This window comes from Artemia sp. Qi Xiang Cuo, chromosome 14 (genome assembly GCF_049724085.1).
Source record: "Artemia sp. Qi Xiang Cuo chromosome 14, ASM4972408v1, whole genome shotgun sequence".
NCBI classification, from domain to species: Eukaryota; Metazoa; Arthropoda; class Branchiopoda; order Anostraca; family Artemiidae; genus Artemia; species Artemia sp. Qi Xiang Cuo.
This window is the reverse complement of record NC_142807.1, coordinates 44,320,782-44,392,870: the sequence shown is the minus strand read 5'-3', so window position 1 is coordinate 44,392,870 and position 72,089 is coordinate 44,320,782. Positions and strand designations below refer to the sequence as shown.

The 72,089-nt window shown below is 36.0% G+C and overlaps 1 protein-coding gene across 3 annotated transcripts; it reads left to right on the top strand.

Annotated features, from left to right (window-relative positions):
- Positions 1-21,804: 21,804 nt before the first annotated feature.
- Positions 21,805-69,475, top strand: LOC148944507 (uncharacterized). 3 transcript variants are annotated; one of them, XM_089099737.1, is made up of 6 exons: positions 21,805-21,836; positions 22,394-22,450; positions 48,933-49,269; positions 57,215-58,008; positions 61,703-62,017; positions 65,391-69,475. In XM_089099737.1, the coding sequence occupies exons 3-6, from the start codon at positions 48,945-48,947 to the stop codon at positions 65,877-65,879; spliced, it is 1,923 nt and encodes a 640-aa protein (XP_088955863.1). In that variant the 5' UTR covers positions 21,805-21,836; positions 22,394-22,450; positions 48,933-48,944; the 3' UTR covers positions 65,880-69,475. The 3 variants fall into 3 exon arrangements, with proteins under 3 accessions (XP_088955863.1, XP_088955861.1, XP_088955862.1); XM_089099735.1 differs by lacking the exons at positions 21,805-21,836; positions 22,394-22,450 and adding an exon at positions 45,077-45,848; XM_089099736.1 differs by lacking the exons at positions 21,805-21,836; positions 22,394-22,450 and adding an exon at positions 45,721-46,007.
- The last annotated feature ends 2,614 nt before the right edge of the window (positions 69,476-72,089 follow it).

The following is a 72,089-nucleotide window of genomic DNA, read 5'->3' as shown; positions in this document are numbered from 1 at the left end:
AACCGGTTTATTTGTTAGTTTCTTCGTTATTTTAGCGACAAATTTGGGCTATATATTTTCACATTGGGGGGGGGGTGCATGCAAATTAAGTTAGGTACAATTATTCTTCATATTATAAGGTAAGAATTGTTTTTTTCTGACTTCGAATTGTACAAATACTTTAAACCCCTCCCCTTATGTGCAAATATTTAGCCCAAATGATGTTTCCCATCTATTATGTCACTTGTCCTTGTCTTGTCTCGCGCTAATCTAAAAGAAACTAACGAAGAAACTGATTTGTTCTCGAGTTTTACACAGCGTAAACTTGAGTGAGTGGCGCATAATACACAAGTACCATTCCTCTCCCCTACAGGATTCTCAAATTTGGAAAGCCTCATTTTCCACGGGGCTATTTTCCAAGAGGGGGGGTATTTTCCGCGGGGGTAAACGCTGGCCACGAATTTTAACATATATAAACAACTAGAACTAAGTAATTGTCACTTAATAATTGTGGTTTGTTTCTATTAATCAGAGTTTGATGTTTCCTTCCATTATTACCCATATTTTGGAGTATCTGTTCAAATCACATTTTATCTAGTAATTGTATTGAAATCTTATAGAAAAATGTTTAATTGGGTCAAGAATGTGACAATAAAGTTATAGATATTGCTTTTTCTATTGTTGGTTTGACATTACGAACCAACTGTTGATGAAAAATAAGGGGGAAAACGATACCTACAAAATTAGTTTTTCAACTATGGCTGTAACAAGTCGAGCCATTAGTTCCATTGTAACGGCAGTGCTTATTACTTGGAAAAAGCGCGAATGGCAAATCTATAAGTATATTTTTTTTTTTCGCAAGCTAACTTTCAAAAGTTTACCCGTAATTCGGTAAAATGAATAAATATGAAGAGAATTTTATAGGAAATAAATGTACATAGGATAATGAAACTTACATAAATAAATTACATTGAGATTTATGTAACTTTGAACATAATAATACCAAAAGAAATAACTCCTTTTGTTCTATAAAGAAAATGTATCGAATTGGATATCCAAGATTAGATAAAAACAGAACAAATGCAAATAAAAAATATTACTTACTTTTTGAATTGTCCCGAGTTTCGCTTCAGCTTCTTTCCTACTTTTTTATTTCCCATAATCAATCACACAGTCCGATACACAGAAAATAATATTCAAATCACTCTAGCCGAGAACTTTTTTGTCTTGTGAGACTGTAACACAGGTATTTCTTGACAGGTAGACAAAACGGTAGCCGCCTATTATAAATGCATTTCAAACAGCCTTCCCAAAGGATCCGCACACATTCTTTGAATGAGAAATAGCGAAGCGAAGCCCATCTATTTTGTAACAACTTAGCAATTTTTGCATTTTATTGCAAGTTTACGTTATTTTCTACAGAAAATTCTAAGTAATATAACAAATCTGGCACGATGACTGCATAGATCTGAAGCTAATGAACAATATGATACAAATACATTGTCTAGTTTGTCAAAATAACAGCTTCAGATTAGTCGCAAAATTCTGTTTTTCAAAAGCATTTTACCGTCAAAAAAAATATTTGAATCATATTTCAAAAATATAATTTGGTGAATTCATAAATCTAAGTCTCAGCTATCGAATAATGCCAAAATTGTCATCTTTAGTCTAAAATTGAAGACAGTACGCGGTTTATTTAAAAACGGTCAAAAATATGCATAGTGAGCATAAACCTTAATACCATAAACCGTTCCTGAATCGTTACTGATACATTCTCTTGACAACCTGCATGCGCATAGTCTTTTTGCTTTAATTCAATACTGTTTCAATATTCCCAATATTTTTCACCTTAATATCCTTAGCCTTAGTAGCAGTAATGAAGTACCAGCAGTAATAGTAGTAGCAGTAGAATTAATAGTAGTAGCCTGAGCCTTAGTATTAGTAGCAGTAGTAGTTGTAGTTGTAGCAGTAGCAGCATGAGTAGAAGCAGCAGCATTTGGATGCAAATATTGTCTTTTGGTTTATTTAGCATCCCCCACAACAAGCCCCGTAAGATTGAAATTCACGCACAAAACCGTTACAAAGATGCTGCTGATACACGCTTTTGACAACCTACACACAGACGGCGTGTTGTGATTTAGTTCACCTTTCCTCCTCAATGTTTTCTCCTTCATACCCTTAGGCATAGTTGCAACACTAGTCAAAGTAGTAGTATTAGAGCTAGAAGTAGTATTAATATTAATAGCACTAGTACAAGTAGCATCAGTAGTGTTAACATGAAATAAGATTTATTGTTGAAAAACAGCTATCACAAGCCCAGACGGGCCGAATTCGCACTTTTGTGTCAATAAACAAAAAAGAACCAAAAACAAACAACAATGAAAAAATTATAAAAAGGTCAATGTTAAATACGTAAAAATGTCAAAAAATGAAAACTCATAAAATTAGAGGGTCAATACCGAATCAGCAAAATGTGAAAACAATGAAAAATCGTAAAATTAAAAAAAGAATAAAATAATTAAAACAAAAACATGCCACCAAAAAATAGGAAGCTCAAAATTTGCAAAATGAACTTTAAAATTATAAGGTAAAAAGGGATTAAGTGGGATGCGATGAGGATATTCAGTGATTGAGTATGTCAATACGAAGGTAAAACGTTCAATCCTCATTTCCTGCAAACATGAGCTAAACAGAAAAATATTCTTGTACGGTATATCCCTTTTTTATAAGATTTATAAGCCCAAGCCACTACAATGCTCCACTTGTCTGGTCCATGGTAACAGTAAAAAATACTGCAAATAGTCCCACTCGTCTTGCCTTAAGTGTGGGAAAACAGGCCACGCAATTAGTGAATGCCCTGAGTCAGACCCTTTCTGCAGAAATTGTAACCGTAAGGAACACGCAGCCCTCCAAAAACAATCTTGCCTGGCTCACCAAAAGCGAGTCATAATCCTTAGAACATCTGTTAAAATGAATCTATTCTACTCAGTTGTAGCTGCAAGAATCCCTCGGCAACCCACGCCCCATCGGCCCAGTAGAAGCCAAGCAGCAGTTTCCATAGAAGAAGCAAAGACAGTATCATTTCCAAAAGAGGCAAACAATGTTCATGCTCAAGGTTCTAGCCAGTCCCCGCATCCCTTACTTAAGTTTACTTCAACATCCTGCCCTCCAAAAGATTCATCTGAAAGTAGCCGAGAACGGCAAAGATTTAATCATCACTTCACTGAATTGATCATTCACAGAATCAATCAGTTAATTGATGTTAGTAATGAACCTGAGGAAACCAAAAATATTCTCAAGAAAAAAGCTATCACTAAACTTCTAGGTGATGATATCTTACAAATAGCTGTAGCTCAACTATCTTCCATCAAAAAGGACATAGATTCTACATCGAAGCTAGTTAAGCCTGTAGACTCAACTGCAAATCAAATTAATACAGGTTTTGACAATGCCACAGCCCCTAAGACGGTGGTCAGTGCCACTGTTCCAGTCAAATGCAAGAAATCTAAGAAAAAACGACAAACTTTCCATCCCAGCCCAAAATGACCCCCAAAGATATTTCGTCTGCTGAAGAAGAATCCTAATATTCAAACCAAGGAAATGATGAAACTCAGACCACAATGGATATTTAAATGTGTATTATGCAGGATTTTACGTTTCTCACGAATTTATCACTGTGCAATAATGTTGTCTTAACTATTACGATGACCAAACTAATTTGGCCACCATAGCTAGCCCCGATAGCCCCTTAACCCAAATTAACTGTGAATATCTTGACAGTTTTGATGTGAAAAATATGAAATCTAAACTAATGGAAGAGACCAAACTTAACGTAATTTGCTTTAATATCAGAAGCATACGGGATAAGTGGCCTCATTTTAAAGACTTAATTTTAATTAACGGTTACTGCCTTTTCGACATAACTCGAATAACGGACACGTCGGCTTTCAGAAATTGATGACACTAAGAAATTTTCCCTCCCTGGCTTTCAAGCTGTTCATATTGAAAGAAAATTAACCAAGTCCTCTGGCGGCATTTCTCTTTACATCCGGTCACGTCTAAAATTCACCATATTGGAGTGTGAATTCACCATATTCACCATATTAGACTGTGGCTATTAGACTGTGAATCCTTATTCTCGCAACCTATAAATAATAGATGTGTATATTCAATAATCGTAGACAGATATGTTGAGGAGGATTCTTTTATTTTTTGATTGTTTTATAAACCACCCTCATTTCCGACACTTTTCTTTTGTAATCTGTTTGATGATTTTTCTAGTTTTATTAATTTCAGAGGCAATGCTATTACGTTGCCTATAGTAAAGGCCATACGGCTCCAATGTTTTATTATTATTTATTTTTTCTTTCCCAGAGGCACTTAATATGGAGGGGGTCGTCGTAGAAACTTCAAAGGGAGCTCATTTAATCGCAAATGGAGAGTTCTAGTGCTCTTTTTAAGGGTCATAAAGGATTGGAAGGCAACTAACACCCCTTCCACGCCCACCAGTTCCCCAAACACATCCAATCAAAATTTTGAGACAGTCATTTTGTTCAGGGTAGTTGATTTCCAGGGTAGTTGATTAGGGCAAGGGTTGTAAGTTGCGCCCTGAGGGCATAGAAGGTTTTTATAGAAAGCTTTGTCGTAGAAACTTCAAAAAGGACTTGGAAATTCAAAGGGCTAGTGCCCTTTTTAATAGTCAAAAATCATTGGAAGGCAACTAACCCCCTCTCACGCCCACCTTTTCCCCAAACACATCCAATCAAAATTTTGAGATAGCCATTTTGTTCAACATAGTTGAAAATTCAGGAAATTAGGTATTGGAGGATAACAACCCCCCACACCGCCCTCAGGACAAGGTTTGTAAGTTGTACCTTGGGGGGCATATAAGATTTTTATATAAAGCGATGTCGTAGAAACGTCAGAAAGGGCTCATTCAATTGAAAATTTAAATGGTTAGTTCTCTTTTTATTAGTCAAAAGTGATTGGAAGGCAACTAACACCCCTTCCACGCCCACCATTTCCTCAAACACATCCAATCAAAATTTTGATATAGCCATTTTTGTTCAGCGTAGTTGAAAGTTCTGGAAATTATATAATTAAGCAGGACACTCCCCCCGCAGTCTTCAGGGCAAGGGTTATAAGTTATGCCATGGGGGCATATATGGTTCTTATGGAAGGAATGCTCGTATAAGCTTCATAAACTGAAAGTTCGAGCTCACTTTTTTAATACGCCTTCTTTTTCAAAACCCATCTGATGAAAATTTTGAGAAAGACATTTTGTTAAAAATAGTTCAAAGGTCGGATAAGAAAAAATCTGGTGTCAATACTACCCCCCAGGGCCCTGCGGAAGGCGTTGTAAGTTATGCCATAAGGGCATGTGTAGTTCTTATGGAAGAGATGCTCGTATAAACTTCATAGAGGGCTCATTTAACTGGAAATTGAAAGTTCTAGTTTACGTTTTAAAAGTCAAGAGACTTAAGGGCAACTAGCCCCCCCCCCCCCACACACCCTTTTTTCCCAAGCCCATCCGATAATTTTTTATAATAGCCGTTTCATTAAAAATAGTTCAAAGGTCAGATAAGAAAAATTCCTGTGTCGACGCAAACCCCCGGGCCCGGAGGCAGGCGTTATGACATGCTCTAGGGGCATATACAGTTCTTATGGAAGGGATGCTCGTATAAACTTCGGAGAGGGCTCATTTGATTGGAAATTGAAAGTTCTTGTTCACTTTTTAAGAGTCAAAAGAGATCGGAGGGCAAATAGCCCCCCCTCCCTCCACACCCTAAATGCATAAGGTAAAAATTTCGAGATAGAAATTTTGTTAAAAATAGTTCAAAGTTCAGATAACAAAAACCTCCAGTGTCGACACAGCCATTTGTTCAACATAGTTGAAAATTCAGGAAATTAGGTATTTGGGGAGAACAACCCCCCAGACAGCCCTCAGGACAAGGTTTGTAAGTTATGCCCTGGGGCCATACAAGATTTTCATATAAAGCGCTGTCGTAGAAACGTCAGAAAGGGCTCATTCAATTGAAAATTTAAATAGCTAGTGCCCTTTATAATAGTCGAAGGTGATTGGAAGGCAACTAACACCCCTTCCACGCCCACCATTTCCTCAAACACATCCAATCAAAATTTTGAAATAGCCATTTTGTTCAGCGTAGTTGAAAGTTCTGGAAATTATATAATTAAGCAGGACACTCCCCCCGCAGTCTTCAGGGCAAGGGTTATAAGTTATGCCATGGGGGCATATATGGTTCTTATGGAAGGAATGCTCGTATAAGCTTCAGAAACTGAAAGTTCGAGCTCACTTTTTAATAGTCAAAAGAGATCTGAGGGCAGCTACCCCCCTCCCTCGCGCCTTCTTTTTCAAAACCCATCTGATGAAAATTTTGAGAAAGACATTTTGTTAAAAATAGTTCAAAGGTCGGATAAGAAAAAATCTGGTGTCAATGCAACCCCCAGGGCCCAGCGGAAGGCGTTCTAAGTTATGCCCTAAGGGCATATATGGTTCTTATGAAAGGTATGCTCGTATAAACTTCATAGACTGCTCATTTAATTGGAAATTGAAAGTTCTAGTTCACTTTTTAAGAGTCAAGAGAGTTAAGGGCAACTAGCCCCCCTCCAAACACCCTTTTTCCCCAAGCCCCTCCGATATTTTTTTATAATAGTCGCTTCATTAAAAATAGTTCAATGGTCAGATTACAAAAATTCCTCTGTCGACGCAACCCCCCCCCCCCCGGCCCAGGAGGCAGGCGTTATGAGTAATGCTCTGGGAGCATATATAGTTCTTATGGAAGGGATGCTTGTATAACCTTCGGATAGGGCTCATTTGATTGGAAATCGAAAGTCCTCGTCCAGTTTTTAAGAGTCAAAAAAGATCTGAGGGCAACTACCCCTCCTCCTTCCACGCCCTAAATGCATCAGATAGCAATGTTGAGATAGAAATTTTGTTCAAAATAGTTCGAAGTTTATATAACCAAACAATTTGGTGTCGAAACAGCCCCCCAGGACCCGGGGATAGGCATTGTAAGTTATGCCCTGGGGGCATATATGGTTGCTATGGAAGGAATGCTCGTATAAACTTTAGAGAGGGCTCATTTGATTGGAAATTGAAAGTTGTAATTCACTTTTTAAGAGTCAAAAGTGATTGGACGGCAGCTAGCCTCCCCCCCCCACACTCCATTCATTTATTTCCCAGAGACACTTTATATAGAAGGAGTCGTCGCATAAACTTCCAAGGCGGCTCATTCGATTGGAAATTGAGAGTTCTAGTGCCTTTTTTCAGAGTCAAAAGTGATCGGAGGTTAACTGGCCCCCAAGCCCTTTTCCCCAAATACATCTGATAAAAAATCTGAGGTAGCCATTTTGTTAAAAATTGTTCAAAGATCATATAAGAAAAACTCCTTTACGTATGTATTTTTTTTTTTAATAAACCCATTGTTGTTATGGCCATTTCGTTAAAAATAGTTCAAAGGTCAGATACGAAAAACTCCTGTGTCTACACCCCCCCCCCAGGGCCCGGGGCAGGCGTTCGTAAGTATTGCTCTGGGGGCATATATGTTTCTTGCGGAAGGTATGCTCGTATAAACTTCGGAGAAGGCTCATATGATTGGAAATTTAAAAAGTTCTCGCTCATTTTTTAAGAGTCAAAAGAGATCGTAGGGCAACTAGCCCCCCCTCACCACGCCTTTTTTTCTTCAAACTCATCCGATAAGAACTATGAGAGAACCGATTTATCAAATTAATTTAGAGGTTCGATAACAAAAACTTTAACATTGACACAACCCCCCAGGGCCCGGGGGCAGGCCTTGTAAGCTTTTACTAGGAAGCTTAAGGGGTTCGTCAGGAAGGGGTGCTTATATAAGCTTGACAGATGGTTCATTTCAATGGAAATTAAAAGTTGTAGTTCATTTTCTCAGAGTAAAAAAAGATCGAACGGCAACTAACCCCTACCGCCCTCCACGGCTTTGGGTTTATCGGATGGATAAACTCATCTGATAAAAATTTGAGGTGACCATTTTGTGTAAAAATAGTTCAATCATTAGATATTAAAACTCCGGGATCGACACAACCCTCCAGGGCCCAGAAACAGGCGTTGTAAGTTATACTCTAGAGGTATATACCGTTCTTGTAGAAGGGATACTCGTATAAACTTCAGAGAGAGAACATTTGATTGAAAATAGAAAGTTTTAGCTCACTTTCAAAAATTTAAAAGTGAAGGAAGGTTATCTAGCCCCCTCCCCCATACCTTTTTCCCCCAAAGCCATCCGATGAAAATTTTTATACAGCCATTTTGTTAAAAATAGTCCAAACATCAGATAATAAAGACTCCGAGGTTGAGACAAACCCATTTTTTTCACTTTGATATTGTTACGTTGATACCAGTTTTGATACTTTGATGAACATTTGATGGTTTTTTTTTAAGTTTGATTTTGAAATATGGAATTTTTAAAAACTTGAAACTTTTTGCAATCAAAAACGAACAAAAATTAATTAAAAAACTCCAAAAAATAAATTTCTCAAAGAAAAGTAAAGGCCATTTTAAACTTCAGCTCAGACGATTACCTGTTAAAATTCAAACTCAAAACGACCACAAATTATTATTAAAGAATAAATGAAACCCAAGACGAACAGAAATAAATAAACAATCATAGCAAAAAATATACAGCAAGTAATAACATAAATGAATAAATAGATCTTAAAGCGAGTAATGATTAGATTGAATATGAAAATCAAGATTAAAAGGAAAAAAAATCCTATTGAAGTATAAATGAAACTTAAAATGAACAGAACTTAAATAAACAATCAATGCAAACAAACATACAATATATATTAATGGAAATTAATAAATAAATCTTAAAACGAATGAAACTGAAATTGAATATGCAAATCAAGGTTGAAACGAAAAAAATCACTACAAACAAAAGTTTGGGTATCACCTCCTTCTCTCACTGTAAAAGTCTAAAACCTATTGCGTTTTACTGAAAACTATATGTGTCTTGAACAGTCTTGGAAAGTATAAACAACATCAAATTGGATATTTGATGTATAATGATGTTAATTGTTAAAAGATCCATCAGATCAAAAACTTATTTCACTGTAATTTTGTTTTTATTTTCAATGCTGTAAGAACTGGAAAAGAAAATATTTGTAAAATAATTCGTTTTCAGTTAAGCGCCAATGACGCAGTAGGCTTTTGGTTTTTGTTTAAGTTAAGGAAGGAGGCAGTATCCAAACACTTATTTGTAGTGAAACAATATTCGTCTTGAGCAAGTTTAAAAAAAGCTAATAAATTAGACTGAATATTTGACGTATAACTATATTAATTGCTGAAAGCTCATCAGTTCAAAAATGTTACTATTACTTTAATGTTTATTTTCAATATCAAGTAAAAAAGACAATATTTGTCATAAAGTTGGTTTCAGTAAAGCGCCAATGACGCAGCAAGTTTTAGGCTTTTACAGTGAGAGAACGAGGCCATACCTAAACTATTGTTTGTAGTGATTTTTGTTCGTTTCAAGCTTGATTGACATATTCAATTTAAGTTTCACTCATTTTAAGATATATTTATTCATTTAAAATAATATCTATTTTATACTTGGTTAAATTGATTGTTTATTTAATTTCTGTTCTTTTTAAGTTTCATTCATGCTTCAATAATAATTTTTTTTTCGTTTTAAGCTTGATTTTCATTTTCAATCTAAGCATTACTCGCTTTAAGATCTATTTATTCATTTATATTGTTACTTGTTGTATGTTTTTGCTATGATTGTTTATTTAATTTCTGTTCGATTTGAGTTTCATTTATTCTTTAATAGTAATTTCTGGTCGTTTTGAGTATTAATTTTAACAGGTATTTGTATCTGCTGAGCTTAAGTTTAAAATGGCCTTTACTTTTCTTTGAAAGACTTATTTTTCGGAAAACTTCAATTGTAATTTACTAAATATTAGCAATAATAATGATTATGATACCTTCTTTGAAACATTTACCTCAAGTGGTTCCCATAGTCCTTTTTACTACTAGAGTTGAGCCTATGAGGTCTACAGCTACTGTTATTGATAAAATTTTCGTATATACTTCCCTGGGAAACCGCCTGTCCTCCAAAATAACATTACCTGACCTATCAGACCATTTTCCAATTTATCTCTCCCTACCAACTACTCAACCATCTAGAACTAATACCCCTACCTCTAATAGAATATATAATACTGTGAATATAAACCGGTTCAAGGATCGTTTGAAATCCTTTGACTGGTCCAAGGTTTTGGATTGTCAGGATGATAATTCAGCCACAAATGGTTTTACGCAGGGACTGAATGATCTTATCAGTTCAACCTTTCCAGTCCGTAAATCAAAGCGAAAAACCACCCATATATGCTCCTGGGGGTCCAATAGCCTGATAATCTCTTCATACCGTAAAAATGACCTATTTAAGTTAGCTTGCAAAACCAGTAGCGTTATTGAACTAGCTAATTATAAAAAATACAAAATCTTATATACCAAACTCGTCCAGGAAGCAAAAAATTATTGTTATTCAGAAAATCTCTCACTACAAAGGGAACTTGCAAAAAAATTGGTCCACAATAAATGAAATTCTTTCAAAAAAAGGAATTCAAGATGTATACCTATTAACCTTAATAATAATAATAATAATAATAACAATTTATTTATAACCCACTTTTATACAAAACAAGCGGAGTACAGTACACTAAAAGGAAGAAAAATCAAATACACAGAAACAAAGATAAATTGAACCTTAATCACTGACAAAAACACACGGATAATAATATGGTTTGGGCCTAGGGACACAAAGGCATGTTTTGTTAAATTATTACTAAGCAATTCAAACGATTGAATAATGTCGGTAGCATCATACTTCTCAATAATACGTGTATTACGATATGAAGTGGGGAGGTACAGTAAAAATTTGGAATATCTAAAATAAGTGATACGGATCTGGTGCAAATCATTCTTATTTAATAACGAATACATTCCACTTAAAAACAAGACATAATGGTCATAATATGTGGAATACATTTTAGCTAAAGCTCGGTGTGAATATTTTCCATGGTTAGGTACAATTTTCGCATATCCGATCTTCAACTTTTCTTTAACCTCTCTCAGAACTTGAAGGCGCAAATACTAATTCCTAACCACGATAAACTCGTAACATTGCGAATTACTGAGGATCCACAGGACAAATTATGAGCTGATGATTTGGGATTGAAAACTAAATATTCGCATTTATTATAATTCAAAAACAGACCAACATCCCGAAACATCATAGAAATACGCTGCACAGATAATGCAAAAATAGACTTGGTTCGGCTTAAAACTAGTACGTCGTCCACATACGCAATATAAGACACATCAGATAAGTTATAAGAATACGAAGGCTTGATTCCTAGTAACACATTTTGAATGCAAGTATTAAATAGATAAGGTAATAGCACTCCGCCCTGTCGTACTCCAGATTGAACTGGTATATTACTGTCGTATTGCCATAATATTATCAGAGGAAGGAAATAAGATGGATGACAAAGGAGTATCTAATAGTTTGTAAGGCCCCCGGAAGGTCGGCCTTTTGTTTTTCGGGCAAAGGTGGTAAAGACAATATGGTAGCTACTTCTTCGTAGAGAGTTAACGGAGATGGCAGGAAGTAAATGCTCCTGTAGCAACACGATGTCAAGACCGTTCATTTTCTGATTTATTGAATAATCTTTGCCTTTGGTGCCATTTATGTTGAAAGAACACACAGAAAACGTTACTGTTCCAGTCATTTCTTGTTCGAGGCACGCTTAGCTATGAAATTGCGGATTACGCGGCACTTTAGACTGAATGCATCATGGCCAACATCACATAGCGCACACTTCGGATCAGCCAAGCATGATGCATCTTTTATTGATAAATGTGTGCCGCTGCAGCGAGAATAGCGGGGAGGGCTGGTGCAATTGGCCTTCACATGATTAGGCGACTGGCAATTATAACAGCAGCGGGGAGGACGGAGGCACTGAAATACTGGAAAAATTTCATATTCTGCCTTAAGTCCGAGACGAAGTGCATTTGAAAGCCCAGCAGCCTCGGAGAAGAATACCTTAACAGTCAAGGACTGTCCGATGCTCTTAGCGTAAACAACTGCTTCACGCCCCAAGAACAAACTGACCTCAAAATCTAGCGGTATGCCTTTAACTAATCCAACGAGCTTACGCTCTTGAAGTTTTGCATCGCACTTCAGAACATTAGGTACCGCATCACGAAAGTCCTTTGTAGCAACTGGGTCAATATTCACTAAAAGTTTATTGCCCGACGGCTTAATAGAATGAATGGCTTGGTGTCCCTTGATTTGGTCAATGGCATCGCGGCGTTTCACAGGATTGTTAAGCTCAGGAGAAATTACAGAGGTCACTATAGTAGTAGCGGATGTCTTTACAATTGGCTTAAACGAGGCACTAGGCAAGGAGGGAAAATTCGGATTATAAGATGTCACTTATTCATTTATCTGTTTAAGGGTTCGGTGTAGGGAGCTAATCTTACTGGCCAACCTGGAATAAGCTACTGCGGGGATAACTGGCACTTCAGTAGGTGAGATAATGACAAAAGTAGACAGCAGGGAATTATCAGAGCCACATTGACGCAGCAAGTGCAAAATATCTTTCAAATTTCTATGTGAAGCTAGGTCACCCTGCCGCTTTGGAACAGCTTTATTTGGATCTGCTATTCCCCAAACTCCGCTTCGGTATCTTTAATGCCTTTATCATCAAAAAATTAAAGTGCTTTGTGGATTATCGTCACTTCATCAATTCCTTCACGAAAATTTGATTGGAGAAAATTCAGAATAGGCAAATATGCGTATTCTACTAACATCTTGCTGACGCCACAGCAATAATAACGGCAAAGCCGATTCAAGGTGAAAAACAGTCCATAGATATTGCCTGGTCAAAATCCAACAAATCAGTCCTTATACGCAAGACAAAAATATAAACCCTCTCTAGGAAAACAGCTTCAGTAAAATTCTGTTATTTCATTTAATCAACTGGGTCACTGAATTAATTGAGAGGATTATACTTCACTAAGCCAATCGTTGTTACGAAATGATATCCGATTTTAGATGTTATCACATTGAGAGCTAAGCAACGACTCATTTATCCGATTTAAGGACATCAGTGGTAGATTAATTGACCCAATTTCAGTACCGGATGTTTTTAATAATTATTTCACTAATATTTCAAATGCTAACTCCTGTACCCCCTCCTAGTCAGTGTACCCTAGCAAGAATTCCTGATCCATGTTTTTCTCTCCAACTGATAGTAAAGAGGTGCTTCAAGTATTGGAATCTCTCTCTAATAGTAGTACATCTGACTTCTTTGGCATAAGTAATAAGCTTCATAGGAACATATCTTCCTATGTTTGTGAACCCATTATGTACATAGCAAACCTGTCTAGACCAATGGAGTATTCCCAGAAATATTTAAATCAGCAATTATTATTCCGATTCGTAAGAAGGGCGATCTGTCTGAGACAAGTGATTGTAGTCCAATCTCACTTCTTCCAATTACATCTAAAATACTCGAGAGAATTATCTTCCGACGTCTTTCTCCCTTTTTATTTGGGATTTATCCTGAAAATTCGCTGATTTCTCCGCATCAAAATGGCTTCTATTCCAAATTTTGAACTGTTCATGCACTAATCGACGCCACATAGTTTATACGTTCCCAACTTGACCTTAAAAATACCGTATTAGGCTTATTTCTGGGCTTTTCTAAGGCCTTTGACATGGTTGATTACAGTGTTTTGTTAAGTAAACTCAACAAAATGGGGATTCGTGGAGTTCCTTTCTCATGGTTCGGCTCATCTCTCTGCTAGAGTACATAGTGTGAGTATGGGTGGGGTGACTTAACATCCCCTACCTCTCCTGAGGGCCGTCCCCTAGGGCTCTGTTCTTGGTCCAATACTTTTTCTCCTTTATACTAATGATTTCGTTATGGACCTGGATCCATCAGTGTACCCAGCACTGTTTGCTGACCATAGCAACTTTTTCATCACCGGTCCTAATTTACCATCCGTCGTCACCTCTGGTCAAATCCTTTTGCATAGAGTGCAGGAGTGGTGTCTCGTTAACAGCATGACCATTAACATTAAGAAAAATCAGGTTGTATTATTTCGAACCCCTTACCAAAAAATGAAGCGCAGAAAGCACTTGGCCTCAAATATACTACCAATCTTCTCCCGCAGGTCTAAGCTGCTAAGTTTCTTGGGGTCCACATAGACTCCTCCTATCATTTGCAACACATGTTTCCTACATCAGAGCGATAATCCTGCGACAGGTAAGTATGATTACTCGTGTTAATTATTTTCTTTCTCCCGATATCCTTGTCATTCTTTATTACTCTTTTAGTTACCTGTATATCTCATACTGTGGATCTGTTTGGGACAACACTTATCGTTTAGTACCCAACAAATTAAAATCTGCCCAAAACCGTGCCGTCAAAGCAGTGTTTCGGCTACCCCGACTATATCCCACCCAGGACTTGTACTCCAATTTCGGTATTATCCCTTTTGAACAAACCATCAAAAAATTAAATCTATCCCCTGCATACTCCACTTACCATGAAAATATTCCTCCCAAATTATTATCTTTTTTTAATAGTAATAATTCTGAAGGCCTCTGTCTCTGTTCTTCCACCCGTTCCTTCATTGCCCCAAGTGTGTCTCTAATTCCACCCAGCGATCTCTCATTTAAAAATCTATACTTCAATGGAATATAATACACTCTAGTGTCGAGCTATCCACAAGTTTTCACACGCTGTATAACAATGTTACTAAGCTTTGATATTATAATTCTCTAAATTTTTGATCGATTTGCTTTAATTAACCGTGTTTACTCTTTCTTTTTTTTTCCTTTTTTCTCTCTTCTTCATTTTCAATTTTTTGTTGTCATGGTCCTCAACAAGTTTGAATAAATTGAATTGAAAGTAATTCAAAAGGTACTGTGCGTACGCTGGTTGCCAATGAGACATCTCAGCAATATCCCAAGAACAACTGATGCTATTAGTTCGAAACTTTCAGGGCTACTACTATTCCTATTTCTGCTCTAACAAGCTAACTAAATCAAAAGAGTTTAAGTGTGCCCAGATTGTCAAAACGTATAGATACAAACTTTTGGGAATTGTATAAAGTTTTTCACTTTACTGAAAAAAACAAAATTGAATGCGGATTGACAGTTTAATGTACATATAATGATATCTATTTCTTAAAGTCTTAATAATTTTGTTTGTATTAAAGTTAAAAAGTGAAAACATTAGAATGTATTTTGTTTTCAGTAAAGTACAAATTATGTTCTGGTCTTCAAAAGGCATAGAGGGTTTCAGCCGTACTCATATTAATTTCTGCTCGTTTTGAATTTAACTCGGTTATATATTGTAATTTCAGTTCGTTTTGGGTGTCATTTATTTTTTGAAGATGATTTGTGTTAGTTTTACACTTGAAAGATTATTTGACTCTATTTCTGCAGATTTTTGGTTTAATAGAACTCTCTACTTTCGTCAAAACTGATTTTGTGGAAACAGTTTTTTAAATTAATCACTAATAAACCTCAAGTTGAACACCGTGTCATTTTTCTTACTTTACTAGGTTGAAGCTTTCACTACAACCATTATTTATCTTAGCATTGTATTGATTGAGATTTACTGGCGTAATATTTTCCGATTTGTCTTCCAAGGAAAGGAGAGACGATGAAAAGAAAAATGGTAAAGGATAGAATAATAATGAAAAGAGTGGCAGGGGCAAACTCAGGGGGATAACTAAACTGTCTTAAAAGCTAACCAAATTCATTATGGGTTTAAATTCCATTTATATAGAGTAATGTATGCACAACAAGTAAGTAATGTATGACGATCTCTATACGAAAATTTTAATATATGAAAATGTGGTGGTTGGGAACAACGCCAGGATGCCGCCAAGTAAGCCATGTGCTGTTATAACCTCGGGCTCCTAAGATCGTTAAACTTCATTTAAATCACGTGTGTGGTTTTTACAGTGTTTATTTAGAAGTCTACCTCCCTGTTTGTTTGTTAGTCATCCATCATTTCAGACCAAAAATTAACAGTTTTAGACTTTCTCAAAAAGAAACAGTAGGTTGATAGCAGACCTTAGTTGGTTCATACAAACCTAAGTTGAAATGAGAAGAATTTAAAATACTTAAGAGGGCAAGGTTCATGACGGAGCTTCATCTATAAGTGGCCATTTTAAAGGTTGTGCTGCTATAGTCCGTGAAATATTTGCCCTTGCAGTCTATGTTCACTGTGCAAGTCACTCCTTAAACTTAGCCGTGTGTCATTTGTAGAACATACCTGTTAGGAGAAATTGTATAGGAGCTTTGAAAGTAGTAATTAATTTCTTTTGAATTTCACCTAAATACTGCAACTTTCCAACAAATTGTTCAAGAAATCAACCGTATCAAAGGGACAAGTAAAATAAGATTGAACATATTTTGTGAGACTAAATGGATGGAGCACTTAAAAGTAATCATTTTGTTTAAACAGACATTCATTATTATCTGTAAGGCTATGAGGGAAATTTAAGAACATCCTGATTCAGCTTCTGAATCTTCAAGCAAACCTTATTCTTTGGTATCTGCTTCTGAAAGATGCTGTTTTGCTGCAGGTATGGTTAATGTCAGTAAAGTTTTTAGTCTGTCTCACAATTTACCGATATCTTTGCAGTCAGAAACTATAGATCTCCTATACTTTCTCAAACACGCTGACGATCTTAAGAGCGAAGTTAGAGACATAAAAGAGAGAAGCGGATCTACGTTTCATCCTCTTTTTACTGAAGGGACTAAGGTGTGTCAGGAAATCAGCATTAGAAGCATTAGAATGTGGTCTGCCATGGAAAAGCAAACCACACTGCCTTTCCATGACGATAAATAAAAGTTCAAATAGGGAAAAAATCCTTTTAATAGACAGTGATAAAATTTACAAAAATACCAGATATTTCGGTCACATATGCATTGACCGTAATCAGTAGTAAAACTAAACTAAAACAATTTAAGAGAATAGTTTATGTACAAAATCAAATACAACTACATATTGTTTAATTCTCTAATTCTTTTCAAAGCAAAGGCGGAAGCTAGCGTTTTTGACCTTCTTGGATTTTGTTCATTAATGTTCAATGATATAACACTTGGACAGAGGTCAACTACAATGGGTGAATTGAACTTTACTCTATCGGATTTTAATAAATTATCGTAGATATCTACGATAGTTTATTAAAATCTGACAGAGTAAAGTTCAATTAACCCAATGTAGTTGACCTCTGTCCAACTGTTATGTAATTGAACGCTAATGAACCGAATCAAGAATGGTCAAAGAGGCTAGCTTCCGCCTTTGCTTTGAAAATAATTAAATAATTAAACAATATGTAGTTTTATTTGATTTTGTATATGAACTATTGTTTTAAATTGTTTTAGTTTAGTTCTCCTACTGCTGACGGTCACTGCATATGTGACCGAAATATCTGTTTTCTTTTGTGAATTTCTATCACTGTTATCATCATCACTGTCTATTAAAAGGATTTTATCCCTATTTGAACTTTTATTTAAAAACTGTATTTTTGCTTTTAACCAGTACTGCCATCCCTCAGTCAATTTATCTATCCCCCTCCAAAATTATCGCTGGTGTCGCCCCTGAAGAGAGGCAATAACAATGTTAAGAAGAGGAGGGTATAATTATTGAATCTTTAATCATATCATACATGAATTAAGACAAGGCGTTATGCATTCTCCGTAATTTGTGATTAACTTCTTAAAATATAGACATCTATGACTCTTGTTGCACTATTCATAGCTAAGCTCAACCTAAATTTGCATATTGAATGTAAGATCAAAATTGTAAGATAAATTGGCGAATTTGTAAAATTAGCAACATTGGATGTGGTGCTAGTAGAAATTCGAGCCTGTATCTGTTTTGATAACCATCGGGGATGTACGAGCTTACTAAATTTTTTGCTGCACTTTGGGAATAAAGGGCTGGACACACGTAGGTGATTTCGGGAATTGATTTCCAAACTAGCACCGATTTAAAAGAAATTGGTGTTGATATGAGCTTGAAAATTTTTTCTAGTTTTTGGCACCGATTTTCATTATGATCATAAAAAAAGGGATATAAATAAATAGTCAGCCAGAGATGTCTGTGGTGAAAAACCCCGCTACTGAGCTGAGAACTAAACTGAGATCAATTATGCCACTATTAATAATTTCCAGTTGACTATTTGTGTCCATGATTCTTTGTTTTGAAGGTCTCCCGCAATAAATTTTTCTTTCAACAAATTTTTCTTACCGCTATCGTTTGTCCACTGATGCTGAAACGGTTCATGAAATCAGCTACGTGTGCCGAGCCCTTAAGAATGACAAGAAAAAAAGACCAGATCAGGAAGCCCCGTTTTGTTTAAAGTTTACACGGTGATTTGGGAAATAAATCAGCCAAAGATAGTTTTTTTCATCAAACGTATTTTTCCTTTTCTTTCTGCCCTGTCCGTAAAATGCAAACTGAAATCACGTTTTTATTTGACACTTTACTTACAAAAAACCAAATCGATCAGCCAATTGGAAATATAGTTTTCCTATTATTTGCCTAGGAAGCAGTTTTCTTGATGAGTCAGTAATTGATTTGCTTTCCAGTTTGACCCTATACGCCAAATGTGAATGAGATTAGATTTATTTGATTTTCGTGAATATGCCTTGCTGGTATTTATCATTTTAGTAATCCGCGCTATAGCCACGATCAAGAAACTAACATCACTGTGCGTTTTGTAATGGCCATTAACCGAATCGAAGAAATAGTAGAGGTAAGTTCAGTAGCAAACAAGTCCAGAAAGAAAACAAGTGAATCTCCTCAATTTTAAAGTTCAACTAGGACTGAATTCAAACCCTCTGACAGATGTAAAAACTTTGACCCAATCTTCAAAAAGAGATTTTTTCATACATGCTTTCAAACTGTTAATGGATCTAAACCTACAACACTATATATAGCAATCAATTTATGCTGACTTATTGAATTGGGTAAACCCTACTACGATTATACCACATTTTTTACCTAATTAGCTAATCTTATGTTTACATATTCATCCATATTTGGAATATTTATAAGCAGTGTTTACAATTACGTCGTTTATTTTAATAGTAACATAATTTTTGGGACTAGTGAATTTACATAAAAAGGCAACATCCTGTTCAGCCGCAAGTGAATTTCCCAAGAAGAAGGATATGAATTTATCGTGAGAAAAGAAGAAATATAGTTTATAGTTATCCCAATCTTTGAATATTGTATGCCAAATGTATCCCAATCTTTGAATATTTCTTCTTCTTCTTCTGAATATTTCTCTTTTAATATTTCTTCTTCTTCTTCTATTTAACAGCAAGCGGGCTTTTCAGTAAAACTATTTAGCCCTTTTAACTATAACTATAAACTATATTTCTTCTTTTCTCACGATAAATTCATATCCTTCTTCTTGGGAAATTCACTTGCGGCTGAACAGGATGTTGCCTTTTTATGTAAATTCACTAGTCCCAAAAATTATGTTACTATTAAAATAAACGACGTAATTGTAAACACTGCTTATAAATATTCCAAATATGGATGAATATGTAAACATAAGATTAGCTAATTAGGTAAAAAATGTGGTATAATCGTAGTAGAGGTTACCCAGTTCAATAAGTCAGCATAAATTGATTGCTATATATAGTGTTGTAGGTTTAGATCCATTAACAGTTTGAAAGCATGTATAAAAAATCTCTTTTTGAAGATTGGGTCAAAGTTTTTACATCTGTCAGAGGGTTTGAATTCAGTCCTAGTTGAACTTTAAAATTGAGGAGATTCACTTGTTTTCTTTCTGGACTTGTTTGCTACTGAACTTACCTCTACTATTTCTTCGATTCGGTTAATGGCCATTACAAAACGCACAGTGATGTTAGTTTCTTGATCGTGGCTATAGCATTACTAAAATGATAAATACCAGCAAGGACATATTCACCAAAATCAAATAAATCTAATCTCATTCACATTTGGCGTATAGGGTCAAACTGGAAAGCAAATCAATTACTGACTCATCAAGAAAACTGCTTCCTAGGCAAATAATAGGAAAACTATATTTCCAATTGGCTGATCCATGACCAATTCCAGATCCATGACTATTCCAGAAGATAATAATATTAATTACCTAGGTCTCATGCTTGACCAAAAACTTAATTTCCACCTCCACATTTCAAACACAATAAAAAAATGTTATAGAAAAGCAAATATGCTAAAAAGACTTCTTTCCACACCCTGGGGTTGTAAGGAGAAAACATTACTCCAGTTTTATAAATCACATATAAGACCCCAAATTGATTATGGGCTCATTGTCTATGGTGCATGTGCAAAGACCCAGATGCAAAAAATTGAAACAACACAAAATGATATAATACGTCTCATATTTGGTCTTAGGAAACCCACAAGCACCAAGTTCCTGCTTATGGAGAGTGGATTAACAACAATAAGGGATAGACGTAGCTTTCTCTTGATAAAACATCTTACAAAAATTGAATCAAATAGCTCACACACATTACATAATTGGTTAAGAAATCCAGCCATGTATAGAGGTATTGCAGATGAGTATGCCAATATTCAAAAGAAGTTCCCTGTACCAGCAAAGTCTATTGCACCTACTTTCCCCCAATCCCCTCCATGGAAGTGGTCATTTCCCATAATAAATACTGGATTTTCAAAATGGAATAAAGATTTAACCCCCATTGCTTTTGTTCAGAAAAAATTTGCAGAACTTAATACAATTACCTATAAAAATCACTTCCAAATGTTTGTTGAGGGGTCAAAAATGAATGAGAAGGTTGCAAGTGGTGTTTTCCTTCCTCACCTGAAAATTGCAATGGGCGAGAGATTATTTAATAATTTATCTATAATGTCTGCTGAGTTAAATGCCATAATCATGGCATTAGAACACCTTAAGCAAAACCAATCTTTCATTGAAAATTTTGAATAATATTATCATCTATTCCGACTCTTTATCAAGCCTTGAGTTACTGGCCTCAGCTCCTCAATATAAGTTGGACATTGACACTTATCATTGTCTCAGTATTATTGATAATCTTGCTTCAAGTGGTTTAAACACTTACTTCCAGTACATTCCTAGCCACTCTGGCATAAGTGGTAATCATCAGGTTGATGAAATAGCAAAAATGCTATAAATATTGACCAGCCAAGTGGGAGACCAATCCCAATTAGAGATATTTACCAATGGAGGCTATCAGATATTAATTTTAATAAGATTAATCCTATCCTTTCCCCCTTTCCCAATAAGTATCTTTCTAAAATGTATCATAGAATTTGTTCTGGAACAAATGGACTAAATTTCCTTGCATTCTCATATAAGCTTTCTAATTCAAGTGGTTCAATTCCCCTGTCCCCTCTTTGCAGGCATTGTAATATGAATAATGAAACAATTGACCATTGCCTATTTGAATGTAATATGCTGACGTCTGCACAACATACCTTGCTTTCTAAACTGTTAAAATACTTCAAACACCACAAAATCCCACTATCAGTCAAGAGCCTAGCCAACTATACCTGCACACAGAGTATAGAAATCGACATCTGTCATCTTATATTTGAACTCCTCGAGTCGAAAGATCTACTGAAAGATATCTGAAAATATCTAATAAATATGAGGCGATCAAGCCAGTAGCTCTGTAGCCCAAAGAGTGAAGTAAAAGGAAAAGGGCTAAATAGTGTTACTGAAAAGCCCGCCTGCTGTTAAATAGAAGAAGAACATTTTCAACCCAACCCAGAAAGAAGAGGGGATCCCAGTAAGAGATGTAAACCATTGGCGCCTAAAAATTTATCTAACAAACCAATGTCCACCAAACCTTTCTCCATTTACATCCCGGAAAGACTCAAAGATGTACCACAGAATACGATCAAATGCTACTGGCCTTAACAGCCAAACTTATCTCTATCAAAACACAACCATTCCAACAGTAATCAGCCATCTTTGCCGCCTATGTCAAACCTATGATGAGACCATCAACCATGTTCTTTTTGGTTGCCCTGTGGCAACTCTCAACCATAAAAAAGAATGGCTAACTTTATCTGCTATATTCAAGCGCCTCAAGCTAACCCCTAATATTGACCAACTAACACAAAGGAGACACTCTTCAACTGATGATGCTGAATTGTTCAAAGCTGTCTTTAATTGCCTAAATATAGGTGGTTTCATCAATGATGTATAAAGCCTATTATTGAATAATAATAGTCTAATCTCTATATTTGATTTCCCAGGACACCCCTGACATAATCATACAATACGAAAAAGGTTAAATGGATTCATCCTAAGCCTATAATTGAAGAAGAAGAGGGGCAAATGATCTGTTGTTCAGGACGCACGCCTCGATTTACTACAGTTGATTGAGCAAAGGTATTGTTAAAACTTTATTTTCCTGTGTTCTAAAATGAGAAGAATTTTCGAAAATTACACTCAAGCTTGATGCAATTAGCCTAGCCTTCAATGTTAATTATGAATCAATTTAAAATTATTAGGCCTGCTAGTATGTGGTCAACATCCTCAAAGAAATGATATGGGATGGGCACACATAGCCTGCAGAGAACATGGGTACAAATCTAGTCTGTTGGTAGAAAATCAAGTATCTAGATGGAATAAGAATTTTATGGTTAGGCTATTTAATTGTTGGAGAGTAGGAGACAAAATATTTAGCGACTATTATTACTGAATAGGCCTATAGCCTACTGTAGCCTAATCAAATAATTCTTTTACTTCACCCTTCCCCTTCTAAAAAATAATAGGCCTATCAATGAGCTTGTACAAAAATGATTCTTGAATAAAACCATAGAAAATAGGCTGGTAAAATTCTACTTTAGCTACTTTTGGCTATCTTGGAGAGGGGTTAGGTTAGAAAAATTAAACTTACAGGGAGGGGTGTGCAGGCTAAATTATATCCTGGGAAGGTATTTTGAAGTATCTACCTCAACTCCTTCACCCTGTAGAGCAGTGATTCCCAAAGTGGTCTAGGTGGACCCTCTGGGGTACATGGGAAGCTTGACAGGGTCTAAGTTTGTGTCACCAAAAAATGGGGGTTCACAATTACTAGGCCTAATTGGGAGTCCACAGAATTTTATCTGGTTTTGATAGTTAATAACTAAAATGTTGGCTTGACTTTACCAACTAATATTGGCAGATAACATTATAAGAAGCTCAGCAACTGTTACTTATACAAACTTGCATATTTTATATTCACTACAGCATGTCAAGACATGCAAAGCACTGCCGCTGCCGTCACCGCCTTCCGAAATGCTTGTTTAGATGTGCAAAGGGACAAAATACAACTTGTGGTGAATGTGCTTGCAATCTTGCATGAACTTGTTTTATTCTTCACCAATATAAATACAAATGCTAAGGATAAATGTTTTTAATTTGTTTCCGAATTTTCGAAAAAAAAAGTAAAGTGAACCGATATTTGTGTTTGTCAGTGTTGGAAAAAGTAAGAAATCACCAGCCTCTATGCTATAGCTTCATACTTTTAATTTATTATTTAATGATTTATTTTACATGTAAGAAAACAAAAAATGAAATCAGCTCAGTTGTTTTCATGAAACTCTATTATTGATCTTAGTAATTTGTTGCTTTTAAGATAAAGAATCAGTTTGCTGAGGGTTCTTTGTTATTTCATTGCAATAATTAATTTATTAATTTCATTGCTCTTTTTCTGTTCAAAAAGTCATATCCTGTTCAGTAAGACCACTGTAAATTTACTAAAACAAAGTTTTTTAATGTATAGGTAGGTAATTGATACAAAACATGGCTGAATCCAAGAAGAAATGTCAGTAATACAGTGTTGATTGTTTAAAATTTGGTTTTATACCATCAAAAGCAGACAAGTGGTTGCCCATTTGCCTTTTATGCAACAAAGTTTTGAGCAATGACTCTATCAAAGCTCATAGATCATCTAAGAAGGTGTCATCCTGATAAAATAGATAACAATTTGGCATATTCTCAAAATTTAAGGAAAAATATGAAAAGAGACCCACTGTGCACAGTATATTTGCTTCAAAGTCTGAAAGAATCAATGATGACTTGCAAGCATCTTACAATATCTCATTACTTCTAGCAAAATCTTGAAAACTGAACACCATTAGAGAATGGTTAATTTTACCCGCTGCTGAAGAGGTTTTAAAAACTGTTCTGCACAAATCTCCATTCAACATACTCAAAAGAATTCCTTTGAATAACAACATGTACAGAGATGTGTTGATGAAATGAGCTCTGATATTGAAAGTTTCTTATGTAATTATCTGCAAACAACTCATTTTTCTATTCAACTGGATGAGTCAAATTTAGCCCAGGAAGCATAATTATTGGCATATGTTCGATTTGTTATGGACCAAGAAATTCATGAAGAGTTACTATTCGCGAAAACTTTAAAGACAGACACAAAAGGTGAATAAATATTTATTGTCCCAAGTGAATGTTTTTAAGGAAAAATCGATTCTATTCACTAACGTTATTTTGGTGGCAACAGATGGAGCTTGTGCCATGGTAGGGCTATACTGTGGGTTATAAAGCCATCTTAAAAAAAATACCAGAGGTAATTGTCATTCATTGTGACATCCACCAACAAAATCTAATAGCAAAAAATTTGAGTGAGAAATTACATCAATCACTTCAATTTGTGATTAATGCAGTTAACAACATAAGAACCAATGCATTGAATACATGTTTATTTGCACAGTTGTGTGAGGAAATGAGGAAGAGTTTCAACAATTGCTCTTGCACAGTGAAAAATGGTGGTTATCAAAGGCTACATGTTAACCAGCATACATGTAAACCTATCTTAACAGATAGGAAACAGACTGTTAAAGTATTTGGCAAGGATGGAAGGACGTTTTTCTCCAAGGTGGCTGCTATTGGAAGTGGTGTCCCCCATGGCACAGTTTTGGGTCCGACTTTATGTTAGGCTACATGTAAACCTATCTTAACAGATAGGAAACAGACGGTTAAAGTATTTGGCAAGGATGGAAGGACGTTTTTCTCCAAGGTGGCCACTGTTGGAAGTGGTGTCCCCCAGGGCACAGTTTTGGGTCCAACTTTATTTAATATTTAATATATACATAAATGACATGCCAAAAATCCTAAACAACAAAGTAAGCCTCTATGCTGATGACTCAAAACTTGTTGGTCGTGCGGATACAATGGAGAATATTAAGCCGACCCAACTGGACCTCAATACATTCACTCACTGGACTAATATTTGGAGGCTTGAATTCAATGCATCAAAATGCAAGATTCTCCAAATTGGGAAGAAAAACCCACACACTCAGTACCATATGGATTGTACGGATGGGTCCCAAAATGCCATTTCCAGCAGCCACATGGAGAGAGATCTTGGTGTCCTGGTAGACGACGAATTGAAATTTCATATTCATGCACAAGCGAATATTGCGAAGGCTAATCAGACTCTTGATTTAATCAAAAGAACATTCACTAGCAGATCTCCAACTGTTATGCCTAAGCTATACAAGAGCCTAGTTCGACCAAGGCTAGAGTTTGGAATGTATATTGCATTCCCAATCAATAAGACAGACCAAGCAGCTCTAGAATCAGTCCAGAGGAGGGCAACAAAATGTATTAGAGACCTCTATGATGTCCCTTATCCATCCCATCTCCGTAAGCTTAGAATACCATCTCTAACATATTGTTGCAAACGAGGCAATGTGATAACAGCATACAAGCTTCTAAATGCTGAGGATACCATTCCTGGCCTTTTCCAACCGGACAATTCAAATAGAACTTGTGGTCATTCTCAAAAGCTTTTCCAGAAACAAGCCAACACCAGACTAAGGAACAAGTTCTTCTCAAATAGAGTTGTCAGCTTGTGGAACTCCCTTAGTGAAGGAACGGTAACCTCTACCAGCATGGATGCGTTCAAGTCATCAGTGGATAGGGAGTGGCTCAACAAACCATGGTGCACCATTTGGGACGCCACAGATGATGATTAACTATCATCACTGAAGCTGGCAGACACAGGATTTGTCCTATTGCTAGCAAGTGCAATTTAAGGTAATGTTTAACAAGGTTTCTACTCACTTTTTGAATCAGTATTAGAGTTTCTGGAAAGTAAAGATTAAGATTTAAGAGAAAACCTGATCAGTTCAAAAGCAAACATTGCATGTTTGACAGATTTGTTCAAAAAATTTAAGGGCATTAACTTATAATTACAAGGGGGCAGTCTCAATTTAATAAAGGCAAAGGGTGTAATTTCAGCTTTTCTTGGAAAATTGGAATTTAATGCCTTGATGAGGATCTTCAGACATACGTTCAATGTTTAATTGCCCTGTATGATGACTTATAAAATCAGATTTGAAGATATTCTGACAATGGAAATACCACGATGGATCATAAATCCATTTGATGAAACGGAATTGGGCAATATTATATAACAAGAGGAGCTACTTGAGCTTAGCACTAATGAGGAGCTGAAGGTGAAATTTAAAAGAGGGTATCAAACATATTGGTTGCAGGCAGAAATACCCAAAAAATATCCTGGACCATGGGTAATTGCAAGAAAACTTTTGACAGTGTTTTCCTTGTCATATCTTGTTGAAAAGAGTTTTAGTGTCATTACAAATCTTTTTACAGAAAAAAAGGAGCAGTTTGAATATCACAGAACAGGGAGGTCTGTGGCTATTCCTAATCAAATTGAACCCTAATATTGATAGTTTGGTGTCAATTCATCAAGTACATCCTTCCATTAACATATGACAATTTTGTGATTGTTATTGTAGAAATGTAGAACTTACTTTACATTTTTTAATTAAAAGTGTAATAATTACATATTTGAGTAAATACAACACAAGAAAGTATATTTTTTATTATTTTTTTTTCATTCCAATTATTTATAAATAAAATAAGTGAGAACTAATTGGTTCCTTGTGCTGTGAGTAGATGTCCAAAAAATTATTTTTTGGATTTTTTGAAATTGTGTCCATTCAACAAAAGATTGTTGAATGGGCACAATTTTTTGATTGATCAATCCTACATTTTGACAACCACTCATGGCACAATCAGTTATACAATCAACCAGTCAATTCTCATTTTTTTTTCTTGAAATTGGTAATTTATGGTTAGAAATCAACCACAAAGCCAATTTCCATAGGTAGATCTGACCTTCACATTTTTGTTGAGTTTTGAAAATATGGTAGAAATGTAGCTGAAGGGGGTCCACTGGAACCAGTAAAATTTTTAAAGTGGTCTATGAGAAAAAAGATTGGGAACCTCTTCTCTAGAGGGTCCTGACCTTTGACGACCTTTAAAAATTAGTGTGTTATAAAAGTAAAATCTTGCAAAATAGATCTTCTGCTTAAATGAAGTACAGCAAAATTGTTTTCAGCTTTACAACTTTGCTCAATCCAAATTTATAAGGTTTTAAACATGTGCAAATACATTCCCTAAACTGTGAATAAAAAAACATTGATATAGCTTAAAATTTTACTCAAATAACAGGAAATGCATTTTCAGAACTAAAGCCAAAGAAAAAGTAACTGACAACTGAAAATTAAGGTAATATGTTGTTTTGTCAAAATTTCAATAGGTCTATACCTGTCATGTAGGCAAATTCCAGGACCCTCTAGAGTTAGAAGAAGTAGAGGTAGGTACTTCAAAATACATTCCTGGGACATGGGCCTACTTTAGCCTACAGACCCATCCCTGAAAGTTTCATTTTCCTAACCTAACCTCTTTCCAAGATAGCCAAAAGTTTCTAAAGTAGAATTTTACCAAAAGGTTACTTAAGAGTAGAAGAATCAACCAACATTGTAAGAGAGTCAAATTTTTGTCAATATTATTGTAATGAAGATGCCATCAGCAGGCTCTAGCAGATACATGGACCCTAGAACAGATAGTCTGAGTGAGTGAGAGGCAAATCTGGCATAAACCCTTTTAGGAATGTATAAAAATTATGTAATGCATGATAATACTAGGCCTACTATAGGAATGATCCATGACTTACAGATTGTAATGAAGTTTTTGGAAAAATGTGGGTAAAACTGTACTTGAGGGGCTACTTGCTATCCTGGGAAGTTATTGATGTAGCATAACTAGGGTGAAAAACCAGTATCTAATTGAGCAAAATTATATTAAACTCAAACTCTCAGATTATACTAAATTGGAATTGAGAAGAAATGTATATTTCAATGAATAGCTAAAAATCTAAGCTACGCATCAATAGGGTTATTATTAAAATTACTTAATATACACACTTGAAATTATTAGTTTATTGACTTACCTAGAAAGACTTCTTTTTGGAAATACTAATCACTCTACTTTGATGTATATATACTTTCAGTGTTTCAGTTTTATTTATGTATTAACAAAAAGCTGATACTCTTTTGATACTAAATATGTAACTTATATTGCTTGATTTTCATTCTATAAACCACAAGTATTAAATATAATTTTTTTCTTTTCAATAGCTTTCTAAACAGAGACCACATTTTGGATTTATGATGACAAATTACTCCCACTGGGCTGGCTCCAGTAAGAGGTGATTGAATTTACACTTGCATTGTGTCATGCATTAGTAAAATGATGTTATGACTTCAGTGACTTGTTTTTGCTTGACAAATTTGCATATAAAGATCAATACATCTTTCCTTTTTTGTGGTAGAATTTTTTTTTTTAGAATTTTGTGTTAAAGCCCTTCCCCTAATTTATATTTCATTTGGGTGCTATTGAAATACAAATCTTGTCAAGCTGGATGCTATTCAGAACATGGAAAGAAGTTAGGTATTAGACTTGCCATGAACCAAGAGTGGAAAAGTCAGGTTTTATTTGGAATGCTGACAATACAAGGAAGAAATATTGTGTTGATTTTTTTTTAGCAAGGGTATAAGGAACAGGTCCAGATTGCCCTGTTGTTTAATATATTTTTTGGCTGGAAAGTGCTAGTGTTGAGATTATTGTAAATTTGCAGTACAAATATTTAATATGCTGATGATATTGTGTATGGTCTTCTGACAAGTCACTTGAGCATATTCCTTTCAACTTACAAAAACTCTTACATTTTTTTTTGTGCACTAGTTCATTCCTTCTATATAGCCCATGTCAAATTCTATTATACAACAGTGTCACAAAAAAGGACAAAAGAAATATCCTATTTCCACTAATTTAACACTAGAAAACACTCATATCAAGGACAATAAGTCAGATTAATTACCTGGGTTAGATTTTTTATCACTGAATAATATTTCAGCCTTTGTATCCAGCATGGGATTGGTGAGTGGTACAAAGTGTAAGAATAATACGGAGGCTGCTATATACATCCTGTTGGGAGGTCATAACATTAATTTGTTAATGCTCTAAATAGGGCTCAAATTAATTATAATTAATTTAAAGAAACAAAGTTTTTCTGAGGGAAATAAAGAGCAAAGTTGAAACTCAAAACAAACAAAAATTATTGCTTCAGAGCCTATCTAACATATATCAATAAAACTAGTGCAAATAAATCTACTGGTGATATTTCCCTATGTTTGTAGGTTTAAAGAAAACTAGTGCTTTAGGGTGAATTAAATAAAAAAAACAAGTTTTTTTTTCAACTGAAAGTAAGGAGCGACATCAAAACTTAAAACGAATAGAAATTATTCTGTATATGAAAAGGGCTGTCCCCTCCTCAACGCCTCGCTCTTTACGCTATGAGAAAGTTATGAGAGAGTTATGTGAAAGAGTCTAACTTTAGCGTAAAGAGCAAGGCATTGAGGAGGGGACAATCCCTTTCATATGCAGAATAATTTCTGTTTGTTTTAAGTTTTAATGTCATGCCTTACTTTGAGTTAAAGAATTAGTTTTTTTTTATTTCATTTTTGAACGTTTTTGAATTAATGCAGGTTTAGACTTTGGCTCACTGTACATGAATAATTAAAACAAGATTTGCATATTAATTTTACTTTTATTTGGTTAAATGGCTTTCTAGAAAGTTGTTTAATTTTATTTATGAACGTTTTTATTAGTAATAAATATACATAACTTATGAATTAACTTACATAAAAAACTTCTGTATTTGTATATCTTTAATATGTATATTAGGGGGTTTGCCTCCTAGTCCTCTTTGGCTTAAAGAGCTAGGTATTGACTAGGGGGTGAACCCAATCACATACGTAATAATTTCTGTTTGTTTTAAGTTTTGATGTTGCTTTTTACTTTCAGTTGAAAAACTTGTTTTTTTTTAATTTGATTTCTAATCATTTTTTTTAAATAATGCTGAAAAATCTGGCGCCATCTTCATAGCAATGTCCCTTCCCCCATGAAAACTTCCTCCATGGAAAGATCCCTCACATAACCCAGACCCCCCCCCCACTACCAGAAAAAATTCCAATAACCAGTAATATATGTAAATATTGGGTAAAGTTCATAATTTTAAGCCCTCCCCCTGGGGACTTTGGGGGATTAAGTCATATTAAAAGAAATAGTTATTACATTTTCGACCATGCTGAACAAAATGGCTATCTCAAAATTTGGATCGGGTGACTTTGGGGAAAAAATTAGTGTGGGAGGGGACCTAGTTGCCCTCCATTTTTTGGTCTCTTAAAAAGGGCACTATAACTTTCATTTTTCCATTCGAATGAGCCCTCCCACGATATTCTAGGACCACTGGGTTGATACGATCACCCCTGGAAAAAAAAAACAAAACCAAAAAACAAATAAACATGCATCTGTGATCTTTCTTCTGGCAAAAAAAAAATTCACATTTTTGCAGATAGGAGCTTTAAACATCTACAGTAGGATTCTCTGATATGCTGAATCTAATGGTGTGATTTCATTAAGGTTCTATAGCTTTTAGGGGGTGTTTCCCTCTTTTTTCGAAAATCAGGCAAATTTTCTCAGGCGCGTAATTTTTGATGAGAAGGACTAAACTTGATGAAACTTATATATTTGAAATCAGCATTAAAATCTGATTCTTTTGATGTATCTTTTGGTATCAAAATTCCGTTTTTTTAGAGTTTTGGTCACTATTGAGCCAGGTCACTCCTTACTTGATAAGGGAAAGTCTGATACCATAACATTTGTTTTTCTGTTAAATTGATTCTCAAGATTTTTTATGAGTATCTCAGATCATCTTTTATCAACCTTTTTTTTTCAGCGGTTTCCCACATTATTCGCTTTCTGATTTTCCCATATACTGTGCTCATACAGGTCTCAAATATACAGGTCTCAAAGTTGATGCAGTCTGCTATGTTGGACTTGCTCCAGCTTTGGGGGAAGTGCAACATACCCTACTAGCTTTTTTCAACAATATGTAAAAAATAATGTTACTTCACCATCTTAAAGGGCATAGAGAAATCACTATAAATCCATAAGCAAACAATTTTTATTTCAAACTGACAGCATTAAAAGGCCAGACCATACTTTTTTCTGCTGCTGTAGGGTAACTCCGACAGTGTTGGACTTACCCAACAGGTAAACGTTACAAGTCTCTTAGCCAAGGTGCACAAATCACTGAATGTATATGATTGCTTGCATTTAAAAAAAGAAAAACATATCACACAAATTATGGTTTGACTTCAGATACAAAAATTGACTCATATAAGTTGTAGCTTACGTGTATGGGCATAAAACAAAGATCTACTGATGCTTGCCAGTAACTGCCTTGTACAACACAATAACCTGACGGATTTGGGGTATTTCAAATGGTCTGGTTCCCACTGACTTTACTGGTCCTGCAAAAATGTATTTGTCATCCACAGTATCAATATTGTCTTTCTGTGGCCAATTGAATGAGTAGGTGGCAAGGCTCAGGCAGTGAAGAAACTTGAGCTTAACTTTTGTCTTGTCAGGAAAGTCTAGAACCCTTCCTATGTACTAACCTTGTTCACCATTCCTGGCATTGTATCTAACTACATAGTAGCCTACTCATTTAGCTTGGGAACAATCTTTCGCTTACTGGGTGTCTCCTTGCCATCACTGTCACTTTCTTGAATAGTATCTTGAATGCTTTGATCATCCTCATCAGAGCCAAGTTCAAGGCTGATGTATGATTTGCTATCACTTGAATCTCTATTTGCTTCCCCCTTAGGAAGAATTTTTTTTTCGATTTCATACCCTTCTCATCTGAACTTTTCTTCTACCCTTTGCCTTTTGCTTTCAGATTTTCTTCCCTTTCAAGCACCTCTAGATGTTCTTTTGATGTTATCACTTCTGCCTCTCTTGCAATTTTCTTCTTTTTTTTATTCCTGAAACTGATGGTAGGTCAGACCACTTGACTGAGTCAAGTAGAATCTTTTCAAATGCTTTTGATTGGTTGCCAAACAACTTCCTTGGATTAAAGCTAACAGAAAAGATAGTTTTTTCTAGTTCAATGTTGATGGTGGTTATGACTTTAGATATGCCTGCTTTTTCCTCTTGTTCCTTTTTCATTTGTGCATAGCATCTCAACTTGGCAGGTCCAAACTTGGCCTGGTCAATTACAGATGGATTTACTCTCAAAACACTCAGATCGAAAATTCCAGTCGCTTTGAATGACTTTTTGATCAGACTAGGAGTGAGATAGGTATCCCATACCTTTGATAAGAGACATACAAAATCCTTCTTCAACAGAATGTCACCAGGGTGCTCCCTCTGCCATTTCACGAGATTCTGATCATAAGGCATTCTCATTCCCTTGAAAACCACTTTGTCGAGAGCTTGAAACATGTGGGATGCATGTGGAGGTAGCTTGAGAATTGTCACGTTATTTTTGTTTGAAAGTTTGACAAGAGCAAGAGAAAGATGTGAGCCATGTCCATCTAAGCTGAGGAGTGTCTTTCCCTTTACATGAGGACGAAATTGAAATTCAAACCAGTTCATAAAGAGATCAGACGTCATCCACCCTTTCTTGGTGGATGAGCTAGATGCACCAGGGTAAGCTCCATCTACAGGTATCCAGGAGGTCGAGGTATTCTTTGCAGAGAATTCTTAGAGGTGGGAGTTTTTTTCCGTTTGCGCTGATACAAGCCAAGATAGTTGTATTTTCATGTCCATTACTACCTGTTCTACGAGTGGCTGGTAAGCCTTTGGCTCCAGCAACTTTTGTGTTGCCAGGATACCAGCAGAAAGATGTCTCGTCCAAATTGAACCAGCCCTGGGGCTTGTCAAGAATATTTATCGCCATGGCAGTTTCATGCAACAGCTTATAAAAACCATACATTATGAAGGGGTCAGATTGCTGCAAAAGTCTTTTGTTTTCTAACCTTTCTGGTTTCTTTAGTGAAATTCTGTTTTAGCGCTTGAACCCTACCCACCAGTCATGACCAGGTTGGTTGTCCTTAAATCTTGTTTGAACCTTGTTCTTAATGAGACAGTCTCGGACTTGATCAAGAAATTCCTGCTTGCTGAGACCTATGCCCCTTTTTTCAAGTATTTGGAAGCCCTGAGCCATATCCTTTTCTATTTCAGCAGGAATTTCTTGGCTTCTCTCTCCACCACAAACGGGCTTTTTGACTACTGTATTCTTCATAAGGTGATCATGCAAGGTAGTGCGCGGAATCTGAAACACTTTGGAACCCTGCAGCATAGACATTCTCTTTGGATATCTCTGCTAGCGCGTTTTGTGGCTGAGTGGCATCATATGTTCCTCCAACCCCGCGTTGTGTTTTCTGAACATAATTTCTAGGCATCTAGAAAAGACAAAGGAATTATGAATGAATGGATGAATTTATTCGTAGGGGAATTATGAATGAATCGATGAATTTAATCGAAAACCTGTCACAAGCAGGTGTGCAGAAGTTCCAAAACTGCTTGTAGCAGAATTCCAAAAGCTGTCAACACTTCAGCTGCACAATCTGTGTTTTGACAGCTTTTCTTTGAGCAAAAGGTATTTCTATAGGTAAAATTTGCAGAAAAGTAACAATTGTAACTTAGTATAGCTTGCAGCTGGAAATATCAATAGTTTTCTGAATCATATTTAATCATATTAAAGTACTGTGTCATATTTACTCTAATACTGCTAATGGTGTATAGTTTTCAAAGTCTCAAGTATACTGTAGGCCTATATAGCTTACTGCTGATAGTTTATGGATTGAGTTGTACACTCCAATAATATTGGTATTATAAAAATAATGCATACCCAACTGCATGCTTAATACTCATTGATCACTATACTACAACTATAAAAAGGTCAGTATACTTTTACTAGCATAAGAAGAAAGGTCAGTAATTCAATGATCCATGTCTGGTCTTGATGTGTAGTAAATAATTGAGACATAGACTCTTGAAAGTAGTGAAAAAATTATGTTAAGTTAAGTGAAAATCATAGTTACTAGGGGTGGATTGTCATCAGTGATAAATCACTAGGGGGCGGCGACTTTGAACGAAAGGGGATTTTTGGGGAAAACGATTTCGAGAATGTTTTTGAGAAGACAGATTTTGGGGGAAATCCCCAAAAATTTGGGGATTGTCGAAGCACAGGTATTTTTAGACAAAATCTGCCAACAAATTTTACTATGCCATGCAAGCTGCCAAGTAGCATTGCTAATATGCTACCCCATGTTTTGCACAGCGGAACACAACTTGTGTTTTACAGCTTTCCTTGGAGCAAAAATTATTTTTACGTATATAAAGGGTATTTTCAGACAAAATCTGCCAACAAATTTGATAACTGGCAAGTAGCATTACTACTTTCCTATCCCCTTTTTTCCATGGGGGGTCACATGTAAAGGTTGAGACGGAAAAACAATGAAAAGGGAGAAAGATAAGCGAAAGCAGGCACAGAACTGCAATACATGAATGATCAACACAACACTACATTCCACTAAGTAAGTAGAGCTATCTAAGGATGGTTGATGGCTTCAACAATAATTATCTAAAGCTTAGAATCTGTTCTACCATTTAAAATATCGATCTTTGGTAACATGGGATAAGTCCAACACCCCTGCCAAACTTTCCCATAGGGGGTAAGTCCGACATGTCGGACTTCTCCCCAGATGGGTTTTTTCAGGGGTAAGACTGACACCTCTGTTATCTCTTCAACTAATAAGAATAGCTTGTTTTAAAAAATCAGGAAGATGCTCCTGGTCTTCTAGTTTTTATGAAATGAAAAAAAAAATTCTGAACAGAAAGCGTGCTAATTCTACCTGAAGTTGATGGCACTGTTGCCTACTGCTACTAATATGGAAGAAAATATGAAAGTCTCCCATAGATGCAATGGACCATAGGCAAATGCAGACTTACCCCACAGTCAGACTTTCCCTGATTCACCCTACTGAAAACACAAAAGCCAAGTATAAAAAAGAAGAATATTGATTTAGAAGTCAGAAGTAAATATGTAACCTCACAACAAAAAACTAATCTATAATGCTTTTCATAGTCCTACAGGAGCTGTGATGTCAGTAACTATCAGTATACAATTAAAATTATCTTAAAAACTTAGACATAAAAATAATAAGTTTACAGTCATTAAACAGCATAAAAATAATTGATTGATATATAGGGTAACATCTTGGTCTCACTTAGAATTACTTGAAATGAAGAACATATCAACCATAATATGGACTCCAGAGATCCAGTTATTTCTCTAACGGAGAATTTCAAGTTGTGATACTTATTATAAAGCGAGTCTGTAATCTTAATGCTAATAAGATTCCTTCACTTCGAACTTGTCTAAAAAATAATCATGAAATGTCTTTTTCAGAACGAAGATGACAGTCAATAGTTGAGCTAAGCTCATTGTGCAGAAGTGATGCCAAAATTCAATGAAAAAATAAATAAATAAAGGAACAATCTAAAAATTCTTTACTTTTATACTGTTAAAAGTGCCCTTAAATGTTTATTTTAACCATACCAAAACTCTTATATTGTTTTGTGTTTTCAGTAAAGTGCTAGTTTTCTATAATCCTACAAACATAGGGAAGTATCACCAGTTGATTTATTTGCACTAGTTTTTTTTATGTATATTAGATAGACTGTGAAGTAATAATTTTTGTTTGTTTAAAGTTTCAACTTTGCTCTTTACTTCCCTTGGAAAACTTTTTTTAATTTATCTCTGCTCATTTTTAATTAACATTTAGTTAAGAAACAACACTGTCATGATCTTTTTGTTTACGGAATAACTTATGTTCGTTTTAAGTTTTAATGTTGCTCCTTAGTTTCAGTTCAAAACTTATTTTTTTTATATAGTTTCTAATCACTCGATCTAGGGAAAAATAGTGTTATTTCTTTGTATTTTTTTAAGACAAAATAGACCTTTAATTCTTTGTTTTAAAAAATCAAATTTAGTAGCACTTAAGAAAGTAGCTCCAGGCGAGTAGCTTCTACACAAAAGGTTAACTAATTGGACAGGTTACATATCGACCTGCTTGTGGGAAATTTTGCTAGCTCAACAGAAATGTGTCTTTAGGCTTAGGGAGTTATTTGACCTGTCCCTAAATAGAAAAGTTGTTTATTGCTTATAAATGAATTGAAATTTCAAAAAAGATCATTTCTTGTGTATGTATGATAAATGGTATTATAAAGTAAATTTATTCTCATTTCAAAAATTTTGGGAAGAATTACCTGAATTCTCCTACAGAGCTGTTTTCGTTTGTCTTTCTTCCTCTTTGGATGCACAATCTTGCATATGAAAGAATATTACAGCGGAATTGTCAAGTAAATAATTTGAATAAGTAACTATGACTATAAGTAGTCCTTCTTTTAAAATACAACTTTGAGTGGTTCCAGAACCACATGCGTACGCTTCTCCAACTACTAAGTGGCAAGGGGTTGGGGTTTATAATGAACAAATACCAGTTCATTATTATATTTTGTTTTTTCTTTTTTCTGCAGCTAGTTAAAGTAAAGAACGAATAGTAAAGCTTATAATAACTGACTATTACTAAGAGACTAAATGTTTGTAATAAAACAGTACGTTCCTAGAAACCAGCATCATCCATTTATAATTAACAGAAAAAGTTGGCCCGGATTAAGTTCAAACTCAATGCCTTGGGATGACAAGACATATGCTCTACTGACTGAGCCACCAAGACTTGTATACTATGAAAGAAAATACAGTTTGAGACAATATCGAAAAAGAATCAAACAGTTCGTGGTAACGAACTGTAAGTAAGGAGCGACCCGGCTCAATGGTAACCGTAACTCTAGAAAACGGGTTTTTGATACCAATAGATACATCAAAAGAATCATATTTCAATGCTGATTTCAAATATATAACTTTCATCAAGTTTGGTGCTACCCACCAAAAGTTACGCGCCGGAGCAAATTTGGTTGATCTTCAAGGAAAGAGGAATCGACCCCCTAAAAGTTATAGAATCTGAGAGAAAATGACACCATCATATTCAGCGTATAGGAGAACCCTACTGTAGAGGTTTCAAGCACCTATCTAACAAAATGTGGAATTCTTAACTTTCTGCCAGAGTAAAGAACACGGGTGATTTTTTTTTTTTATTGATTTTTTTTTTTTCAGGGTTGATCGTATCAACCCAGTGGTCCTAGAATACCGTGGGAGGACTCATTGGAACGAAAATTAAAAGTTCTAGTGCACTTTTTAAGTGACCAAAAAAAATTGAGGGCAACTAGGCCCCCTCCCACGCTGATTTTTTCCCAATGTCACTTGATCAGAAATTTTGAGATAGCCATTTTGTTCAGCATGGTTGAAAATATGAGAAATATGTCCTTTAGGATGACTTAATCCCCCGAAGTCCCCGGGGAGAGGCCTGAAAGTTATGAACTTTACCCAATGTTAACATATAGTATTGGTTATTAGGAAGTATAAAGACGTTTTCAGGGGGATTTTTTCTGGTAGTAAGGGAGTGGGTGGGTAGGGGGTTATGTGGGGGGATCTTTTCATGGAGGAAGGTAAATTGCTGTGAAGGGGGCGCCGGATTTCCCAGCATTATTTAAAAAAAAGATCAGAAATTAAATATAAAAAAAACAAGTTTTCCAACTGAAAATAAGGAGTAACATAAAAACGTAAAACGAACAGAAAATATTAGGTGTATGATTGGGTTCAACCCCTAGTCTGTACCTCGCTCTTTAAGCCAAAGATTTCTTAGTACATTCATAAGAGCTATTTATTCTAAATACCGGCCTCTGTGGTTAAGGGGTTATTTTTTAAGAATTGGAACAAAATTCAAACTTTAGCTTAAAGAGCTAGGTATTCGCTAGGGGGCGAACCCCCTAATATACCTATTAAAAATATATGAACATAGAAGTTCGTTACGTAAGTTAATTCGTAAGTTACATGTATTTGTTGCAAATTAAAACATTCTTAAGTAAAATTAAAAAAGTTTTGAGAGAGCCATTTAGCCAAAAAAGTAAAATTATTATGTAAATTTAGTTTTAATTATGCATGTTTCGGTAAGCCAAAATCAATACATTCAGTAATTAATTCCAAAACGTTCAGAAATTGAATAAAAAAAACAAGTTTTTTTTTTTAACTGAAAATAAGGACCGACGTTAAAACTTAAAACGAACAGAAATTATTCCGTATATGAAAGGGGCTGTCCCCTCCTCAACGCCTCGCTCTACGCTGAAGTTTTACTTTGTCACAACACTTATTTTTGTTAAACAATAAAAAAAAATTAGCGTAAAGAGCGAGGCGTTGTGGAGGGGACAGCCCCTTTCATATACGGAATAATTTCTGTTCGTTTTAAGTTTTAACGTCGTTCCTTACTTTCAGTTAAAAAAACTTGTTTTTTTTATTTATTACATAAAGAAATGATACAGTTCATTATAAATGGGGACTATGCTAATTTCATTGGATATAGCTAAAACCTAGTAAAGAACAAAACATAGCACATATTAACTAAAAGTTAAGATAATTACATAAAATATCAATGTAAAATCATTTCAATGAATTCATTGGTAGATTTTATTTTAATGTTTGCAATATTTGCATTATCTACTTAAGAAGTGACACCAAAAGTGTTGTTTTTTGTCAGGCTGTAATTTTTTATGGAGCAGGGGGCAACTGCCCCCTCCGGGCCCCAGTTTGCTCCCCCCCAGACCCCAGGTCCCGCCTTCAGCTGAAATTTAGTTTCTTCAAAAATCTTGTCATAATTAAGATAAGCCTGCATAATTCAGAGAAACGGTATTCCAGTTTTCTTTGGCAATTCTTTGCATTTATGGCACTATAAGGCTTATTTTTTATTTCTCACTGACATTTTCAGTTGACCTGGGAAAGTTTGGCCCCCCTTTGCCCCCCCCCCCCCCCCCCCAGGGTTTCGACAAAATTACGCCCCTGTTTTTAGTGCTATATCACACTTACGGGTGGTAGAATTGATAAAAATCACGTGGATATGAGCAATAGCTTTCAAATGAGCCATTAAACGTCACTCTAAAAAGTTCTGGTAGGCTAGTAGCCCCAGCTAATCCACATGAGACAAGGCCCCAAAAGTGCCGTTTTTAAGTGCCATTTGCAGCTTTCTGATGGTGGAATTTATAGGAAGGAAAGACGTATATATGAATAACATTTTTTATATAAGCTATAACAAATTTGTCTAAGATACAGGCAATACCAAAACGCCTATTAACAATACGCCCATACCGATACACGTAATATTGGTATGGCCAATACCAATACAGCGTACAGCCCTTTCTTAGGAGACTTTGGAGGGTTATATAATCACTGAAACCACAGAAATTGGACATTTGGACTATATTAAACAAGATGGCAATCTCAAAATCTTGATTGGACACCTATGGGGTGAGGGGCCTGTAGGGAGGGGGTCTATTTGACCTCAATTCTTTTTGGGCACTCTAAAAGGGCACTTACAAATTTAATTTCCTTTCGAATGAGCTATTACATATCTTTCTATGATGCTCTGACCACACCCTAGCCCTGCTAGAAAAAAGGGAGACAAAAAATGCGATTTTGTTTGTTGTTCACGGAGGAGGACTGTAAGAAGGTTTTCGACCATGTGAATAAAATGTCCAAACAAACATTGAGACAATTTGTCCAATGACACTGTCTACAAGCAATAGTGTGGAAGATGTCACTCAGAATCACAGTGGGTAAATTTCTTTGACAACACTTCCCCTTGTCCAGGCTTTGTGCACTGGAACTGTTGATCAGCATCTCCATCGTGTTCAGGATGGGCAAATCTAGCTGATACTCCTGTATGAACAGATTGTGCAGAGCTCCTGTAAGGATTACTCTGATCTAGCTCTGTCATTTGACATGTGCCACAATGAGTTCTTCCTTGCTCATGGAAGATCTGTAAAATATCTGACTGACTTTTGAAAATGCTGCATTAGCTGGCAGTGGGATAGCCATGAAACACAACATCAGCTAAAGTGAAATATTTCTCCACAAAAACTATGTACAGACCAATCTGCATCCTTGCCATGCTTGGCTACCTGATTTCCTGCTCATTATATTTCTGATAGTGTTTGGAGCATCTATCTGTTACAGTATATTGGAAAGTTTGGAGCTGTTAATAGTGTTGATGGCCTTCTTTGAACAAAATGCTTGGCTTTGCAATAAAAGGGGTGGCCAAAAATAATCTTTGTTCTTTTGTTCAACTAACTTTGTTCTTTACTTTTTTGATTTGCACTGCAACAAATTATAGTGTCAGGTAGAGACAAAATAAGTTCGATATACTTCAATCAGATATAGATAAGAATTTTATATCTGCCACACCTGAGTGTCACCTTTTTTTATACTTCTAGGTCTACTGGATTTACCCCCTCTGGTGTTATTTTGGGTTTTGAAATGAGATATTGCACAATGGAGCTTTTTTGTTTTTATTTTGTTTTTGGTTTTCTTGGGCTTGAATTAATAGAAAACAATCTTTTAATTCAGAAAAATATTCCCAAAGATATGAAATTGGAGTTTTTTCCTCTTTTCCATAGAAAAGAGGTGTTTCTGCACAAACAATTTCAAGTAATTTTGGATACATTAATAGGTAATTTTTTTTAAAACTCTTTGGGCCAAGAGGATTCTGTTAATCAAATACCAAGGTTTTGCCTTCTTCTGTGTCTTATCAGACTACATTATTTATACAGTTTTGTTTTGTCATATCTTTGCTGGAATACTGGACTAAAGGCTATGAAAATTAAGCAGAACAAGCTCCCTCCTAAGTGACATTAATCTTTCCCCAAATTAATTAAAAAAAACTTTCCACAAAATAAGTTTTTCAAAGAAAAGTAAAGAACTCTATTAAACAAAAAATGAGCAAAAATAAAATCAAATAATCTACCAAGCTCGAAACTACCACAAATCAGCATCGATAAATAAATGAAACCAAAAACAAACAGAAATTACAAAAAATAACCGAGTCAAACTCAAAACGAGCAGAAATTAACATAAGTTGGGCGCAAAACCCCTATGCCTTCCCAAGGCCAGAACAAAATTTGCACTTTACTGAAAAAACTTTCGACTATTCAAAAGGGTATTAGTCCTTTGAATTTCAAATCGAATGAGCCCTTTTTCAAGTTTCTACGACAAAAATTTCAATAAAAATCTTATATGCCCCAGGGCATAACTTATAACCCTTGCCCGGAGGGCTGTGGGGGGAGGGGTTGTCATCCTTAAAGACCTAATTTCCAAAACTTTCAACTACGTTGAATAAAATGGCTATCTAAAACTTTTGATTGGATGCGTTTGGAGATAAGGTGGGCGTGAGAGGGGGTTATTTGCCCTCAGATCGCTTTCTACTATTAAAAAAGATGCTAGTCGTCTGAATTTCATATCGTATTATCCCTTTTTCACGTTCCTACAACAAAGATTTCAATAAAAAGCTTATATGTGCTCAGGGCATAAGATTAAATTCTTGCCCTGAGGGTTGTGGGGGAGTGTCCTCCTCAAAAATATGTTTTCTATCTGGAAATCAAGTACCCTGAACAAAATGGCTATCTCAAAATTTTTATTGGATGCGTTTGGGGGAATGATGTGTGTGTGTGGGGGGGGGGGGTTAGTTGCCCTCTAATCACTTTCGACTATTAAAAAGGGCACTAGCCCTTTGAATTTCCAGTCGAATGAGCTTTTATTGAAGTTTCTACAACCACGCCTTCTTTTAAAACCTTATATACCCCCAAGGCATACTTAAAATCCTTGCTGTGAGGGATGTGAGGAAATGTCCTCCTCAAAACCAAATTTTCTATCAGGACATCAACTACGCTGAATATAATGATAATCTCAAAATTTTGAATGGAAATGTTTGGGGGGATGAAGGGCGTGGGGGGGGGGCTAGTTGCCCTCCAAACACTTTCTACTATTAAAAAAGGTACTAGCCCTCTCAATTTCCCATCGAATGAGCCTGTTTTGAAGTTTCTATGACAACGCCTTCTATAAAAACCTTATATGCCCCCAGGGCATAACTTAAAACCCTTGCCCTGATGGTTGTGGGGGAGTGTCCTCCTCAAAAACATATTTTCTATCTGGAAATCAAGTACGCTGAACTCAAAATTTTGTACGTATCTCAAAATTTTGATTGGAGGTGTTTGGGGGAATGATGGGCGTGGGGGGAGGGCTAGTTGCCCTCCAATCACTTTCGACTATTGAAAAGGGTACTGACCCTTTGAATTTCCAACCGAATGAGCCTGTTCTGAAGTTTCTACGACAACGCCTTCTATAAAAGCCTTATATGCCTCCAGGCCATGACTTAAAACCCTTGCCCTGAGGGTTGTGAGGGAGTGTCCTCCTCAAAAATGTGTTTTCTATCTGGAAATCAACTACCGTGAACAAAATGGCTATCTCAAAATTTTTGTTGGATGTGTTTGGGGGAATGAGGGGTGGGGGGGGGCTCGTTGCCCTCCAATCACTTTCGACTGTCAAAAAGGGCACTAGCCCTTTGAATTTCCAATCAAATGAGGCTTTTTTGTAGTTTCTACGACAACACCTTCTATAAAAACCTTATATGCCCCCAGGGCATAATTTAAACTCCTTGCTTCGAGGGCTGGTGGAGAGTGACTGCCAATAAATCATATTTTCTAACTTGGTTAAAACACTTCGGGGCGAATGAAACACCTACCAATTTTTATTTGAGATCGTCTAGGAACGGATGGGCGTGGGGGGGGCTAGTTGCCCATCCCTCACTTCCATATGTTAAAAAGAGTACTAGCCCTTTGAATTTCCAATTGAATGAGCCTGTTTTGAAGATTCTACGACAACGTCTTCTATAAAAAACCTTAGATTCCCCCAGGGCATAACTTAAAACCCTTGCCCTGAGGGTTGTGGGGAAGTTTCCTCCTCAAAAACGTATTTTCTATCTGGAAATCAACTATTCTGAAGAAAATGGCTATCTAAAAATTTTGATTGGATGTATTTGGGGGAATGATTGGCGTAGGGGGGGGGGGGGCTAGTTGCCCTCCAATCGCTTTCGACTATTAAAAAGGTAATAGCCCTTTGAGCTTCCAATCGAATGAGCCCGATTTGAAGTTGCTCCGAGAACACCGTCTATAAAAACCTTGTTTTCACCCAGGGCATAAGTTAAATCCCTGTCCTTGAGGTAGGGGGGGGAGTTTCTCCCCCAAAAATACATATTGTATCTGGAAATCAAATACGCTGAAAAAAATGGCTATTTCAAAATTTTGATTGGATGTGTTTGGGGGAATGATGAGCGTGGGGGGGGGGCTAGTTGCCCTCCAATCACTTTCGACTATTAACAAGGATATCAGACACTCCAATTTTCGATCGAATGAACCCTCTTCGACGTTTTTACGACGACTCCTTCGATACGAAGGGCCTGAGTATGGAGAAAAAAAAACACAGGTTGCCCACATCGTTCTTTACTTAGGCAGCGCGCGCGCGCTGCCTATGATAAGAAAAGGAGAAACTTTGTCAAATTTTCTCCATTTTTTGTATTTCACAAAAAGTAGAGTGTAGCCTAATAATTTCCACTTACTACATGACTGGTTTAGAAACCTGTCTTCTGTCAAGAGCCAAGCTGATCAAGAAGCCAATACTAAAATTGAGTTACCAGTATCTTTCTCCTTATCACCTCTATGTACCAACCTGTCCCTCCCTGGGGAAATTGAGATTTTGCTCCTACCACAAACTGACATTGTGTGAGAGAGAGGTTCATCCATCAAAGTGGTAATAAGGCTTGGTATATTTTATTGAATATACCAAGAGAAAGCTACTTTTGGTGCTATGTTTCAAAACCTGCTGGTATCTCTTGCATGCTGATTGGGTGTTTATATTTTATAAAAATGTAAGATAGATGAATGTATCTAAATTTTGGGGAACATCAGGGGAATGTTACCGTGGCACAGATATGGGAAAAGGGGTAAAATAGAAAAAAGTGAATTTTGACTTTTTTTATGAGGAAGAGTATCCTTCAGACCAGTATGGGGGAAGGGGGAGAGGCTGCTCTATCCATCTCCAGTGTTCAGTGTGTGTAAATAGATGTAATTTTCTCTTCCTCATCATGTTGTCAGGTCTCTCATGAATGCATACACACAAAAACCCTTTATACAGCCCACCTGCTCCCAGGAAAATATTTTCACCCAGTAACATTTAGCAATTTTGGGGAAACATTAATGTTTTGCTGTGGACACTTGCCACTGTGTAGGTAGGGCATTAGAACAGTTGTGTAATTCTAGTTTAGAGTCAAACTTATTTCAACCATCTACTTTTTATTCTAAAATATTACACACAACAAATGCCTGCATATACATCCCAACATTTGACAAGGTCTCCTTTGAAAAGTTATATTTAGGATGATGAAAAGTTTCTTTTAGATGATGAAACAAAACATTTGCAATGTCTAGGTCTATTTCCCCTCTTGTGATTGCAAAGCTCTTATTTTCTAGTTTCTGTTATGGCAACACGTGGAAAACTTCGATTGAATGTGAAGGTTATTCCTCAAGGAGGCAGTAACAAAATTGACAGAGTTGATTGCAGTGTAGAGCCTATTTTATTAAAATTGAGAATAAAAGCACCACCAGAAGATGGAAAAGCTAACTTGGAATTGCAGTCATTTTTAGCTAAGTGTCTTGGGGTTCATAAGCAGAATGTTTCCCTCATTTCTGGTCATAAGTCACGCAATAAGATGATTGAAATAAGTGCTGACAGCAAAGAACTTATGGAAAAGATTAAAAACCTGGCTCTTTGATATGAAGATGCAACTAAATGTACTCGGTTATAAAAAGATCCTCAGAAGATTGAAAGCCTACTGCTGATGAACATATTTTGATATGCAACATTTTTAAACAAAGATTTTCTAAATTCAAGGAGCATAATATTCCAGTTTTTTCCTGGACATTAGATACTAAATTCATTAATTGAAGAAAGATGATAGTTATTTGCCTCTGGAGGAATTAAGAAGTAGTACTGGTAATGTAAAAATTCAATAAGAAAAAGGTGCAGTTTCAGTTCAATAGTTGAATTATTTATTTTTGAAGCTTTTCTTGACTCCATTGTGGATGTCCAGAGAAAAATCAGAAGCAGCCAACAAGCCAAATTTCAACGTGACAATCCCCTCAAGCAGAGCATATAATATATTATTTGTTAAAAGTCGCAAACTAGAGCAGCTGGTATGAATAATGATTATGATGAACTTCTAAAGGATTAGTACCGTAATCTTATTAACGTGAAATACAACATAAGCCAGTGTAATTTAGATGAGAGAAACAAATCATTTTTTGATGAAGCTTTGACAATTGTTAAGTAATGTGCTTCCTGAAAGGCTTATTCTATTAAATCGTTTTACTTCAAAATAGAAATGGCGGTTTTGTTTTGCGAAAGAATTTGTAAACCATTACAAGAATGCTTCTCCTGTCGTTGACCAGATATCCAAGCATAAAAAGTAGTGATGACGATGTTTTGGCAACTAAAATTTTAACCAAGCGAATAGTGAAGCTGATGTTCACAAAGCCAAGAAAAAAGGAAAAACGGGTGCTCTATCTAAAAATTAAAGCTTTATGTGTCCATTTTAGCTTTATGCAACTGCAACATTTTTTAGCATCAATGTAATTTTTGTTTTGGCCGACTATTTTTCTTCTATGCTCCAGTGGGGATGATGTTAACTTCATGTAAAGGATGTTTTTCACAAAGGTAACATCAAACTGGAAAAAAATGGAGATTTATTCGAAAGACATGTCTTAAATTTAAGCATAATCAATATTATCAGAGGCAACGCTATAACGTTGCCTATAGTAAAGGTGAAATAGAAAATCCAATTTGGAGTTACTTGCATTTTGTCAGTGCTCTTGGAATAGTGAAGCAGATGTTTCTTTTTTTTGTATGTTGAAACAAGATCGACCCTTTGGGTTATACTATCAGAGAACTTGCCATGGACACAGAAAGAAAAAATACAAAATTTATACCATATTTTTTATAGGGGTGGAGGGGGGGGATCAGTTGAAATCCTTCCCTTATGTTTTAAGGTATGTTTCTTGTGGCATGGTGTAATAGTGGGAAATCATAGATTCACACAGTCAACACTTTGGGGCTGGGGAGTTAGCTGGGTCTGAAACTGTCAGAAAGTATGATTTAAGTCAATATTGTCTGAAATAACCCCCCTCCCATCTTCCTCTTTCCTCTCTATCGTGAGATATGGACGTAAATGTGTACACCTACACATTGGGAGTATCTCTCTTCAACTTTGGTTTAAAAAAAATAAAAGGAAAAATTGTTGATCTAACACCACATTTATGGGATTTCTGAATATAGTAAAAAAAAGAAAAGGTATTTGCCTCTCCCCTGGTCCCTAAAAGCTGACTGTGTGAACCTTTACTGGCATAAAAGAGGGATGAAAGAGCTGCTCAACATAAAACTTCAAGGGTAGATAGAAAAATAATGAGAAAACAATGTTAAGACAAGTAGAATCTGGTAAATCCGTGTTGAAAATGATTTTTTCTGTTAGCATGCTAATTGTTCTAGTAGAGCATTCAACTAACCTCCCTTCCACCTATACTTTTGAACAGCCTGAATGTATGCTTATTTTATATGATGTAATTCAAACATCAATATGTTTTTTGTCAGTTTTTAAGTGATTTTGCTGAAAATCGAATCACAGAATTTTCAGCACAGAACAATTTTAATTTCATCAGGGAAATTTAAAGAGAATAAAGAAAAAGGCAGGAAACCAGAAGGAGAGTGTTTCTTAAAAAATAGACTGTTCAAATTAGGCTGACTCTAGAGTAGACAGTTTCTAACCTAGATCTTACCTAATTCTTGCACAAGACTCAAAAGTTGGTCATTCCTACTGTTCTTTTACAAAAAACAGAAAGAGTGCAGAATGAGAGACAATAAAGGAATGGTTGTAAAAATCTCTTAACCTTCTTGAAAATCCTACTGAAATATGTTTTGGAAACAGCTAAAATTAATGCCTACATTTTTGATGTCTGGTCTTAGTTATCTGTTTCCTTTTCCTTGGTTTATGAGCTTAAACCCCGATTTTATTTTATTTTTGTCCTTCTGAGAAAATAGAGATTTTGCCAGAAAGGATTTTTTTTTAACTATTTTATAATAAATAATGTAGCAAAGATTTGAATTTCAATTCTAGCATTAAAAGGGTGAGAAGATAAAACTTTTAGATCGTGTTCAGGGGATTAGGGCGGGGGGGTAGGTATCCTTTTCCTACAGTTAGAATAACCTTTATTGTGCTATTAAAACAAATGTAACCAGACTCAAATGGAGATCCTCTCCACTATCTGTGTTCAATTGTGCTAACATCCAGTCTAAGTTGAGCCATGCTCTACATGAGATGAAAAACTACTAGATAGATCAAAAGGGTTACTGGCGGAAAAAAAATCCCTTTTGCTCTTTAAAAACTTAGCTTTTGTTCAACTGTGTTTAATTTAAGCAGCACACTGAGAAAAAAGTAGCCAAAAAAGAAAACATGCAGGTCCACATTGCAACATTGTCTTTTCAATATTACTCTTGCAAGATTAGTCCAAACGTGGGAAAATCAGAAAACAAATAATATAAATATGCATTAATCCATCAATGCAAGCCGTACCTTGTATATTGTTCTTGAAAAACTTTTCAGTTAAGACCTTCCTTTGTCATGTGAATCTCAGCAAGAGAATCATTCCTATTCTAATGAGTTTCAGGTTTTGTTAAATGATATGTCTTTTGCTTCTACCAACTCCCTCTGGCATCAAATTGCTAAGGCCAATATAGCTATGTATGCTTCTGCTCCATTCCAATTTGTTCAAAGCTCCTTCCCAGGAGTCTCCAATTTCCTTTAAATACTTTTTATGATTTCTGTCAACTTTTTTTTTAGGACATCCAGCTTTGTCTTGGCTCTAGAATGGATAGCAAAAAAGCACAATTGCAGATTTATAATCATTCATCCATAAGGCTTAAATTTTAGTGTGTTGGCATTAAAGTGAAAAAATATGATTAATCAAATTTAAAATACAAATAAATTGATCAGGGAGAGCTAAACCCATTGTAATCCAACATGGAAAAAGTAAAGATAAAGAGTCAATGGTAAATAAATTGCCCGTACCCATATAAATCAAAACAAATATATCAAACACATTGATTGTGGGGTACTTAAGGGGGTGGGGCACAGTTATTAGGAAAACAATCGAAGTAAAATATATTCAAGAAGCAGGGTTTGCAAGCTAAAAAAGTCGAACTTGTGCTAAATGTAAAAAAAAAAGAAAAAAAATTCTAGTCATACAGCAAATCAAGGTACATTTAGAATAAAATAAAAAGATCCAATGGATTAGCACAAGTAAATTTTTTATCCATTTAAACACCTAAGACTTCAAATTCTATATTAAGATGCATCTTCAAATTCAATAGATGTTACAGTATTCTATCTTAATCTTGTATCCCTTGAGAACTTTTTGGTAATAACTTTTTATTCGTTTTTTTTTTTTTTTTTTTTTTTTATTCGGTTCGTTTGTCAGATTGGTTCATGTCATCTCTGATTTGTAAGGTGCTAGAAATTTAAATTTTATTACATACTTTTGTAATTGCGATATCCATTCACAACTTGCTTTTATTCCTAATTTTTTCTAGACATATAAAAAGATGACAAAGACAGCTAAAAAGAAGAGTTCAGACAAGCATGAATCAACATCCAAAGAATCAAAGAAAGGAAGTGTTTTTGACAGACTGGGTGCGAAATCTGGGGGAACTTCTGGTTCCATTTGTAAATATTGGGCTAAAACTGGCTCATGTCCAAATGGCTCTGACTGTAAACATGCTGACTCACATGGGATTAAGCCTCATAAGAAGTCAAAAGAGAAAATAGTCAAAAGAAGAAGAAGAGCATCTACTAGTTCTAGTGGAAGTTCATCTTCAACTTCCTCTACGTCAAGCACAAGTTCATCCTCATCATCCAGCTCAAGCTCAGGTAAGCTTAAAAACTATTGACGAGGCACAACTGTGGTCTGAACTGCAAAACCCAATGATTCAGTATAAAATTTTCTAATGCATGAGTAATATGACACAAAATTGTCGTTTTTTTTTTTTTTTTGCTTCACAATATCTCGGTAATGGAAGGGTCTATTCATTTACATTTGCTTGAAACAATATGATTTTGAGTAAAATTGTTTTGAAAGTCAATTGGTAAATAAAACACGTGTAATTATTAGTTGGCTAAATCTCCTCCACCAAAAATACTTTCATTAAAGCTACAGTCAAGTCTACCATAAAGAGAGAAGGATTGGATCTTGAAGCGAGAATTCGTGCCCCGTTCCGAGTGAGTCTAGTGGAAACCCTAAGTTACTCATCATCAGGATGGAGTGGTGAACCGTCCTACTGGTTGCCTAGTCCGGTCAGTAGGGTGACTAAAGTATGTATGTATAAATTTATTGCCCCTAATAAATGTAAACATACAACACTGATGGAGTGATAAAGAAATAAAAGGAAAAAGAAACGAATAACTTCTAAAAATGCAAACGAAACCAAAACAAAGAAGAACTGACACGAAAAAAATAGAAATAAACACATGATCATCAAAGAACAATTTCAAGGGTACTTTCTCCAATAATCTGCTTCCGATACCTCTCATTTCTTTTCTGTACCTCGGACGCTAGACTATCATTTCCGTACCGCGAGGATAGGGAGCTGTTGTTAGTCCAGAATGGCAGCCATAACAATTATTTCTCATACTTATGAAAACACTTCCTCGTATCCTTAATATCCGAAGTAGTAAGAAGAAACCAGAATGGTGCAAGGATGAGCAAGTGTGGCACAACCAATGCATTATATACGCTATCTAGGATACGGCGGTTAAATTTGAACTTTAACGCAACTAGTAAACCATACGCCTTCCTAGAATTCCCGGCAAAAAGTTCTCTCAGAAGGTGACGCGTGGCGCGAACCTTATCGGTATACCAAGGTACGTCAGTGTATCTTGCGTTTTAATAACACGTTCACTTAACTGAACATTTTTTCGGGCAATGTGAGCGGCCATTGAACATCAAGAACACAGTCTTGCTTCCGTTAAATCGAAGACCAATACGTTTGTACTCGCTATCGAGGATTCAAAAAAATTTCTCAATCCCGAACGCTGTTTTACTGATGTCGAGAATATCATCTGCATAGTTAGCTAGGGAAACACAAATTCCTTTAAAAATACATGGGGTTAGAACTTGCTCATGTGACACAACAACAGTATTATTAAACAGAGGCGGAGAAATAATAGCGCCCTGTCTAGTATCTTGTTTTACTGAAATTGAAACAGTAAGTTCCATCGTAAAAAGCGAAATGGTGACCTTAACTCTGCTATTTAGTTTTTTTATACGTGTCACGTATCGCTTTTATGACGGAGGTATTTTCACCACGCTTATAAGCAGCCAATAAAATATATAGACCCTTGTCGAACACTCTTGATACGTCTAACCCAGCAAAATATAATGCCTTATTGTCTTTATGAGCATGTAGGAGTAATATAGTAATCAAATGGTGAGCATGTTTGCGACCTACTCCTTTCTTGAAGCCGAACTGGTTGTCCGGCGTATAACACTTATTAGATATATCATTAATAGTTAGTAACTCAAAACTTCGCACAAAACTGGTGACACCGTAATTGACCTAAAAGAAGAACACTGGTCCGAAGGCTTTCCCCTTTTTAATACCGGCGTTATTACTCCAGTACTAAACAATCAGGAACTATACTACAACAGAATATCATCTGAAAGAGTAAAGTCAGATGTTCAATCAGAAGAGGAGAACCACGGCTTAGATGCTTTGCGCAGATGCCATCAACACCACGGGAATTTTTCTTTTGTAGCTCAGAAATACACTCGGTAACCGCAGATCGAGTAATAATTTAACTCATCTCATAATTTGATTAGCCCAAGCAACCGTAAGGTCCTCTTTCATATTAATTGACAATGATGGATCAGGCTTGGAAAACTCACTTTCAAAGTAATTAAATAAAAAAAAACATTTTTTTTTAACTGAAAGAAGGGAGCAACATTAAAACTCAAACGAACAGAAATTATTCCGTATATGAAGGTGTTGCCCCCCTTCTCAGTACCTTGCTCTTCATGCTAAAGTTTTTAGCCCTTTTAAAAAAGATTTCTATTATAATTAAACGGCCCTTGTGTTTTAGGGGTCGTTCTTTAAAAATGTGGACAAACAGTTTAATTTCAGCTTAAAGAGCAAGGTAGCGAGGAGGGAGGCAACCCCCTCATACACGAAATAATTTCTGTCCGTTTTGAGTTTTAATGTTGCTCCTTACTTTCACATGAAAAAACTTGTTTTTTTAATTTATTTTCTGATCCTTCTACAAATAATAATTATGAATCTGGCTCACCCTCCATGAAAAATTCCCTCCCCTCACGGGAAAATCCTCCTTCAAAAGTTCCTCCCACGTAAAATACCCTCCCCCCCCAGTAAAAGTTTTTTCCGGACAATTCCACCCTTTCTGGAAATTAAAATCCCCCCCCCTCCATAAAATTTTTGAGCAGAAGATTCAGCCTGAAAAATTCTACTTAGTATACTTTCATTTGAAAAAGACTTCAAATGTCTTTAGTTTAATAGAGTTTTCTAATAAGTTAAGTGTTCTTTAAACTAAGGGAGTTCTAATCGTTTTTTTTTAGCACTCCGGAAATCCCCCCTTCTGTGGAAATTATTTCCTGGAAATCCAAACACGCAGGATATTTCCCTCGGACAATTCCCCTGGAACATCTCCACATGCAAAAGTGAGTAGGCAAAGATAAAGTTAGACAAATAAAAAGAATTGCAGATATGAATTCTGTCAAATTTCCCCAGTGTAAAGTTTCCCCTGGAAAGTTCAACCCTGTACATTTCTCTTCCACACGGAAAATTATCCCCATGGAAACCCATCCCAAATACAAAATTCCCCTCTCCCGAAAAATGTCTGCATACTTCCCAATAACAAAATACTAAACGTAAACAATGGGATACTTTTTATAATTTAAAGACCTATCCCCAGGGGCTGGGGGAGGGGGATCATTTTATCTCCAAAGGCATAATTTTGGGGACTTTTCAATTATGCTAAACAAAATGGTTATCTCAAAATTTTGATCGGACTATTTTGGGGGAAAAGGGCATGGGAGAGAGGCTAGTTGTCCTCCAATCTTTTTAGTCACTTATAAAGGGCACTATAACTTTTAATTTCTGTTCAAATGAGCCCTCTCCCGATATACCCATCCCATTTAAACAGTTTTGCCTCTCAATCCCTCGGACAATCTGATTTGGCTTTTTTCTACAATTAGCCATGTCTTGATGCCTACTGCAAAATACTTGATTTTCAATTCAAAATCAACGGAAATCAAAATCAATATTTTTGCCTCACAATCCCTCGGACTATCTGTCTTGGCTTTTCTCTACAATTAGCCATGTCTTGATGCACACTGCTGTAAAATACTTGATTTTCAATTCAATTCATGGCTAATTCTAATCACCAGTGGTTCGATATGATCACCCCTTGAAAACAAAAAACAAATAAACACACATCCGTGATCTTTCTTCTGACAAAGATATACAGAATTACACATTTTTGCAGATAAAAGCTTGAAACCTCTACAGTATGGTTCTCTAATACGCTGAATTTGATGGTGCAATTTCCATTAAGATTCTTTGAATTTTTTAGGGTGTTTCCCCCCCCCCCCTCTTTGAAAATCAGGCAATTTGTGATTTTCAAATGGCCTGATGTTGCGATTTTCATTAAGATTCCTTCACTTTTAGGGGTGGTTCCACCTTTTTTGAAAATCAGGCAAATTTTCTCAGGATCGTAGCCTTTTATGGGTAACACTAAGCTTAATGATTTCTAATATATTTGGACTCAGCATAATAAGCCGATTCTTTGGATATGTTTATTGATTTCAAAAGTCCGTTTTTTAGAGTTTCGCTTACTATTGAGCCGCGTCGCTCCTTACTTACAGTTCGTTACCACGAACTATTTGATCATACCACTTGTCACTGGTAATTCTGATAACATTACAGGCTTTTGATTTCATGATAACGATTAATTTTGATAATGTTATGATGTACGTGGTTGCTGGCGTGGATTAAGTCTGGATTATACTTGTCTTGGGAAGTGGGTAAATGATCCACATCAAAGAAACTGAAATTTGGTTCTTGCAGTAGAAGAAGTTGCAAAGCAGAGCTAATTCAGATACCCCTTTAATGAAAGGACAAAGTATTGGATAAGAATCTGCTGTCTGTCTAAAACTAGTATGAACAACACACTGACCAAAGCAATCAACCTTAGATGGCCTGAATAATAGAAACTCTACAACTCTGAACCGACCGTCACGGACTCGGATTACTTTTACCTAGGTTCTGTCCTAACTCCAAAAGGTGTTACACATATACATTCACAAGTAGTAACAAGTCCCTCTGGAGAAGGCGTGAGATCAGCCTAAAAACTAAGATGAAACGGGTATGAGGAAAATATCCGATCAATCCTGTTGTACGCCTCTTAAATCTGGTCTCTAGACACTGAAGAAACTCGCTTCCTTGAAGCATTTGATCATCGTAGCATTAGGGATATCCTACATGTCAGTTGATGGTTTCGCATACTAAACACCGAAATTCGAAGAGGCTGTGCCCAAAACGACCCCCTCCCGGTAATTGTGTAAAAACAATGACTAAAATTCCTTGGGCACACGTTACGCCGACTAACCTGCCACCGTGTCCCTCTATGTCTTCACCTATGGCCCTCTTCCATTTTGGAAATGGGAGACCTGGTGGTCAGAGAAAGAATCCCTGACAGATATCCAAAATTAATTCGGATCCTTTAGGTGGCTTCCGCCAACACTGGTGTTGTTGGATAAGGATTGCTGAAAACTGCAGGAGAGGCACCCGCTGACATATCATGTTGGACAACGTCAGTCAACCCTTCATCCATTAGCGCTTGACATGACGGATCTTCTTCTGGTTCCAGAAAAAATTAAAGAAAGTCGCAACAGGATAATATCCATCCGTCTTGTTTTACTGGCCGTATTTACTTTTATTTGGAAAACTTAAACATGTTTGTACCATGAAAGGTAAGTAGTGTATAGACAAGTCTGGTTTCTCTTTCAGCATGATGTAAATCCTTCCTCTTTTAGTAACCTACACAGTTTAAGCGTTTAACTTATTTTGTGTTATTTTGTTTTTTGAGTTATTTTTTGAAAATTTACTAATAACGCGAAATAACAAAACAAATGTTTTCTTACCCAGTTTCAAATTTTTTTTATTGTTTCAACAAAACTCGAATTTTTCATTTGGGTTTTGACGTTATTTTATTCTTTTCATTTTCAGTTGTAATTTGTTCATTTTAATTGCCCCTTGATCTATTCCTTCGCTAGAATATTTTCCTTCGTTTTTGTTTTTATTTCGCGTTATTTTTGTTATTAAAAAAAAAATATTTTTGGTTTTTTTTAATCTGCATTATTTTGTTCTCCACGTTGCTTTCTCTATTCTTGTCATTTTTACTTGTAATTATTTCTAGAATCGAATCATGTGAAGTAGTAAAAAACAAAGAACAAATTCTGGAAAAAAAATGACAAAAAATAACGAAACTGTATGAAAAGTCTACTAATCTTTGTACAACATTTTTTTTTGTACATTGTTTAGAATCAAATTTTATTTTTGTTTTTAGTTCTGTCCAGGTATTTAAAATAAAAAAGCATTAGCTTCATTATTTTTTTTTGCGAAATGGGGTTGAAATGTATGTTGTATCAATATGGACTATTCCTTATGCAGAACGTATAAATGATTAAATTTGTATTTCTTTCACAAAAAGATAAAAACAAGTCAAATAGGGGCTTGAAAACTATAATTGAAAATTGAGTAAACAGATAATAATATTTAATTTTATTGAAAACCCTCTGAAAACGGAGGAAAAGACATAGCACAAAAAGAGCAATAAATCGACAAATCACAAATAAATCAAATAAGAATTCTAAACCATGAAGGACCTGCAATGTTGTTCATTTAGTTTTGAAACTGTAATTTCTAGGTCGACTATGCTATATTTGCTAGTTAATCTTGAGTTGCCTGTCCATGGTAGTAATATGAAACAGGTATTTGGTGAAACGAAGGAGGTGGAACGGATTTTTTCTTTGTCATTTTAGGGAAAATTTTCCAGAAAAGCATAAAATTCAGAATATGGGGCAGCGCGACAATGTTGTAAAGACTGTCGAGGTAGAAACGGTTGTAACGAAGTTTTTCGAAACAATTGGAGCTTAGGGGGTAGGTGTTTGACGAGAATTGTGAGCGATCAGAAGACTACAAGTGTGGCGAAAAGCGGTGCCGATAGGAAGGCCTAGATATGAGATACTGCCAATGGCCTTAATAACAGTGGTACCAAGAGATATAGTCTGTGATGAATAATTATCATGACAATTCCAGGCCGAAATTATAGTATTCTTAAGACAAGAGGAAACAGATCTCTGAAGTACGCTCAATAGTCCGACTTGGGTTGAGGATATTATCAGCATACGAAAAAAAACAATATGTTGATACCGCTGAGATCACAAGATGAAGGGTTTCCTGTGCGTTCAAACATAATTGTCAAGCAGGTTGAAAGAAGTGACACACCCCTGCCTAGCTCCTTTTCGAACATAAATATGTCTCTTATAGGTACAGGAGGACAATTGCTGGTATGAGGAATCTTGATACGAATATTAAGGTTCGAGTAAAATAATACTGGCTATCTGCGGGATGATCCCTCCCCTTTTTTACAGCTTGGATCAACAGAGTGACATGAACAGAGTGAAATTGAAAGTGCACCTTGTGTCAGGTTTAGCCAAGACCAAAAAGGAAGAAGAAGAATTGGTAACAATCAGTGTATTCGCAACTGGTGACAAAGCGACTGTGCAATCGACACTGTGTTGAAGCCCGAATTGATGGGGAGGACTGTAACAACTTTCCTCCAACTCATCAATGATGATTCAATGATCGGATGCATGAAAACCTAATTTCATGCACCCGAGCTCTGACGTGTGAAAAAGGTTTTTGAAAATTTAATCCACCTATGCTCTGCTAATATTTGAGGACTATGGACAAAGGTCTGGTAGGGTTTTGGCCATTGTCTTTTTAAGTATCGACGCTTTTTCTCGTATTTGAACCCCTTTCAACTTAAATGAGTAAGTTAAGTTTAATTTAGCTCATTATTTCGAGTAAAGTACAGTATGAAAATCTTATTAGCATCATATGGGTGTTGCTGCACTTATACTTTTGAGTGCTGTAAATAGGTTAATGACTTTTTGCGGTCATTAATTGTAAATGTGAAGTTGAAATTTCAATATCTGTGTCTTAAAACAAGATTAAATAAATAAAAAAACAACGATAACAAGTTTGTTAAAGTGAAAGTAAAGAGCGACAATTAAACTTAAAAAAAAACTAATTATCCTACAGCAAATGTCGATAGTGGTAGAATAAGCGCTGCACACCAAGTGACTGTTGTGTGCTACCAACATAGTGAATTGACATTTCCGTATGTTTTATTCACCGGTTCCCTTTTAAAACATTTTGACAGTAAAAACAAAAAAAAAATAAGCGTACTTTTTGAGGCTTTAGGCTTAAACCTACTTTATTTAGTTTTACGCCAACAATCTGCTCTTGACGGGAGGGTGATGGGAGGGGGGGGGGAATTTTGCAAATGGACAGAGATCAAAATTAAGGAGTTTCCATTGACAGGTTTTTACCTTAACGCCTTTTACCATTAAACACCTCTTAACGCGAGAAAAAATTAACACCAGGAGTAATAGGTAAGAAGTAAACTGTCTCTCTTCTCCCAATAAAAACTGAAATGCCGTCACACACGTCACAAGTGTAAAAGGAGAGGTTGTATAAAAAATCCTAGTATTTGAAATGAGAATCTTTTATTTTAGACTCAGAAGAAGATCGCCGGAGGTCAAAAAGCGACAAAAGTAAGTTGAAGAAGGTTGACAGCAAAGGAAAGGGTGTCAAGAAAGCCAAAGAGAAAGTAAGATCTAAATCCAAGAAAGAGGTCTCCTCTCGACAGCGAACGCCCAAAAGAGCTGAAGGTCGCTCCACATCCCCATCTTTTAAGAAGAAAGAATATAGTTACAAGAAAGATTATGATACAAAAAAAGTTTATGATTCTAAAAGCTTTAGTTCCAAATTAGATGAAAGAAAACGTATAACACCTCCTCGCAAAACTTCTGTAGAACGTCGAGAAATTAGCCACCCGAAAACATCTGCATTTGAAGATCGACGTTCCGGTTATGAGAAGCGTCCATTTGAATCTCGTGAGCCTATTGATAAAAGATACAGAAGTCCTGCACGCTTTGAAGATGATAGGAAACGTAATCCATCCTTGGATAGACGAGTCCAAACGAAAGACTGGGGAGATCGAGGCTGGCAAGACGAGTACAACCGACCAGCACCTAGTGACTGGAAATCAAGACCATTTAGAAAAGATGGGGTTGATTGGCAGTCTTCCAATTTCCAACGAGAGTATCCTGAGGATTGGAGGAGAGGCCAAAGAGGTCGTGATAGGTTTCGAAACAGGAGAGGTCAGCCATTTGATCAGCGAGCTCGTAGGCCAATGCGAGGAAGCTATGAAGATGAACAAAGATTTGGTGCTGATGCGGAGTTTGAAGTTACCTATGACAATGAAGCTGCAAAACAGATTGAAAGAGAAATTGAGGAAACTCTAAAGGTGTGTATTCTTTTACATATTTAAGTCATGCATATTTACTAGAAAGAATTAGTGAAGTGGCGGCGGTGGGGGGGGGGATTTAATCTACATTAATGTTTTTTGTTCTTTAAAAATTTCGTAAAAAAAGAAACAGACTTATAAATGGAAATTGGTATCCGTACTAATTAAATCGTTTCAAGGGTAAAACGAGAACAAAGTCTATCAATAAGAAAGAAAGACTCATCTACTCCCTTTTTATTCGTAAATAACGGATCACCACACTTAAATAACTATACTATTTTTTTCCTAAACTTTTCAATTAGTCTACATTTTCGGTCCTTTTTATTATTTTATATAGATTCTTTTAATACCACTTTACTTGCTTTAATTACCAACAGTGGTTACTAAAGACTATATTGGTTATCGCGGACATTGCTGCTTTATTATTATCCTTAGCTTTTTTGAAGTTATATAAATAAAAAGAAAATCAGCTATGTCCATGCGCAATCGCAGGCGGAGGGAACTGTCAGGTTCCCTCCTCCTCCATACAGCTTTTTGTATCAGCTTTTTGTTATTTGACTATTCTTTCTTACCCTCCCCTCCCCCACTCCCACACGTTGTAAGTTTTCTTATCGTAATGCTTTGGGGTATGTTCCTCTAGATAGAATATATTGTTTTCTTTGTTGTTGTTTTTTTAGTGGCTTATTGCTTTGTACCTGGTTTTTTTAAAGGTCTTTTGTGAAGTCTCTGTTTACAGGAAGGATATTATTTATAAAAGGTTAGGTCAAATGAAAAATGCGGAGGAGTTTGATCAGTATATTTTACAGTAAAAACTGGCGTATATACCGCTTACTGCTACTACAACTAACAGCTCACAGCAGCACCAAGCCGCCTGAGGCCAACACAGTTATGCATGCTCCGCCTCTATTCCAGTCTATTCGAAGCCTCCCTCTTACACCCTCGTAGGAAGTTTTCAGTTCCCTTAAATCTTTTTTTACGACACACTCCACCCCAACCTTGAACGACCTGCTTTCCGTTTAGCCCTGGACGTTTGGCTGTCTCAAATGGATTACTTTCTCGAAATCGAGATTAACGTGTCTGAATTTGACCTAAGTTGACAAAAAGTGGCATCAGTTGATGATGAAAGCGAACATAGTCAAATGGAAGCGTACGGATCATTTGAACCAAAGGCCTTTGATATCACATTAATTCTGCTAAAATATTTTGAGATCTCAAAGTTGTTGATTGAAAAGACTGCTGTTACGCCTTTAAGGCAACATCCTCTTTATGGAAAAAGAAGAAAACACGGTGTGGATTGTAACTTGCTTTTCTCTAAACTTCTCCTAAAAGTGAATGGCTTGGCCATGCCCTGGCAAAAATATCTAAGATCTGCTTTATGTTCAGAGAGAGAACAAGCATAAGTTTTTTTGTACGATTTTTTTTTTTTTTTTTGAGGATTTAATTTTTAAAAAAATGGGAAAAATTACATGTAGTATGTGGCCAAATACTAAAACTTCATTCATAATAATGATAATAAAACTATTTTATTTTCAAACGCCCTACACGGTCATTCCTGGTATATGGTACATCAAATTATTTTGTTTAGTGTTATAGGTAGAAGTGATAGAACGTTTTTGTCCCAATTAGACCTGGCATCCCTTGCGCCACTATCGACTATCGAGATCAGGGACGCAATTACAGTATTTTATTGGGGAGAAGGGAGCAAGAGGGTGCTATTCCTCTGCTATTCCAGCGGTAGTGAAGAAAAGTAACTATTTAACAAACACGTTACTTGGTGAATTTAAAAACATTGCGTAATAAATTATAAGCTATCAACACTCATTAAACAATCATAAATATAAGTGCTGGTGCTCGGCTTTTGCTGAAAGTGTCAGCCATGAACTGCTGTAGATGACATTTGAATAGCGTAAAGAAGGTTTCGGGTGCGCGAAGGTAAATGTCGCTTACACTCGACTTTTTTCAGCCGGATTCACCACTAATGCTGCAGTACATATCCCCCTCCACTTCCCCCATTCCCCACGCTCAGCACAGGAGGTTCAATTTCATAATTGAAACAAGCTCTATTCTAATATCCCAAGGTGTCGCGATATTTGTTTGCTCGTAATTTTGAATGGATTTTGACTCTGTGAGGTTTATTTTGTTGTACTAAACTTATAATATACGTGATTTATTGAAATATTATTTATGATTTTTTTTAAAAATTGATTTATTTGTGGGTTTGCCGATTTATATTAAGAAATAGCATTGATATTAGCGGGCCAAAGACGAAACAAAAATTATAGGCAGCGCAATAGTGCTGTCTAAGTAAAGATAAAGGATCAGACAAAGTATTACCCAGATTGTGAAACATTGTATTGTGACATATTGCCCACGTTAAATAGCGGCCGTGTTTTACACTTGAAAGTATTTGAAAAATAAAATTAGAATTATTAAATTATCCATTGGGCATTGTTTGACTAAGAATATCCAGAAAATCTGAACAATTTTTGGCATCATTGCGGCAGGAACCTTAAATTCAATGATTTCTTTTTCATTCAGGAAATCGTATTCACTGTAAATCTACTTTCTTATTCTTCAATGATTCTAATTCTGTTCTATTTGCAGATGTAGAGGGCATATTCATTTCCTCTTTTGAAACTTTTAAAACAAGAAAATCTCATCTTGAACTGATAGATTTTAGGAGGTAAAAGCACCTTAAATATCAAGGAAAAAATTGACCTGAGCAAATATGGCGAAACTTGAAGCACGGAACATTTTTAAATTTTGCCATTAACTGGCTCACATTTTTACTTTTATGATAAGGTTTCAAAGGCAGTATATTTGGAGAAATATTAATGTGGAACATATTATGAAGTATGCTGGACCGTCATTTTTCTCGTTTTCCTTTTCTTAAAAATGAGCAATTAAAAAAAGTATCTGCTCAAAATAAAGAGCAAATCTGGCCCTTAAAATGAGTAACAGTTTTAAAGCTACTTAATATATTATTGTTTTTTTTTCAAATTATCGGGAATAACTGCCCCCCCCCCCCCCCGAACGACGCCCCTGGTCCAGATTAAACTGAGAGAAGCCTAGGTTAGGGGGATTTTTGGTCGAGACATAAGACCTCCTGGAACACCAAGGAGGCGACTATATATATTGTGGCTCGTTTTTTTTAGACCTGGGAGCGGGCAGACATTTTTTCGTCTCCTATTACCTGGGTTGCAACCTGTCACCGAGACTAACTGCTTGAGTCGTCGAAGTACAAAAAAAAAAAAAAAAAAAAAAAAAATTGAACAAACAAATGTACCGAAGTTGGCAAACAATAAAGCAAGGTCTACGAACTTAAATTTCTTACTTTGGCCCAAAAATCTGGGATTATTGGAGTAGCCTCTACCTATATATGTTCCATAAAGAGCTTATGAAGTTCTGATCATTACGAGTAAATACGTCTCTGCAATTGCAACTTGCGTGGAAAGTTTGACAAGAGAAGTGTTTCTCACTTTCCGATTCATTTGTGTAGAAAATTTGAAGTTTTGGGGCAGTATGATATAATGTGCAGAAAGAGAGAGAGAAATTACTTAAAAGGATACCAAATTTATCTGATAATTTATCCTTTTAGACTTCTGTTTTTAACTGTATAAGCTAATTCAACACTCATCAATCAATGATTTGCTTTCTTCATCCGCTTTCTAGTTCAACTTCTTTTTCCTCTTAGGAGCATGACGAAAAGGAGAAAAAAGAAGCTGCAGAACGTCTGGAAAATATAGAAGCATCTTCCGTCAGCACCCCAATTGAAGAAGAAAAAGTTGAAGCGGGCTCACAACAAGGTGACGTATCAGAAGTTGAAGTCGGCGAGCAGGCTGGAGAAGACCTATTTGAAGATAATTTTTCTGACTTCAGTGATGATGCAGAAGATCTCCTGGGGAAGACAGAAATTAAGGAAAAAGGAGTCATCTTGAGTCAAGAGACACAAGTAACTACTACGACTGTAGAAGAACCAATAGTCTCCAAAGCAACCATAGAAACAAAGGTAATATTTTATTTAACTGACTGGAGTGCCGATGACTGCGATATCATATTTATTGAATAAGAGTTCGGTCATATGGACTATATTATCTGAAATTATAATTTTAACTTTTGAGTAGAGTTCATTCAACCTTTATTAAAATTAAGCTGACAAGAATAGATTTTAAACGAACTAAACACCCATGCAAATATATCGCTTAGATTTCGAGATTGGGCAATAAGAGAGTTGGAAATAGGGTTTGGAAAGCTTCAACTCTATTCGCCACCCTTTTTGTTGGTAGATTGTCAAATAGGACGCCGCGGGTCAATACAAAGAGTGTTGGGAGGAAATTGGGCCTTGGTTCGCCTGAGGTGACATCTCTTACCTTATATTCTTACATTGTCCTCTTCTTTGTCGATCTCGATTGGCTCCCATAGTTTCCTTGAATTGGGCATTAGCCTTTACTGTTTCACCCACTGTTTGGGACGAAGTTTTCTTGTGTAGCTACTTTAAAGTTCTGCCCAACTCTGCTGTACCAGTAGTAAAGGATATCCTTCAATTGTCGTGGATCTTAGGGACTCTTTGGAGTCATTCGACCTTATTTCTGAAGGGAAATGCCATGCATCTCTCAGAAATATTTAAATACTGTAACATACCAACCTTCTTCGTAAACAATTGGTAGGAAGACGATTGTTGGTAAAGAACTTTTATTCCTCAATTGAATGCAAATGGAAATGTAAATCCAGACCAGTAGAAAATCCTTATAGGTTTTTTATTTAAGCAAGGTGTAATAGACCTCCTTTCTGCTAGAAATTTATCGGTAAAGAGGTAGGGGTGTTGGAGGAACCAGTGGCCTAATTTAATTCTCCAATGGTATACATTGAAAATTATCGCGTGATTCCTGTTCAAACGAAATGCAACATGCCTATCTTTCTGTTATAAAGCAATCTGGGAGAGGGTAGAAGGGTTTTAGGGGACATAGGCCCACCATGCCCCTCCAATTATACAGGTTACAGAATCCTTGCATGAGTTTGGTTCACACAAGCTGTGCCTTCCCCTGCATAGAAAAGTTGGCAGGGGTATTATAGGGGGTCTCTGGATCACCTTTCCTAGGTGAAAGAAATCTAATCATGGCAATTGATAATCCTTGTGTGGTTCCAGCTCAAGCAAGTTGCATCATACCTGACTCTGCTATAAAGTTGACAGAGGAAGGGGTAGGGAGATATTAGAGGAACTATGGGCCCGCATCATGCCTCCGATAACATAGATCTAAAATCCTTGCGCAATCCCATTCAAACAAGGTGCAAAATACTTGGATTTCTGCCGAAAACTATATATATATATATAGACTGGTATGGATAGACTGTTTTATGGATCAGAACTAGTTGAACAGTTTGTGGGTACATTTTAAGCCTCCAATCATGCTGTAATTTCGGTTCAAAGAAGATAGGAACATGCTTATGCATCTTCGGAATGTTCGGTGTGTGTGTTTGTGTGTGGAGGGGGGAGGGGTGAACAGACCGTGGTCCCAGTTTGGTCCCCCAAACATATAGTCTGAAAAAATGGTAGAAGGGAGAAGATCTTTCGAGATCCATGCGCCCATTCAATGCCTCTTGTCTTACTGATTAAAAATCCTTGTATGATTCCTGGTAAAATTGGTGTCATTTGGTATCTTTTTCCTAAACAGTTGGGGTTGAGTGGGTGGTAGAGGGAACACGGACCCACTTGAGTCATCCAGTCGTACAGAATTTAAGCTGGTGCAAACAAGGTGCAACATGCCTACCGATCTGCTAATAAACTGGCCGTGGAAGGAATTGGGGTGTCAGAGGGGCCACTGGCCCGCTTTAGTTATCTAATCATACATATTGAAAGTTAATGCATGATTCTGGTTCTAACAAGAAGCAATACTCCTAGGGGGCGTTGGATGGCCTACAGGCTCACTTTGTACCACCAATAATGCAGATTGAAAATTCTTGGTTGATTCTGCTTCAAAAAAGTCCGAACACGACCTGCCTTCCTGTTAAAAGAAATGGCTGGAAGAGCGGGTCGATGAAGGGTCCATAGACCCACTTTGTAGCCTAAATTATACATATTGAAAACCCTTTTGCGGCTCAGGTTCAAACGAAGTGCAACGAGCCGATCCTACTGCTAAAAACCTGCCGAAGAGAAGCTAAAAACCTGCCGAAGTAGCGGAGGCACAACGGCTTACGTTGTGGCTCTAGTTTGTTTTTGTGCCGTTTCATGACTTGGCTCAGTTTTGCACCGAAGTAAGACTTAGCTCGTTTTGTGCTGTAATTCTGAATCTTTTTTCAAAGTTTTTGGCCCTCCGAAGTGTTCATAATGATGTATCTACTGCCTTTCACTTTTACCACAGTTTCTAGGACCATTGAACGGTGTTATTAAAAAATTGTATCTAAGCGTTCCAAAGTTGATTTTATTTCCATGGGCCTGCTTTCGAAAATCATTAATAAGGGATGATCAAAGGGTAGGCCTCATTTTTTTCGGCAATGAGATGATTTTTAAAATTTGGAACGCACGTGTGATACCATTCCTTCCCTCAGTCCCAAACGCTGAAAACAAATTCATCTGAAATCATAAACAGAAAAGCTTATAAGAGCACTTTCGGACACGTGAGAAGCTGTTTCTTGTTTGGATGTCGGAATTTTTCTATTTGTTATTTAAAAAAATATTTTAGTGATTGGGCCAGCTAAACATCGCATATCTTAAGCTCTTTTAGGTTTTATTTTTTCTTCAACTCGAAACTGGTGTTTGCTTCCTTGCCTACGTAGACAGAGCTTTCCCTTCAAAAGCAGAAACATCAGAAGCGAATGCTTGGCAGAAAAACTTCGTATGGTCCTCTGGTAGAGAATGTAAATCTACTTCAGCTTACACACTTTAGCCTCTGGCTCAGGGAAACCGTCGTTTTTGGCCAAACTCATGCGCAGCTTTCCAAATTAGTAATATTAGATTCATCAGTCCAGTCTGAGGACCGCTCCTCCCGTAAAAACAGCAGAGGTTAGACCCTTGCTACCCTGTTCTGATAAATTAAATCGGCATCATAGGGAAGAAATCGAAAAAATTGACTGAGTGTTGCTCCAGAATACTGAATAAGTCAGTGGATGAACCTGTAGGAAGCTTCGGATGAAATTTTATCATATGCAAAGTTGTAAGTCTTACAGTGGTGCAAAACAAAATTCGGCTTCTGTTATTTAATCCCCCTCCGCTCCAGAAAAACGTAGGTTTTTTAAACCATTGTATTCGCTCAAAAACTTGACATTATAATTATGGAGTATTATGATTGAGGGATGGAGCGTGATATTTTTTCTGCTTTTGGTAAAACAATTATCTGTCCGTTTTGGCCTTACGTTGTTTATCTTTTATTATTCTTTTTTTTCAGACAGCATGTTTCGATGATGCACGCTCTGTAACTCCTGGCAATGAAGATGATTTGCTTGAGAGCATGGATTTTGAACAGATATCCGATGACGAACTTGAGAGTGATGTTCTTCTAGAGCCATCTATTGATCCGATGGACGTTGATTGGAAATCATTATATACTGCCAAATTAGTTCAAGAGACAAAGCCAACACCTTCTAGACAAAGATGGCAAACTGGTGCCATATTTTCTCGTATTGGAGTTGCAACGCAGTTTCTGTCACGTGAAACGGTTGATAAAATCACAAAGTTAATGGGTGAAGACAAGTTATTGCATCCAGTTGCATTTGAGCATATTGCATTGAAAGCAAAACAGCGTAGAAGTGAGGGGTTTAGTGGAGCTCTCTGCTCAAGAGCTGATGCGGAAATGAGATCCATTTTGTATCACAAGCCTGAAACGGAAGGAAATGAGGAAATTTTCAAAGCTGCACTTGATTTGATACGTGTTTAGAATTCAACTTATCTTGATGAACAGTCTAATTTGTCTTGTGTAACATTGTTATTTATTATTTCTTTGTTTCATTGCTGCCGAAACTTGGCTTCAAATTTTTCCAGTGCTCGGGGTTTAAGTTGACTATTGGGGGAACCTGTAACATTAATTTAAAGTTGATGTTTTAATAGGAAGTAAACTTGGGAAATATTGTTTCGTGTTGCATTATATGCCACTACATTTTGCGGCAAGCCTTCAGTTCAATGGTCTAAGCAGATGGAATACATACAAGGATTATTTAAATTGAGAGTCTCTTGAGAGAACTTTTAACGTAGATGCGTCATTTCTTGGTAGGGCTGGGAGGCCATCATCAAGAAGATGTGTGGTAGGGTGCTGAAGAAGATCCTACTTGTACTTTTTGTTTGGTAATATATTCATTTTTTAGCACGTTGTAGCTCTTTTTTAGTGGGGGGGGGTGTTACGGCTAAATATCTTCTACGAATGGTATCTACATGTTTCCGTGACTGGATGTTCAGTTTAAGCTAAATGACAAGCAGTGTATAAAATTTTGATGAAGAATTTCACGAGTGATTTTCAAGTTGTAAAATTTTGAATGATAAGTATATTTTGTCTTATTTTGTAAACAAACGTTTAAGAGATAATTTTCACAAAGTGCTTTAAAGTCTACATTTAGTAAACGGGTAAGAAGAAGTCATTTCTTTTGCATAAATGCAGAGATGGACTCCAACAATGGAAGAGCGTTCTTGAGGCTGCTTTCGAACTCAATGCAGTTTGTCTTTCATAATGAAACAATTCCGTCATAAAGCTCCTTTAATTGAGTCTTTAACTCCAGCAAGATGGGTTGGGGCCAAACTCGACATTGTTACAAAAACATGTTAGCGGGAAGCCACGGCTGTGGACGCTTTGGTCATTTACGTGAAGAATTGGAATTCAGCAAATTTTGCAAAAGGTTGTCAGTGAGCAAAGAAAATCAAATTTTTTTTGCTTTCTAGAAAATGTGATCAAAACCTTCGTCATTCCGCAATCTATAGTTTCATCTCATGTAGCTGTAATAAGACCAGTAGCTCTAGAAAAAGCTAGACTCACTGGCTCTAGCTGGTCACAAAGAGAGTTTTTGGCACACACAATTTTTTTCTGGATGGTGTGTAAATAAGAATTCAAATATTGGAAATCCGGCAACGAGTCCTTGGCCCTAAGCTGACGATTCCCCATTAGTAAATATTCTGGTAATTGGTAAAAAGGTCAAAAATACAGTTGTACCGATTCAAATGTTTGTTCAGTGATCGACGTATACTATGCCAATCTTGTATTAGATGATTTCTCTAGCGGAAGAATAGTTCTGCCAATAGCTTTTTGAGTAAGCTCTTGGCTTATTAGCTCTTGAAGAATGAAGAAGAAAGATGCCATTCGTCATAATACAGGGTTATACACGTGAAAAGTGGCCTTTCATGAAAATGACTCAATCATGGCATTGTGCAACACAATCTGACCAGCTGATCCCATTTTTCCTTACTTGATGATCAGTGAACCTTGACAGACTTTCTCCATCATCTTTCTCCACTTGAAAGCAACCAAAAGCAGTTGCGATTCTTGTTCACAATCGGAGAGGGGGGGAGGTATATCATAGGAGTGTAAAAATATAAAATAAAAGGATTTTAATGTTGAATGTCAGAAAAACTAGGAGGCAGCTGCCTCCCCCCTGCCCTGGGCTAGAACCGCCACTAACCAAAAGCTCTTTCTTTCATTTTCCCATTATAAAAGTACCTAATCAAAAGTGCAAGCTGCTCCTGTTTTGCCTAAAAGAACACATTTTAATACCTCAGCTGCTAACCCTCAATTAGCCTTAAACAAATATAGAAATAGTATGGGGGGTAGGAATTATTTAAATAATTTCGGGGATCACACTGGTCTATGGGGCCGGTACCCCACATTATATTTTGGTTAGACCTGGGCATGATTTGGAGAACAATCAGAAATTAAATTCTAAAAGACTAGTTTTTTTCAATTGAAAGTAAGGAGCAGGTTTGAAACCTTAAAGGAACAGAAATTAACCTTTATATAAAGGGATCTGTCTCCTCATTTCTTTATATCTATTCTTTATATGAAGGGATCTAACTCCTTTGCTCTTTGCTCTGAAGTTTGACTTTTTGTCTTATTTTTTTTTAGAAGATTTACTGAAACACAAGAGCCATTGGATTGGGAGAAGAAGGTTTTTCAAAGCACTAAAAAACTTTAGTTTAATGAGCGAGGAGTTGAGGAGGGGATAGTCTTCCTTATATACAGAATAATTCCAGTTCATTTTAAGTTTTAAATTCGCTCTCTACTTTTAGTTGAAAGTTTTTGTTATTTGTTTTATCACATTTTACCTTACGGAAAAATAGTCAATATTTCAATGCTCTCTGTCTGGTTTTTGACAGGTTGCAAAGCTTAGAGAAAAACATCTTTAGGAAGGTAATGCAAAAAGTATGTCAAGTAAAGTAATAGTATATAAAAATGGAAAAAGTAAAGTAATTACAAAAATACACAAAACATTTATAAAAATTTAGAAAAATATTTACATTTAGAAAAATATTTATAGGAAGGTAATGCAAAAATAAGGTAAAGTAAAGTAATAGTATATAAAAATGAAAAAATTAAAATAATTACAAAAATACACAAAACAATAGTCTACTTATGAAAGATAGGATAGGAACTCCTAGTTCTATTGAGCACCGAAGTATTGGATGGGCTTTATTTAACAGTATCAACTGATATAGGAGCACTTTCAGACTCTGTAATTATAAAAAGTAAAGCGATTCAAAGTAGTTGGTTGAAACAAAGATTAAGAAAATCAAATAAGAGTTTTTAGTAATGGGTGTTATTGAGAAAGGCTGTAAGTGTCGAACATTACTGCGTAATATTGATTATTAATTTAATTAAATTAACTAGGTCAATACAGTCACTCCTGGTTAAAACAAAAAAAGTAATAATGAAAAGGAAAATACACATCTGTTCTCGGGAAAAATACAATATCAAACATTTCTTTTTATAGTGGCTCCTGATATCGGCTCAACGGTACTCAGACTTGCCCGATTTGACGGCGTATTTTCATCAGAATTACCCCATTTTTAAGTTGTTTTCCTTCTTTTTCTATAATTATACAAACTTTCTTATGCCCTAATAACTTGGGATGTTTGCTTAAACTCGAAACAAATACATATTTGGAATAAAAAGCTAGTTCTTTGATTTAATGCTATCAATATTTAGGTTCTTGTGCTTTCGTTATTGATAGATATCGCTATTCAGGGCCGCCACGTATGGAGGGGAGGAGGGGGCCCCCCATGTTTTGGTCACAAGTTGGTAAAATCGTGAAGCAAAGCGCCATGATTTTTCCGACGCCACTAAAATTCTTTGTTTGGTTAAATAAAGACCACGAAAATACTGACATGTCATCTACAGAAATTTTGAACTTCGAAATTTCGAGAAATTTTCATCAATCTACAGAAATTTTCAATTTGGTTAAATAAAGAGCGTTAAAATCGTGACATAACATGTACCGAAGTCTGAATCTCGGTTGGTAAATGCAGCGGTTTTACCGACTCGTGCGGTGATTTTACGTGTTGTATTCGACAGGGACATTATGCTAATTATTGACAAAAAACAGCCGGTAAAATCCCTTGATTCTCCCCCCCCCCAACATTTTGGTAGGAACGACCCTATCGCTATTTACCTACCATTGATCCCTACGAAAAATTGATTTTCTTTTTTTATTTTTTCTTGCTTCAACCAAGGCATATAGTAAAAATAATTATGAAAAAGTGGAAAGGGATCATTCCATTACAAATTAGAACTCATATTGCCCCTATATAGGGCCAACAGCTATTGGCAGGTAGTCACGCATAGGCCAACACACAATATTTGCATGGTTTTCCCTACTCTGCTCTCTTTCCTTTGGTTTCCTCAAAATTACTTTATAGTCCCCGATTTCCTGGGGGGCAAGCCCCCACGCCCTTGCGGGTGCCCATGTTCATATAATCCACTTAGTATGAACGATTGGATAAATATGATGCAACTAGCAGACAGAGCCTGTCAGAGGTCAGGTACAAAAGAGAAAAAACCGTAGCGCGTAGTCTTTTCAAGATTCAACAACTTTACAAAAATGATTCATGCCGGCTTTACGACCGTTTACAAATAAAGCACATATATGCTTGAAAAACGCAACCAGTACACACTTACTAAATTATAAAACTAACCAAATCATCACTGAAATAAACACAAATAAAGAACAATAAAAAAAAGAGATAAGAATTACAGACTAATAAATTATAAAAAAAAATTAATAAAAAATAAAAAACTAATATAATAAAACGAATATATTAATAACAGAGCAAAAAAAATTATTTAATTTGTCCTCTCTCGGCTTCCAGCCCCACACTCACCAACCGCCCGCAAGGAGATGCTTCTTTAACTGGTTTTTAAATTTCGGGCCACTTACCACTTCCCGAATTGAGTCTGGAAAAGCATTCCAGACCACCGGACCCGAGTGCCTTGCCACATGACTTGAACGAACCGTACTTCTCGGCTCACTTACTAGTTCTCCAGCATTTCTCGTAGCATATCCGTGATAAAATGAGTTAAAACGAAACAAATTACTAAAAACATCAGGCGCGAAACCATTCAAACTCTGAAGCACAAAAATACCAATCTGAAAATCTCTAGTCTGACCAACATTCAAAATCTTAAGTTTCCTAAAAATCGAATCTGTACTTAAAACTCATGTATCGTACTTACCAATTAATCTCACTGCTTTATTTTGCTGAATCTGCACTCGTTTAAAATTGCATGTAAAATTACTAGCCCAAATCATACATCCATAATTTATATACGGCGCAATCAAAGAATGGTATAAAAGAACTAAAATGTGAGAAGGTAAAAAATGTTGAAAACGTCTTAAAATCCCAAGGCCACGGGCTACCTTACACGCAACAACATCACCGCGTCTTCTCCATCTGAGGTCCTGATCGATAATGAATCCTAAGTAACGCAATTCCTCAACCCGCTTTAGTACATCACCATTTATTGCTATTTCATTGGAAAGCTTTGGGGATACACCAGTCCGACTAAACAGAATATAGTTACTCTTTACCGCATTAATGCTAAGTAAGCTAATGCGTAAGAACTGACTCAACCATTGCAGAGTTTTGCGTGATTTCTGGATCAATTCTTCGAGGGTCTTTACTGCCACAACAAGCGCTGTGCCATTAGTAAAAGATAACGTAGAAACATCAGAAGTATAGGACTACATACTATCGATATACACTAAATACAACATGGATCCTAAGACGGAACCCTGGGGAACTCCACAAGAAACAGGAAAAAACTTAGAAAACTTCTCCCCTAGATTTACCCTAACTGACCTATCATTTAAATACGAACTAAACCAATCCAAACATCTCCCTTTTACACCCAAATCTCTGAATCTATCCAATAAAATACTAAAATCAACGGTATTAGGCGCTTTTTTAAATCTATAAGAACACCAATACAATACTCACCCTTTTCCAAAGCTAAATTAACATTTTCTAAAAGATGTTGTACAGCATGCGAAGTCCAATGGCCCTTCCGGAATCCCAACTGGCCATCATACATTGCATGCAGGCTCGTGAGGTGATCATAAAGTCTTGCATGGACAACTTTTTCATAAACTTTCAAAAACACTGGTAAAACAGAAATAGGCCTCCAGTTTGATATATCCATTTGAGTGCCCCTTTAGAGGGAGAATCTTTGCTGTTTTCAATAATTTTGGAAATACTCCCTTCTCCCTTTATGCTTTGAATTAAGTCTTGATATTGGTCTTCTTCAAGATCTTTAGCATATTAATAAATTTTAGTGAAATATGCATAATCATATATTAAATTTAAAAGTAAATTGGTTTTACCACTCCCTGAATTTCTGCAAATTAATAATTGAAAAGGCAATTGAGGTGCTAGTGGATGTTTATTTTGCGATTGACTATTCGAGTGTTTAAAATCATATACTTTAATACTCATATACTTATACTTATATAATCATATACTTATACTTTAACTTTTTTTTCAACACTTTTCTTTTTGTGTCATTGGGGTATAGAGCTTTTTTATTTGGTTTTTCTAAGAACATTCTGTGTTTATTTGCTCTTAAAGTATATTGGGTTTTTGATAGACTTTCCACTTTTCCGAATAATATATCTTT

Coding starts and splice junctions, on each gene's coding strand:
- LOC148944507 (XM_089099735.1), top strand. CDS start 45,720: ATGCTTCTCCTGTCGTTGACCAGATATCCAAGCATAAAAAGTAGTGAT. Junction 49,270..57,214: donor ATCATCCAGCTCAAGCTCAG/GTAAGCTTAAAA, acceptor CTTTTATTTTAG/ACTCAGAAGAAGATCGCCGG. Junction 58,009..61,702: donor AAATTGAGGAAACTCTAAAG/GTGTGTATTCTT, acceptor TTTTCCTCTTAG/GAGCATGACGAAAAGGAGAA.